The 67,478-nt window shown below is 45.6% G+C and overlaps 6 protein-coding genes and 2 long non-coding RNA genes across 21 annotated transcripts in view; 3 read left to right on the forward strand and 5 right to left on the reverse strand.

Annotated features, from left to right (window-relative positions):
* The first annotated feature begins 2,718 nt into the window (after window positions 1–2,718).
* SLC16A11 (solute carrier family 16 member 11) lies at window positions 2,719–11,979 on the forward strand. 4 transcript variants are annotated; one of them, XM_079133087.1, is made up of 6 exons: window positions 2,719–2,955; window positions 7,766–9,469; window positions 10,065–10,272; window positions 10,537–10,680; window positions 10,847–11,614; window positions 11,702–11,979. In XM_079133087.1, exons 3-6 carry the CDS (start codon window positions 10,071–10,073, stop codon window positions 11,929–11,931), a joined length of 1,344 nt encoding a protein of 447 aa, XP_078989213.1. In that variant the 5' UTR covers window positions 2,719–2,955; window positions 7,766–9,469; window positions 10,065–10,070; the 3' UTR covers window positions 11,932–11,979. The 4 variants fall into 4 exon arrangements, with proteins under 4 accessions (XP_078989213.1, XP_078989215.1, XP_078989214.1 ...); XM_079133089.1 differs by lacking the exons at window positions 2,719–2,955; window positions 7,766–9,469 and adding an exon at window positions 9,669–9,829; XM_079133088.1 differs by lacking the exons at window positions 2,719–2,955; window positions 7,766–9,469 and adding an exon at window positions 9,693–9,824.
* A 674-nt stretch (window positions 11,980–12,653) lies between these two features.
* On the reverse strand, window positions 12,654–16,120 carry SLC16A13 (solute carrier family 16 member 13). Of its 2 annotated transcripts, none has more exons than XM_079133092.1 (4): window positions 15,559–16,120; window positions 15,333–15,410; window positions 13,881–14,618; window positions 12,654–13,185 (listed from the first exon to the last, which is right to left on the reverse strand). In XM_079133092.1, exons 1-4 carry the CDS (start codon window positions 15,755–15,757, stop codon window positions 12,977–12,979), a joined length of 1,224 nt encoding a protein of 407 aa, XP_078989218.1. In that variant the 5' UTR covers window positions 15,758–16,120; the 3' UTR covers window positions 12,654–12,976. The 2 variants fall into 2 exon arrangements, with proteins under 2 accessions (XP_078989218.1, XP_078989217.1); XM_079133091.1 differs by having other exon boundaries at window positions 15,267–15,410; window positions 15,559–16,117.
* A 682-nt stretch (window positions 16,121–16,802) lies between these two features.
* BCL6B (BCL6B transcription repressor) lies at window positions 16,803–24,601 on the reverse strand. The gene is made up of 9 exons (XM_079133086.1): window positions 24,487–24,601; window positions 23,805–23,995; window positions 23,365–23,586; window positions 22,909–23,256; window positions 22,498–22,622; window positions 21,700–21,864; window positions 21,485–21,615; window positions 21,244–21,381; window positions 16,803–20,881 (listed from the first exon to the last, which is right to left on the reverse strand). Exons 1-9 carry the CDS (start codon window positions 24,487–24,489, stop codon window positions 20,765–20,767), a joined length of 1,440 nt encoding a protein of 479 aa, XP_078989212.1. The 5' UTR covers window positions 24,490–24,601; the 3' UTR covers window positions 16,803–20,764.
* A 5,447-nt stretch (window positions 24,602–30,048) lies between these two features.
* On the reverse strand, window positions 30,049–32,879 carry BACC1 (BPTF associated chromatin complex component 1). 5 transcript variants are annotated; one of them, XM_079131218.1, is made up of 6 exons: window positions 32,667–32,879; window positions 32,385–32,479; window positions 31,702–31,803; window positions 30,857–31,047; window positions 30,545–30,649; window positions 30,049–30,308 (listed from the first exon to the last, which is right to left on the reverse strand). In XM_079131218.1, the coding sequence occupies exons 1-6, from the start codon at window positions 32,685–32,687 to the stop codon at window positions 30,304–30,306; spliced, it is 519 nt and encodes a 172-aa protein (XP_078987344.1). In that variant the 5' UTR covers window positions 32,688–32,879; the 3' UTR covers window positions 30,049–30,303. The 5 variants fall into 5 exon arrangements, with proteins under 5 accessions (XP_078987344.1, XP_078987343.1, XP_078987345.1 ...); XM_079131217.1 differs by having other exon boundaries at window positions 30,049–30,312; XM_079131219.1 differs by lacking the exon at window positions 31,702–31,803 and having other exon boundaries at window positions 30,049–30,312.
* A 135-nt stretch (window positions 32,880–33,014) lies between these two features.
* Window positions 33,015–34,814, reverse strand: RNASEK (ribonuclease K). Its single transcript, XM_079131227.1, has 3 exons — window positions 34,618–34,814; window positions 33,846–33,922; window positions 33,015–33,331 (listed from the first exon to the last, which is right to left on the reverse strand). The coding sequence occupies exons 1-3, from the start codon at window positions 34,693–34,695 to the stop codon at window positions 33,190–33,192; spliced, it is 297 nt and encodes a 98-aa protein (XP_078987353.1). The 5' UTR covers window positions 34,696–34,814; the 3' UTR covers window positions 33,015–33,189.
* A 226-nt stretch (window positions 34,815–35,040) lies between these two features.
* Window positions 35,041–42,054, forward strand: LOC306656246. Its single transcript, XR_013762454.1, has 3 exons — window positions 35,041–35,559; window positions 37,104–37,185; window positions 40,523–42,054. It is a non-coding gene; the product is annotated as an uncharacterized lncRNA (long non-coding RNA).
* On the reverse strand, window positions 35,703–49,353 carry ALOX12 (arachidonate 12-lipoxygenase, 12S type). 6 transcript variants are annotated; one of them, XM_079131196.1, is made up of 14 exons: window positions 48,717–49,343; window positions 47,971–48,172; window positions 46,768–46,849; window positions 46,543–46,665; window positions 46,326–46,429; window positions 45,931–46,091; window positions 43,149–43,292; window positions 42,144–42,353; window positions 39,373–39,459; window positions 38,971–39,161; window positions 38,318–38,439; window positions 37,411–37,511; window positions 37,118–37,288; window positions 35,703–36,998 (listed from the first exon to the last, which is right to left on the reverse strand). In XM_079131196.1, the coding sequence occupies exons 1-14, from the start codon at window positions 48,849–48,851 to the stop codon at window positions 36,819–36,821; spliced, it is 2,013 nt and encodes a 670-aa protein (XP_078987322.1). In that variant the 5' UTR covers window positions 48,852–49,343; the 3' UTR covers window positions 35,703–36,818. The 6 variants fall into 6 exon arrangements, with proteins under 6 accessions (XP_078987322.1, XP_078987323.1, XP_078987325.1 ...); XM_079131197.1 differs by having other exon boundaries at window positions 38,971–39,140; window positions 48,717–49,337; XM_079131199.1 differs by lacking the exon at window positions 37,118–37,288 and having other exon boundaries at window positions 48,717–49,351.
* A 14,827-nt stretch (window positions 49,354–64,180) lies between these two features.
* LOC306656250 overlaps window positions 64,181–67,478 on the forward strand; it is an 8,960-nt gene continuing 5,662 nt past the window's right edge. The window contains exon 1 of the long non-coding RNA XR_013762459.1: window positions 64,181–66,795. This is a non-coding gene — a long non-coding RNA (uncharacterized lncRNA). The remainder of the gene's footprint in view (window positions 66,796–67,478) is intronic.

The following is a 67,478-nucleotide window of genomic DNA, read 5'->3' on the forward strand; positions in this document are numbered from 1 at the left end:
CCTTGCCAAACACCTAATCTTTTGGTCCCTTGATCTTGGACTTCTCAGCCTTCAGAACTGTAAGAAATATATTTCTGTTGTTTATAAGCTACTCAGTCTATAATTTTGTCTTATAACCTGGACAGACTAATATATAATATTTTTTCTTTATAGTTTAAGTCAGGTTATATTCTTTTGTTACCTGAAGTCATAAATGTCTTAAGTAATGGTATAGTTTATTCTGCCTTTAAACACATTGCTTATGCTCTTCTGAAAGGCTTCTGACTCAAGTCAGTGTGGTCTCTTTGTATTAGTTCATGTTTTGTTACTGTAACAAAACACCTGAGGAAGACTAACTTTATAAATAAAAGAGGATTATTTAGCTCAGTTTTAGAGATTCAAGACTCAGCTCTGGTAAAGACCTCAGTAGATGGCAGAAGCACATGTGTGAGAGAGAGATCATATCAAGGGAAAGATCACACCGCTACACAGAAAGCCTGAGAAGTTTGGTTCTCACAATCTCTTCTAAGATCATGCCTCCCATAGGACTAAGGACCTTTCAGTAGGGTCCACTTCTTAAATGTCCCATCCTCTTAACACCACAGTACTGAGGACCAAGTCATTGGCCTTTAGAGACAATCACATCTAATCCATACTAGTCTTCCCTTAATTCTTCTAGACACAGCCAGTCCTCATGGTAAGTTGGACCCATCAATGGAGACAGAGGGGAAAGTAAGACAGTCAAAGATTTGAGAGAAACAGAGTTAAGGTATAAGTGTCATGTAGGGCAGGGATGGTCAGCAGAGCCAGAGACTGCTAGCGTCCAGCAAGTCAGTGTTCAAATGGACAATTAGAGTTGGGAGTAGTTAGAAAGACATCTTTCTTAATAAAACCAAATCTGGAGACTCCATAGGTTAACCTGGGTAGGAGACACAAACAAAAACTGGGCAGCTTTTGGTAGTGCCTGGGTTTTCCTTTCCCTTGGGGCCTTTTGTGCTCTGCCTCCAAGCTGGAAATACAAGTTTACCTGATTCTCCTCATAGCTGTCTCAAATTCTGCATAGATTACTCTGCACAGTTTCACTAGCCAGGTGAACTTGGATATAACCTTCTTAAAGACTTAAGCAAACACTCAAGAATCCAAAACTCTTCTACGTTTGTTTATTTATGTAAACTAACAAACAAACAAACCTTAAATAGTGTTTATTTCTTGTCAGAAATTGTTCCAACAACTTTATAAATATCAACTCATGTAATCGTCACACAACCTTAAGATATTCTTTTCATAGTAACAAGGTACTGTGATTATTGTCTCATCCATTCAGGCAGCTAGAACAAAATACCTTAGACCAAACAATTTACAAATGATAGAAACTTATAGTTCATAACTCTGTAGGCTAGGCAGCAAAGAGATTCAGTATCTGGTAGGGCTTGCTCTCCGCATGATGGATGGTTCTTTCTTTCTGTATCCTCACATGACAGGAGCGATGGACGAGCTCCCCTGTACCTAGGGCACAATTCCATTTATGGAGGTTCCACCTAATCACTTCCTAAAGATTGCCATATTTTAGTACTTTTGCATTGAAGATAAGATTTTTAATATGAATTTTTGGGAGTCACAACATTCACGCCATAGAAGTTATCATCATCTTTGTATCTCAGAATCTATTAGGACTATTATAACTCTTAGGAACTATCATCATCATCATCATCATCATCATCTTTCTTATAGGTGAGGGAACCGTTGTCCAGAGAGGTTAAATCATTTGCTCTATGTCAGATAGCTAATAGGTGGCAAAGTTAGAGCCTGAAATCAGGCTGCCTCATCCAGGGGTTCATGTTCTTACCACCATGCTATATTACCTCTTAGTACTGAGTGCATTAAAATACACCCACATTTCACACTTGTTATATTATTATACATTGTATCATACTAAAAATAATATTTTTCCATTAATATTTTTGAAAAATGTTATTTTAAAAAATATTTGTCTACAAGGATCTCACTGTATCTATGATTGACTCTGATTTCATAGCAATCATGATAAATATTCAGGAAATCCTGATCAGTGAGAAAAAATCAACTTACAGATTGTTTTCTAATATAAAGCAAATATAAAAATAAGAAATTTAGCAAAGACGTTGATTAATGTTATGTTTTGTAGACACTCATTTAAACATTTTAGTTTCATATTTCTTTTTGTGTTTTGGAGTCCATCAACATTTTCATGTCTCAAGTATTTCTGTAAGCATGTGGAGAGAATGAGTCTGTCCTGCCTATGTTCTCCTCAAGGACAACAAGGAAACAAACTTAGAAAACCCAAGCCAGGTTAAGATCTGCCAGGCTTCCTTTCTTGAGCTCAAACTTGGATCTTAACCTACCCTGCTGCTCAGTGCTCCCAGCACTCCCTGATCTTGGTCCTGAATCCTCTACTCTGGAGGCTTTGGCACCAACTTCCTACCTCCTAGATCCCTGGGTCCAGGGAGGGGTAAACTCATTACCTGTAAGTCAGGATGTTCCTACTAGGCAACATCTGGTGAGGCGCTCAAGGTAACTCTCCTGTCTATAGATCTATGCAGGTATAACTTCCCTCCAGGTGAGACCATGACACCTTATCCTCACAAATGTGTTTTAATTAGGGCGAATCCCATTGCAAAGGACTCCCGGTTATGAACAGAGGAAAGAACTGTGATGAGATTTGGGTAGAGCTATTTGCCTGAATGGAACACAGAGAAGGGACTCTTAGGAAGATATGCTGCCAGGATTTAAAATGTTTCAGAAGTAGGGGAGAGGCAGAAGCCTTTGCAGAGGAAGTGACGTTGAATTTGGGCAAGGGGAGATGAGAGGAACTCGGTTCAGAGAGTGCATCAAGAGGGAAAAGAGCCACCCTGCTCAAGGACAAGAGGTTCCTGTGATGCTGGCAACAGTTCATGGATGCTCCAGGGGCTTTGGGACTTTGCACCTGACTCCACCCAGGTATTTCTGCCTAGATGAAGAAAATAAGTAATTTTTGCTTTCTTGCTCCCGAAAACTCTGCCTTTGTATGTTATTATTTTTTGGCTGCTGGGGATCAAACCCAGGGCCCTGCTGGGGATCAAACCAGTTAGGCAGGTACTCTTCTACTGAGCTATAATCCTCAGCTCTACTTTGCATTTGTTAGATTCTCCCAGGATATCTACTTTACATTTCTACAGTTAGAGGAAAACCTATCATCTGACTCCCTGTCTTCTCCCACTTTGGTTTCTGAATCTGTTTGACACAACTCAGCTGAAAAATAGATTCTGGTCTGGCAGGGCCACTGCTGCCCTAAGGGCAGATTTAGGTGTTATCTGGCACATTCTCTAAGAGAACAAGTCCTTCAGGTCAGATGCTGAGGTCCTAGGTTGGGACCAGGAAAGCAGACAACTGGGTCTTTCTGGGTACCCAGCTACTCAGAGGTAGCTGAAAGATTGAGTACAGCAGAGGGAAAATGACAGACATTATCCCCTGACCCTCTTTGGTCTGCCTCTCTCCCCAGATCAAGAGAGGATAAAGTGCCGGGTGTGATGGTGCATTCCTGTAATCCCAATGGCTCAGGAGGCTGAGGCAGGAGGATCATGGGTTCAAAGTTAGACTCAGCAATTTAGCAAAGCCCTAAGCAACTCGGTGAGACCTTGTCACTAAATAAAATACAAATAAGGGCTGGGGACGTGGCTCAGTGGTTAAGCACCCCTAGATTTAATCCCCATTACCAAAAAAAAAAAAAAAAAAAAAAAAAAAAAAAGAAAAAAGAATCTGAAATGGAGATGGCACTGGGAGATGGGACTGGAGTATAGATGAGGGGATGATGGATGACCTGTGACCAGAAAATGGGCTGAAATGAAATGGTAGGGAACGTACACTGGTAGAATATCAACCATGTGCCTGGATTTGTGCTGGGTCCTTTCTAAGTGTTATTTCACTGAAGTTTCACCAATAATCTCTGGAAGTATTATTCCATTTTTATAGATGCATAGGGCCTACTGGAGTTGGAACTCAAGAATGATGCTTTTAATAATTCATCAGGTCCCAGTTGCTTTTGTAGGATGCATGCACACTTCTGCCAAAATTTGAATCCCATTCTCAATGTGTTTTACTTGGACTAAGACAGTTTTAGGACATTTTGAGCTGCCTTGTGTCTGAACTTGTTCTTTGAGAAATTTCCCACCTTGCTCGGTATGGTGGTACATGCCTATCTACAATCCCAGCAACTCAGGAGGCTGAGGCAGGAGAAGGGCAAGTTTAAGGCCAGTTATAGCAACTTAGTGAGACCTTGTCTTGAAATAAAAAATAAAAAGGGTAGAGTGCCCCTGGGTTTGATCCCCAGTACCTCCCCCCGCCAAAAAAAAAAAAAAAAAAAAAAAAAGTAAAAGACAAAAGAAAAAGATAAAGAAATTAATTTCCCATATTATTACTTTTTAAAGTTTAATTTTTAAAGACAGGAGGACCTCACTATGTTGCTTAAGCTATCCTTAAACTCCTGGGCTCAAGCAATCCTCCTGCTCAGCCTCCCCAGTAGCTGGACCTTCAGAACTTCAGGCATGTGCCATCAGGCCTGGCTTCACCTTGTTATTTTTGAGGCAGAACTCATTTGCCTGTAGTCAGTGAAAACACCAGGTGCTTGCTTTTCTGCTGTCCATTCCAGCGAGGATGAGAGAGGTCCAAGATTCAGGTGGTTAGGAGCTAGTGGTGCAAAGAGAACATTTCTGAGCAGTAACAGCAGTTTCTAGGCCTAGGGGGTGTGGAGGGCTTGCAGCAGCGACATCTAGTGTCCTGGCAGTGGCTTTAGCAGCCCACGTAGGGTTGTGCCAGTTTATACTTCTGCAAAACCTAGTTCTGCTGCCTTCTTGGTAATTTCGTGAGCTAACCAATATCCTGTAATAAATCATTTCTTTCCTTAAATAAATCAGAGTTACTGCCTATGGATTCCAACTGAGAAATTTGACATAGACATTGGCCAAATTCCCAGAATATGCTAGATAATGCATTTGTATAGATACTGGGTTTTCATGAGAGATCTAGGCGTCAGAGCCTCCAGACAGCCCCTCAGTATGTATGGGAGGATAGTGGTAGGGTGAAGAGGGGAAGGATGGGAATTGGATAGAAGGTGGCTGTGGAGAGATTTGATAGAGGGGGTAGTGGAGAATAACATGGGGTAGGACCTCCATCCTATCTTAGGCATCGGCTCCAACCTAGTTCCACCCTCAGCTGCCTCATCTGTGCCAACCCCACTCCTATCATCAGCTTCCTACAGTCCCAGGTTCAGCCAAGTCCTTACCCCTGTCCCAGTCCCAGGTCAAGGCTCAGGGAATTCAGCTTGGTTCTCCATCCAGTCAATTGGTGTGGCCATGCAAATGGACTTGTTCCTATACACAATGAGCCCCACCACTTCCCTGCTTCATTACCCATCCCAACAATGGCCCTGGATTACCCATTACCCATCTCCTCTGACCATGAGTCATACACACAGACTTTTGTGTCCTTATACCCTTCCAAAGTTATGTTCTTTTCCACTTTTCCAGGCTCTGGGTCTGGGCTTTGAGATCTGTGCTGACTTCCTTTGGTAGTCTCTGGGTGAACTGGGGAAGGAGAGGGTCCTGGGAAGTGACAGAGTGAGCGGCAGTTCTATATGATCTTAGAAGCCTAAGATCAATCAGCCAAACACTGGAATAAAGGACCTCAAGTATGGCAATGTTTCCTGTGGGTGATGCTATTCAACCTTGCCTGTTCCCACCCCTTTTCCTATCCACATTATGCAGAGAGAGCTCCCTGGTGGGTGTACCCAGGAATAGCTGAACTCAGCACAGAGCTTCCCTGAGGTTGCAGGCCCCAGAAATCCCAAGAGCCTCCTGCAGGAGCTCCCATGGGAAGCCTCAGAGTCATTTTAGAGTTGACAAACATACACACGCTCCCAGATCTCGTCTCCAAAACAAATCATGTCCATACATTCCTTGATCCCCTCTTATGATCTTCCTAAAGACTCCTCTGGTTCAGCATCTGCTTCTGGGGTTTTCTTCACCTGAGCAGGCATTACTAATTTGGTCTATCAGCAATTCTTTCGTATAACATTGCCACATGCTGTTGGAACACAGGGCACAAAGTGCACTCATTCAAAGATTCTTTTTCTCCGTGTTTCTCTCATTCAACAATTTATCACTCAACTTTGTTAAATCATTGAACAATTTATCATTCAGCAATTTATCTTTGGATGTGAAATATCCAGAGATTTATAATATAATGTCCCGCCTCCAGGGCCTGATGAGATAGGAATGACATGGGGAGTGAAATAAGCAATTTCACTGCACACTAGAAATTTTCAGATGGAGGTTACCAAGGAAGATTAGGTGTAGTCATAGTTGGAGTTACTTCCCAGGGAAGGTCTTCTGCCCCACCAGTCAACCCTAATGGCAGAATACCAGGAGAAACAAAATCTTGGAACAAATATGTACATCTTCCTGAAGAATTATAGTTTTACTTAAAGATTTAAGGAGAAAATAGTAAATTTATCTAGTCATTTAAACGATTATTTTCCTATGAAAACATGTATCAAAGATTGTTATACAGTAAAATGCAAAATTCCACATGAATTTTTAACATAAAACAAGATATTTCAAAGAAATTTCCCACACACAAAAGCCTTGTCATGGAAGTTCTCCTTTCCCCTCCAGCTATGGCTAAGTCCTCTCTCTTTTGCATCCAGCTTTCAATATTTGTGAATGCTACTTCAGTGGAAATTTGTGGGAAGTAGAAGTCTTTAGAAAAACATCTAAATTCTTTTATTTGGCCTTCAAGGCCTTTCAGACAGGACCTCTGCCCCTATATCTTCATCCTAGTTTTATCCTGCACACTGATTTCTACAGCAGCTATTTAAAGCTCCCTAAACAATAAACAATGTGCCAAGCTACTTCATGCCTTTGTGATTTTCCACAGGCTGCACCCTTTGCCTGGAATGCCCCTGCCCACACATCCATCTGGCAAACTCCTACTCATCCTTCAATACCCAGCTCAAGGGCTCCTTTTCTGTGAGGCCTCCCAGCAGCCCCAAGCTGAGTGAGTCAATTCCTCCCATGCACCACTCTGCAGTGTCTATGTCCCTCTCCTGATGTTAGCATTTCTTTTCTTTATGTGACTGTTTCTCTGATTTGATTTGGCAGCTGAGAGAGGAGAGATTGTATCTTATATGTGTCTCCAGTTTTAAAGCACAGCACAGGCATGCTAGGTGTCTATAAATATGTTGTATAAAATAATAAGTAAAACTTTTTTTTAACTCTTTGTTGTTGTTGTTGTTTATAGAGTTGTGATAAGAAGACCAGCAATTTCTCAGAAACTTTGGGAAACACCACAAAGAAAAAGAAAAAAAAAAAACACATTTCCTGTATTCTTAGCTAAAATTGCCATCTGTTGTTCATGGAGATAATTAATATAGCATAGAAATTGGAAGAGTGGACTCCCAATTTAGATGTCCTGGGTTTGTATCAGGTTCTGCCACTTCTTAGCTATGTGGTTGTAAGCAAGTTACTTGGCCTCTCTGTGCTTGTTTCGTCATTTCTAAAAAAGGCACAGTAATAGTAGCTACCTAATAGGGTTGTTACGAAGATTAAACAAAATCTTGGGGGCCTAGCTTAGTGACAGGAGCACTTGCCTAGCATGTGCAAGGTCCTGGGTCCAGTCCTCAGTGCCACACACACAAAAAAAATTCAAGAAAAATTATGTGAGTCACTGTATATACATGTATAAGTGAATGACATAGTACTTGAAAATATGTTAGTCCCCAGTGCTGCTGCTGTGACTCAGGGGAACTGAGTTAGACTCTCCTGGAACTCCTGCTTTTCCCACCTGACTGCTTCTATCAATGGCTCCAGGTCAAGGAACCACACTGGTCTGGTGAGTTATCAATAGAACCATGTGGTTTATAAAATGTGAATATCTAATAAGAGTTTAGATGGAAATGTGAGGTAAAAGAGGAATGTGCCTTTTCATAACAAATCACCCCACTCCCAGGTTCTGGGATGTCCTTCTGGGTTCATAAGCATCCTGCAAAAGTGTTTAGCATTCCTCCCAGACTCAGAGGTCCCAGTCTTCTTTCTACATTACCACGGGGAGACAGTGATTTGTTTCAGTTGGCCTCATTCAGCTTACTGTGGAATCTTCATAAGCATTCTTAGGAAGCAAGCTCCCTGGGTGGCTTGAGGACTTGCAGGCTCCACCACCCTGATGGCTTTCATAACAGCACTCCCAACTGGGGAAACCGGTGGGGCCACTTTCCCAAAATGTATGTGGAAGGACTTTAAACCTTTGTGGACTCCTGTACCCCATTCAGAACATTTCAAACAGATGCATGACATATGCCAAAATCCAGAAGTGAGAAAAAGCAAGGCAAGTCCACAGAGCAGTTAAGTAGCTAAGGGCTGGTGGGAGCATGTAAGGCATGAGGAGTGAGATGGAATGGAAAGGTAGCTTAGATCTACCTTTGATTATTATGAAAAGTCCTATACATAAAGTAGAGAAATTTGATTTTTCCCCTTATAAGTAATGGTGAGTCATTGAAGGTTATTCTGTTTTGAAGGTTTACAGTCTTGCAACTTAAGCAGTTGTTTTTCTTTTCCTTACAGGCACTTTCTCAGCAATTAGGAAACACTGCCACCATGTGGTTATCGGTTGATGCAGGCTCCAACCTGCAAGTTGCTGTATTTTCAATGGTATTGTTTAATAATTAAACCAAAGAAAACATCTTTTGATTCAAACAGCTGAAGTAATACAATGCTGACCTGTTAAAAAAAAGATGCTTATAAAGTTTTTCAAGAAATCAATAGTTGGGTTCAATTCTCTCATCTCTTTGCTTTTGAAATTCTAGGCGGTCTTTAGAGCTCCTGATAGCAAAGATCTCTTCTATTCCCAGACCCCTCTATTTTAGAATCATAAATTCTCTGGTCCTGCGAAGGTTCTGCTCTTTCCAGGGTAGTTTGCATCAAACTGTCTTCAGGCTATTTCTCTCAATTGTGGCCGGTTGTGTTTCACTCCTACATCTGTTCTTCCTGTATAGTCCCACATTTTTGGACAGACCCAAATTCAAATATTTCCACTTTTTTCTTTTTTAGTTGAATGGTTTGGGACGAATCACCTAACCTCTCTAAGCCTCAGTTACTGCAGCCGTAGAAAGGGGACCACGGCTTTTTCATAGAGTTATCGTAAGGATGAAATGATAACATGTAAAAAGTGCTGCGCACATCCCTCGTCCTCATCTCAGGGAGTCCTCTCCTTTCCCTTCCTCTTTGAGGGCAAGCCGCAGGCGCCCATTGAAGGTCAGTGATTTGCTATCCCAGATTTACCAGATCCTCAGCCACGTTCGGGTGAACAGAACTACTCATTCCTTAGCTTCCGGGACCATCCCTATTTTCACCTGTGAGCAGCCGCCCCTGAGTTTGCGAAGGATTGCAATTCACGCACCTCTTCCGTGCACAGCTGGCGGCAGGTGCGTGGGCGTGAGCCGGGCAGGGCGAGGCCAGGCGACAACCATTCCTCGCTGCTCCCTATCTGGGGCTGGGGGTTGTGTGTGGATAATTCAATCCCCGTGGGACTCAGCGTCTGGCCTCACCCGCGGCTTGGCGGATTGGCTGACAGTCTCGGCCTGCCTCCGCCCTCGGTACCCCCCCCGCATCCCAGGTGGCTCAGGCCCCTGTGGTGATCTCTGTTTACCAAGAGAACCCGTCCAAGTTGGGCTCCATCTCCGCAGTCGCTCCATTCCGAGGCCCCGCCCGCCCGGAAAGCGAGAAGAAACCCCGGCCGAGCCCTTCCTCGCCCTTCCCCTCCCCTCACCGCCCAGAGAGGTCGGGTAAGGCGAAAGGGGTGTGTGGGAGGGGAGCCCGCGGTTTGGGGGATCCAGCTGTCCCCCATCCACCCCGCGAGCACCCAGGAGTTCTGTCCCTAGGCCTGGTTCCCTCGCCCACGCTCTGGGTGACGTGCCCGCCCTGGGAGAGCAGCCCGAGAATGGATCTCAGGAACGCCAGCTCCTTAGCGGAGGCTCAGGAGTGGAGACCTCACTCACAGGTGTTTCCCCATCCCCGCAGACGGTGATGACCCCCAAGCCAGCCGGACCCCCGGACGGGGGCTGGGGCTGGGTGGTGGCGGCCGCAGCCTTCGCGGTGAATGGGCTCTCCTACGGGCTCTTACGGTCCCTGGGCCTTGCCCTCCCTGACCTCGCCGAGCACTTTGACCGAAGCGCCCAGGACACTGCGTGGGTCAGCGCCCTGGCCTTGGCCATGCAGCAGGCAGCCAGTGAGGGAGGGCCCGAGGTGGGGGGCGGGAAAGGGGTGTAGGGACCATGAATATAGTGATGGCAGATCCACTTACTATTACTAGACAACCCGAGAAAGAGTGACTGACTGGTGAAACCAAGTTCTAGAAAAGAGTGGGTCTTGAGGTCAAGGGGAGGAGCTAATAGACCCAGGGAATAGTTTGAGGCCAAACATCTAATGAGAAGTGTTGAAGAGAGTTTGGGGGTCCAGGAGCGTGTCTTCCGTTGATTTCGACCCCTTCTAGGCCCAGTGGGCAGCGCCTTGAGCACACGCTGGGGGGCGCGCCCGGTGGTGATGGTTGGGGGAGTCCTTACTTCGCTGGGCTTCGTCTTCTCGGCTTTCGCCCAAAGCCTGCTGCACCTCTACCTCGGCCTGGGCCTCCTCGCGGGTGAGGGGAGTGGCATGCCCCAGTCCTTCAGGGGTGAGGGGGTGGGGATAGGAATTTGTTGGGAGTTGGGGTATGGCGGTGGGGGGCCTTCTGCGAGAAGCAGGGCTGGGAATGCTGGGGCAGGCATCCCTGGAACCTGCCTTCAAACCACCCTATCCATTCGCAGGCTCCGGCTGGGCTCTGGTGTTTGCCCCTGCCCTCGGTACCCTCTCCCGTTACTTCTCTCGCCGTCGGGTCTTGGCTGTGGGGCTGGCACTCACTGGAAACGGGGCTTCCTCCCTGCTTCTGGCGCCTGCCTTACAGCTCCTCCTTGACACTTTCGGTTGGAGGGGCGCCCTGCTCCTCCTTGGCGCTGTCACACTCCACCTCACCCCTTGTGGCGCCCTGCTGCGACCCCTGGCCCTTCCTGGTGACCCCGCGGCTCCACCCCGCAACCCTTTAGCTGCCCTTGGCCTGGGTCTTTTCAAGCGTCGGGCCTTCTCTGTCTTTGCTCTGGGCACAGCTCTGGTTGGCGGTGGGTACTTTGTTCCCTACGTGCACTTGGCCCCACACGCTTTAGACCGGGGCCTGGGGGGATACCGAGCAGCTTTGGTGGTGGCTGTGGCTGCAGTGGGGGATGCGGGAGCCCGGCTGGTCTGTGGGTGGCTGGCGGACCAGGGCTGGGTGCCCCTTCCGCGGCTGTTGACAGTGTTTGGAGCACTGACAGGGCTGGGACTGCTGGCAGTGGGACTGGTGCCGGCGGTGGGTAGCGACGACGACTGGGGGGGTGCCCTGCTGGCTGCATCTGGGGCCTACGGGCTTAGCGCTGGAAGTTACGCCCCACTGGTTTTTGGTGTGCTCCCGGGGCTGGTGGGCATCGGAGGTGTGGTGCAGGCTACTGGGCTGGTGATGATGCTGATGAGCCTCGGGGGACTCCTGGGCCCGCCCCTGTCAGGTAAGTGTCTGAACCAGCAGATCCTCTCACAACCGTCCTCTGCCTGTGGGGTACAAGACCTCTAAATTCCTTTACCCCTCCTTTCAGGCTTCCTAAGGGATGAAACAGGAGACTTCACTGCCTCTTTCCTCGTGTGTGGCTCTTTCATTCTCTCTGGCAGCTTCATCTACATGGGACTGCCCAGGGCCCTCCCCTCCTGCCGTCCAGCCTCACCTACAGCTACCCCTCCACCTGAAACAGGAGAGCTGCTCCGGGTGCCCCAGGTTGCCCTACTGCCCCCAGGAGGCCCTCACTCCACTCTGGACACCACTTGTTGATCCTTTTCTTGTTTAAGCTCCTCCCCTGAATAAAGAATTTTTATCTGATTTTTCTGAAAGCTCCAACTGTCGGTCATTCTAGAACCCCGAAAATATTCTACTTTAACATATCCCAAAAGTCTGGTTGAAATAAACAGGACTGCAGTAATCCTGGGGGTGGAGAAGGGTGTCTAGCTGTCCAGTTAGTCCATTTCTCTTTGCCCAAGTCCTTGCCATAACAGGAAGTCTTTGAAAAATTGTCTGCAGTTTCACTTTGTTGGGGGTGAGGGAAGAGATGCTTTATGGATGCCACCTGCTCCATCATCATTTACCTTAAGAATCCAGACCTTGCAGAATCTTTCTGGCATTTCAATTTCCCTCTATTTTTTTAGGGAGAATTCTAGGTCTAGACCAAAGCTCTATCAAGTCCTTATCTCCCTCCTAAACAAGGTACCCACCCATATATATACACTCTGTGATCTCACCATTCTCTTAATTTCTAAGTCACAGGTGAGGAAGTGGGAGACAGGTGGACAGGAGGGAGGAACTCAGGGTCATCAGAGCTCCTGGACACCTCCCCTCCCCTGCCCAGCCATAATTCCAACCCACACATGGGCCCTCCTCTTTTTGAGGTTACAATTATTGTCCAGTTTCCTTATTCAGTTTTATCTCAGACAGACATCCTTGCTTCTCAAACATCTGCCTTCAGAAAGGACACTTAGGAGGACACTAGAGATCACATGTAAAACATGAAAAGTCTCTTGGTCTTTGATTTTCACAGTTGATTCACAGCTCAGTGAAGCAGGATCTCCTGGATCCTTCAGAAAACGTTGGGAGAGCAAATGAGAAGAAATGTGAGTCCTTATCAAAGATTGGCACACATGTCGGAAGACTGAGTCCTCACAGGGTTGGCACACACATCGCAAGAGACCCAGGCCTACTCTGGAGGGGGGAGTGGGGAGAAAGATCAAGAATCTTAAGGCACTGTGGTTCTATGGATACCTCCTTCAGGCAGGAGAAAACCTGGAGCTGTCAAGATCTGGCTTTTGGGTACTCTTAGTGGAATTCAGTCCTCTCCCAGCTGCTCCTCCTTCTTGGGCAGGGGGACTTTGGTATCCACTGCCTCTATCACAAGGTCCTGGGGCCTGGAAGTAGGAGCTGAAAAGCAGGAGAAGAAGTGGGGCAGGGTGATGAGAACTCCACTCCCTGCAAGAAGGAAGGCCCCAGCCACCACAAATGAAGCTGTGTAGTTGCCTGTCACATCCCGGAGGTAGCCTAGGTCCAAGAGAAAAAAAGAATACACATGGGTGATCTGTTCACTGGGGCTGAGAGCTCAGACTCCTTTTGTAGGTGAAGGGAAGGCCCACCATATTGGAGGAATTAGAACTCTCAAGCAGGCAGGATGAATGTGAGAATTCTATTTTTCCAAAGGTCCTCAAAGGCAATTTGAACCACATTTGTGCCTTCAGAAAGGATCTCCAAACCAGCCCAAGAAGATTTGGCAAGCCAGATTAAATCAGGTATACCTGTAGGCTTCTTTCTGGCAATTGTGGCCCTTTGACACCTTCAGTTAATAGTTAAGAGGGAAATGTTAAAGATCAGAAGGTTCCTGAAGCTTGAGCCTGGAGTACTTTGACCAGACTGCTCAGATACCTGGGCTGGGGCCCAGTGAGTCAAAGGAAAATAGAAGACACAGGAATGTTATATAGGTCCAGGTCTGGCCATGTCCTCTGAAAATCCAGGCTGTTGGCTCCCTGCCAAGGTGTCCACTTAACTCTTCTTTGTCTTTCCACTTAGAACTTCCCAGTCCCACCTTCTCTGCACATCAGGGCTGCTATGACTGATCATGCAGTCTGTGTACTGTACCATACCAGAGGACAATATTCACATACACTATGATGGGAATCGTTTTTTCCCCCAATTATGCAACATGGCAGCCCTAGCCCACCTGGCAACCCCATTCCCCTTACCTGACAGAGGAGCCCCAAGTAGCCCCCCGATGCTCTCTACCATCTGCACCAGTCCCAGGCCACAGTAAATCCTTCCAGTTCCCACCAGTTCAGGCAGCACGGAGAAGGCCACTGGGGTCAGGGCTCCTGATGTGAAGCCGTAGGTCACAGCCAGAACCACCAGGGCTGTGGGAGCCTGAGCCACAGGGAACAGGGCCAGTGATACCCCAGTCAGGGTAGTCCAAAGCATCAGAAGCCGTGCCACAGGCCCTGGGATTGCATCTCCCAGCCACCCAGAGGCCACACGCCCTACAAGGTCAGAAATAGCAGCCACAGAGAGTAGAAAGGCAGCAGGTAGTGGATCCCAATTCAGGTCCTGAAGATGAGCCACCAGGTGGACGTAGGGAATGAAGTAGCCAGTGTTGATCAAGGTGAGGGCAACAGTGTAACGGAGGAAGGGGCCATGATGGAGAAGGGAGGTGAGTTGAGCTGCAGGGCCACCCATAACTGTGTCCTCAGTCAGGGACAATGGGCGAAGGAGAGCACCACATGCCACTAGGTGGAGGGAGATGGCAGATACCAGCAGTAGAGCGCCCCGCCAGGCATAGTGGCTGAGTAGCCACTGGAAGAGGGGGGCAAATGCAAAAGAGGAGAGGCCCACTCCTGTCAGTGCCAGGCCTGTGGCCAGGGATCGTCGGCGAGAGAAGTAACGGGACAGGCAGGCCAGGGTTGGAGTGAAGGTCAAGGCCCAGCCAGAGCCTGTCAAAAAGGAAGAAATGGGGCAACTTGAGGACTTTTGTGGAGCTCAGAGAACCCAGTATCCCAACACTGCCCAGCAGCAGAATGTAGCCCTTGTTCTGGAGACCCACAGACTTGGGTGTAGTCCTGGTTTTGACAGTTTGACCTCATGTGTTTTACTTACTCTCCCAGCCTCAATTTCCTCATCTGCAAAATGGGGTCAATACACTTTATGGGACTGGGGAAGAACTAGAGATAATGTTTGTAAAGTAACTAGCACAGAACTTTGGAGTTAGACCCCTGCTCTGCCATTTCTGGCCATGTAATGTTCCTTTGCCAAGTTGCATAAGATTTGAAAGTCTTTCTTTGTACATAGGCTAATGATATTCATTTCACAGTCACAGTACCCAGCACAATTTTACAGGAAGTTTTCCCTTTATGCTTCAGTCCCCCTAGCCTTGGGCTTGTACATAAGTTCTTGGATGAATTCCCTTTGACTTTCCCAATTTCCCCACTATGTTTACCAACTTAGTCATTCTCTTAAGAATTCCCTTCAGGGCACAGGTGCTAGTCAAACTTTCCCTCAACTTTTTTGGAAGGAGCAGGAAGGTGAAAATTCTGTGGCCAAAGAGCAATATATGACTCTCCTGCCCTTGGCCAGGGTCTCACCTGAAAGCAGCCCAATACTCAGGTATAGGTGGGTCAAAGAGGTAGCAAATGAGGCGAGCAGCATACCCAGCGCGGCCAAGATGCCCCCTGTCATCACCACAGGCCTGGGCCCGAACTTCGTGCTCAGGGCGCTTCCTATCGGGCCTGGGGAAGTGGAAAGGGTTCTGTGAGGTCTCAGGCATCTTTCCCTAGCATCCTCCAGACCCCTCCTTCTTCCCCTTTCGGCTCCTGTATCCCCTTTCTCTTCAGAGGATGAGGATCACAGGACACCGGACCCGGGCGCAGCACTCACTCCCAAACTGCTGCACCGCGATTCCAATGGAGGCGATCCAGGAGACGCGCGCTGCCTGCTCCTCAAACGCCGCCACAAACTCCACGAAGAAGACTCCGAAGGAGCGGAGCACCCCAAACACCAGAGCTGACTGGAAGAACGCTGAGAGCACCACCATCCATCCCCAGCCTCCATCGGGGGGCTCGGCCCCGCGCGCCATCTGGGTAGGAACAGGGCTGCCTCCAGTAAGAGCCCCTGCGGGAGCTGGGCTCTAGACGTTCCACCAGTGTTTACCCACCCTGCCGGGAGGCTCGGAACCAAACCAGAGGTGGGGTGCAAAAGCTGGTAAAGAGGAAGGTACAGATGAAGCGGCGTGAGGCGCCTGTGCCTTTTCCCAAGAGGTGAGGTCTTAGTTGGGGCGGGGGGCGGGCAGGCCCGCGCTGGCCTCGGTCACAAGCGAACCGAGACGCGGTCCGGCTGGCTTGTAGCTAAGGGTCCAGGAAAGGGCCAGATCACTAGCGACAAGCCCCAACGTTTGGTTAGGAACAAGGAGGCAGAACTGGAGACGTGCACCAGTCGGGGTATGAATTATCTATTTTATCTTTGGGGATGCCCGCACCTGGTCAAGTGGGCCAACATCCAGTCGGTAGCTAGCCAATGAGGATGCGGGACTCCTGAGAGGGAGGTGGGACCAGAAGGGTTGGGCGGAACTTAGAGCATTGTTCGAAACCGGCAGTGATTTGGGCGCATGCGTAAGGCGGGTCGTGAGGCGATTGACTGGATACGGCTACACGTGATGCAGGGACCTATAGCGGGGGTGCCGCGGTACCCTTTTCACGTTGTGGGCCAAGACATCTGCATTTCAGCACCAAAACCCGCACGTAAGAACTGGTGGTGGGCAAACTGGTTCTGGAGAGGCAAGCATTCACTTGTTTTTGAGGGATGCCAGGCCCACGTGGGGTTCCAGAGGAGAGGTTACAAAATTCAAAAAGAGGCTGGAGTTGTAGCTCAGTGGTAGAGCGCTTGCGGGAGGCACTGGGTTTGAACGTCAGCACCACATTGCACGAATGGTATGAATCTACATCGTGTACAACCATAGAAACGAAATGATGTACCCCATTTGTGTACAGTGAATCAAAATGCAGTCTGTAAAAAATTAAATTATAAAATAAAAATAAAAAACATTTAAATAAATATAGTGTGTCCGTCTACAACTAAAAATATATTTAAAAAAATTAAAAGAAATAACCCGAAGGAGTGCCTCCACTAATGCAGTCCCCAAAATCGAGATGACTGGATTCTTGAGAGGTTCAAGGGTCAAGGGAAAAGAGAAGGGGAATGGGTTGTTGGACTCCTGGCATTCATTTCTGTGATGAGAACTCTTTTCCGTTCCCACTAACAGGAAAGCTTGGGTCACAGAAACCCAAGTTATTTTTATAACTGAGAGGAAGGGCGGCTGTAATACGGTCACACAGGGCTCCACCATCACCACCTATCCCTTCCTCAGTGGGGCTGGAACGTTTTACTCTTCTATCTAGTAACAGCCATGTCCTAACCACATTTTTAAATCTCGAGGTGGAATAGAGAGAGAAATTATGACCTTGGCAACTGGAGCAATCAGCCCCTCCCACCCAAACAGTACTTAGGCCCCCAGCGAGCACTCCCTAGCCCTCCCCATACTCTATAGCATTGATGCCTTGGACTTCTGTTCCTTCATTGTAACTGAAACTCTGGAGGACCCCGACCTGGGTATCCTGGGCTCAAGAATTCATACCCAGCCGGGTGTGGTGGCACAGGCCTGTAATCCCAGCCATTCAGGAGGCTGAAGCAGGAGGATTACAAGTTTGAGGCTAGTCTCAGCAACTTCAAGAAGCCCTAAGCAGCACACCTGAATTAAACCCCCAGTACAAAAAACCAAAAAACAAAAACCACCCAGACCAGTGGGGAAAAGAGGCAAACAAGAAGAGGGAACAAGGTGGGGAGGCTGTGTAGCTTTTGATTTCATATATGGAAAATAAAAATAATCATACCGAAATTCCTTTGTGTTTGTGTATGAATATATATTCAAAACATTGGTGGGGAATATGCAGTTGGTGTGCTCATATATTAGTGATTAAGAACTCAGTCTTTAGAATCAAATTGGTTCCAGTCATGACTTCATCATCTATTTTTTATATATATTTTTTAGTTGTTGATGGACCTTTATTTTGTTTATTTATATGCAGTGCTGAGAATTGAACCCAGTGCCTCACACATGCTAGGCAAAGGCTCTACCACTGAGTTACAACTCTGGCCCTGACTTCATCTTTATTAACTTGGTCAAGATATTGGCTTCCCCATCTGTAAGTTAGCGATAACAGGCTATTTTTTGTGGTTGCCAGAGGGCTTAAATTAGAAAACCCATGCACTGAAATGCTTAGTTTAGGGCATACCATGTAGCAGGTGATAAGTAATATTAGCTAGTTTTCTTTTCAACAGGGGATAAGCTTTAGTGGGAAGTGAAGGAAGGATTTAGTTTTTTTTTTTTTTTTTTTTTTTTTAATCTAATTCAGGTCATGGGTTTTAAAAGATTAAGAAACACAACCACATCCTGTAAATGTTGTAGGTAATTCAGAGGCCATGTTAACTGACTTTCATCACAGATGAGAACTTTAATGCAGAAAGGGAGATAATATCAGAATTAGTGACCACTCTGCCTATGGGCCAGACCAGAGTTACGCATCCAGGTCACACAGAAGACAAGGGAAAGGGTAGGAGAGGCACATGCACTGGACGCTGGATAGATTCCAAGATATCACTGATGGGAGACAAGGGTGGAGGTGGCATGCTGGCTCTTAACTACACAGCCTTCTCACTGCCACCTCCTGTTGTCCTTCTGGAATCCAAGTCCTATCTATTTTCCTTGATGGTGGTGGGGTGTCCCAAGCATTAATATCCCCAACACAGATGCATCTCTCAACCTCTTGTTATTACTAGTGGTTTCCCAGTTTCTCCCTGCTGCCTCCGCACCTCAGGCAGGAAGTGACTTCACACCAGCAGGATGCAGGTGGCTCCGGAGAAATTTCATGAAGTCACTGGTTCCTACACAATGAGCAGGAAGGCAAGGGCAGGGAAGGGGAGAATAAAGACCATTTAAGATGTGTGGAGGGATGGATTAGAGAAATGAGTACAGAATCCAATATGTTATTTAAGAGGGAAGAAATCTCAGTCCAAGTCCCCAGATCCCCTGAGGCAAGAACCCAAAACACAACAAGTTGCACTCAGAGGCTTCTTTATTCCAAGGATCATATCTTGAAAGATTTAACATCTCCACCCCCTGGCACTTTCCACCGGCTCATCCAGTCTGCTAACACAGAAATCATAGTTTCATTTTACATGTCTCCTCTGCTTTCCCTCTTCTTCAATTCTGCAATGGGGTGATGGGGTTTAAGATAGAAATAGGGAGAATAGCTTTCTCACTAGTCCCCAAATGACAACTAGTGCTGACCTATCTTGAGGAAGTTCTGCCCCACAAATTCAAAAGTGCTTACCCTCCCCTCAAATCCTATAATCAAATAGGTCCCAGGGTAACAAGGATCAAGACTATAAATCAGGGCCCCAGAGTATTATCTAACATTCCAGATAGTAGCCAAGAGGCAACTGAACTTTTCCCCTACTTGGTCAACACCGGAAACTGCAGCACTCAATCAACTTCTTAATCCTACCTAGCAACTTGGTCAACTAGAAGGGGCTTTGATCCATCAGTCAACCAGTCTTTTTCTATTAAATCTCTAATCCCAACAATAATCCCAATCATAATTCCAAACTACAACAAACCCAGAATGGAACTCAGCCTCTTTTTTCTTTCTGTGGAAGATTCTAGTGCACTCACCGATTCCAGACAGGAATGCAGTAATGGGAAGATGGTCACAGACCCAGCTTTTCTAAGGTAAGAAAGTTACAAAGCATCTGTGACTTAAAGAGGCAAAGAAGTTTCTGGAATCTGGACACTTGCCAGAAGATGTCCAAATCCATTAAAGGAAGAAGGAGCTCATCTCGGGTATAGAGAACCCCAAGGAACATTCAAACCTGGATATCTCTGCAGTAATGGGTGGGTCACCACTCTTTAGTGAGGGTTTCATATTTCTCCCTTAGGTCATAATATTCTTAGAGACTGGGTAGAATCAGAAAAGGTCACTTCGCCTTTGATAGGAAATTTCAGATCTTTCTCCCATGGAGGAAGGATTAACTCAGTGCTAAGAACTGGCCCAGCAGGAGAATTATGAATCCAATTCAAACCCTTGGGTGGGCTCTATTGTGATAGATGGATATGGTGCAGCCACCCAGGTGATTGGATTAATGGGACAATTTAGGTTCTGGACCATGTTGAAGTAAAGACTAGTGGCCTCCACTTACAGTGATGTAGGATACAACCTCCCACCCTGCCATCTTCAGGAGTCATTTGTTACCTCCATTTCAGGCTCATCATAAATGTTCCTATCACCCCTGAAGAACAAAGAAAAGTCTACATCTAGTTCTAGCCTGCTAGAGCACCTCAAAGTCCAGAATACCAGAGAGGGTTCCAGACCCAATTCCATAATCCCACATGTTCCTAGAGCTTGCCCTAGAATGAATTAAGGTTCTACACCTAGAATTGGAGGGGTAGGAATGGAGAATCCCTTTCTCCATTTTAAGCAAACCAACATCAAACAAACAGGAGAAAGAACAAGTGTAAAGACAGAAGTTATGACAATAACAATATAAAACACTCAAGCCAAAGAAAGGAGACAAGTGCTAATAATCTCTGCCAGCAGAGCTGTGACCTCACCTTCTATGTTTCAGGTCACTTTTGATCACACTTGTGGAATAAGGAAGTGGGAAATGCGACAGAATGAAAGCCCTGGTACTACCCAAAGGCTGCAATAAATTATATTTACAGATAAACCAAATGAGATGGGGGCTGCAGGTAGAGGCTCTTCCCTTAAGGAAACCAGGCCTCCAGTGTCTCCCTGACCCCAGCCTCTAGCTAGACAATCTGGATTGTGGGGAAGAGGTTTTGACCAGCAAAACAGAGGCAGATCTAGCCCGGATCTGCCACCCCTGCTCTCCCCATCAAGAAATTAAGGTGGCAGGGTTCCTGATACCAGAGTGGTCTTGCACACCCCCATAACAAGACCGACAGGGAAGCCAGGTCCAAGTTTGTGGCCTTCCTGGCCCCCGGGGAGCGAGTGGGGTCGGGGGCACTTAGCTAGGGTCCCCCGAGGATGTGGTAGTGTACTTTGGTGTTCGTAGCAGCTCCGTGTTTCTGGCGCAGATGCAATCGCAGCTGACTCTTGTGCCGGAAATGCAGGCCACAGGGGTCGCACTGTGGGAGGACAGCTGAATCAGGTCCCATCCATTAAAAACACCTTTTAGGTGTTGAGCAAAGGGAAACTGCCCAGTACTCGACAGAAAATTAGCTTTTGGCCCTCGCATCCTCCCAAATCCTCAGGGGATCCCGGGGGGAAAGACCCTGCCTTATTTTAGCAAAGGTTTTCTTATTCGTTAATCCCTCTCTGGAAAATGAGGCCCACTTCAGAAGTGTAATCCCTACTCCGGCCTCTGCCTATTATTCACTTAGATTCTTAGTTTCCAAGAAATCTAGGGGTAGTAAGGTCCCTCCTCTCACAGCGCTGCCCCTAGGTGAATGGAAGGTAATTCTAAGGGTTGACCCCACAGGATACCCACGTGGTAAGGCTTCTCTCCCGTGTGGATGCGAACATGGCTTTTGAGGGTCTGCAGGTGGCGGAAGCGAGTTCCGCAGGTGGGACAAGGATAGGGCTTCTCTCCGGTGTGGATCAGCACGTGCGCGCGCAGGTGCGCCACCTGAGAGGAGAGGAGACTTCAGACCACACCTCTGGGAGGGGCAGGACCCTCCCCACCCCGCCCTCTTGCCTTTGAACCCTCTCCGAGGGAGCTGACTTCGTACCTGTACAAAGCGCGAACCGCAAGTCTCACACTTGTAGGGTTTCTCTCCCGAATGGATGCGGCTGTGCGTTTTCAGGTTAGCTGGCCGGTTAAAACGGGCTCCACAGATGGAGCAGTGGTAGGGCTTTTCCCCTGCAAGCAGGGAGGAAGAGAAGTCAGGAACGTTGTCCTAAGAACAGCAGTGGGCAAGAAGGCCAAAGCCCTTTCCTCCCCTACCTGTGTGCACCGTGCGGTGACTGGCCAGGTTGCCTTTGTAGCGGAAAGCAGATCGGCAGAGCTGACACTTATAGGGTTTGTCCTCGTCCCTGGGAGTCAGTGGGTCCAGCCCTGATGAACGTCCAGCCACAGCCTCACAGTTCTGGCAGCTGAAAAACTCACTTCCTGGGAAGGGGTTGTGGGGGTGAGTAATGACAACCATAGTTACTAATTGAGTGAATTCTCAAACCGAACAGTAAGTAGGTAAGGTGTTTTCTTCCAATTCACTGTGAAGGATTCTGGGACCCATTTAACTTGCCAAAGGCCATATGGTTAGTAAGATCTTATTCCACATCTGATTCCAGAGCATTCTGCTAATTTCTTCAATAGTAGTGATGGTAGGTGGAAGCCCCTGCTAGTGGGCAGAGGTTTTGGTTTCTTCTATCTTGCACCACTCTGGATGACAGCTCACAATCGAGGCCCTGCCAAAGTCTGGGCAGACTACTCAACCCTAAATGGAGATAAGCCAGAAATTCCCAAACTTTGCTGCTTATTGGAAGCACCTGGGGAGATTTAAAAATTACTGATTCCCCCTCATAAATAAAGTTCCATCATGATGTAAAAAAATTACTGATCCCCACTTGTAGATATTTTGATCTCTGGGCGTGACCTGGGAAATGGGAGTTTTAAAAGCTTCCCAGGTAATTTTAACTTGCAATAAAGTTTTGGAACCACCAGAATAGGTCTTTCCTAAGTCCTTTTAACCCAGACAGGCCTGGAATAGTCACAGAAGAAAAACTAGAAAAGAGGAGCTCTTACCTGGTGGTGGACAAGGCCGCTCAGAGGGTGATCCAGTAGTCTCTTGAGCCCGGGATGTGAAGAGATAGGGGGCAGTGGTTGGAGTTCCACATTTGAACTGTCTAGTGGCAGCAGTTGGAGAGAGCCTGAGCAGATCATAAGGCCCATAGAAGAGGTTAGGAGAGATTATAGGGAGAGACATTCTCTCCAAGAGAACTTGAGATCAAAGGCCTATCCTCTGGAGGTAAGCTAATATTGAACAATGAGTCACATTAATAGCCTTGTCAAAGTCCCATCCTGCTGAGTTACTCTGGTCCCTGGCCAACTCCCTATGGTGGGCTAGTATCTTTGAAAGGCACCCCCCCCCCCAATCTCCCTGCCTCCTGATAACAGGCTAGCCTCTGCAAAGTTTTGGAATTCCAGATCCGGTACCTGTTCTGGGGACCAGGAATGGGTCCTTCTTCACTGCTGCTGTTGTTGGAGGCCTCATCTCCACTGGGGAGTCTGGCTTGGGGGCAAGGTTGACCAGAACTCCTCTCCCCAATCAGGCTCCCTGCTTGGGAGGTCTGAGAGTTTAGCACGATGAACTTGTACTTTTTCCAGTTGCAGGCCTTGGGGTCTGGGCTGACTGGACTTGGGGGACCTTGATTGCAGCTTCGAGACTCAGTAGGTGGGTCTGGGTGCCCTTCAGAGCACCTGGGACTGCCCGGTGGAGGGGCTGTTGGGAGTGTGGGGGGTTCTGCCTCCAGGGGTCGCAAGGAGATACCTAGAGGTTCACAGCTGGAAAAAGCGTGATGGACATTAATTCTATTTCCTAATTTTGCCTTTGCCATTGATACCTGGGTCGCCACCTCACCCAGGAAGAACACTGAGCCATGATTCCCTCACCTAGCCTGGATGAAGCGGTGGCATGCCTGAACTACGTGTTCCATCTGCAAGTAGGTGGCAGCCGCAAGGACAGCTGGTGCAGTGGCGGGAGAGAGACGCAGGCGCGAAGTGTACATGAAGTCCAAAAGAGGAGCGAAGCCTCTAGCTTCGGGGCCCCCGGGCAGGGAGAGCACGTCCACTCCCACTCCTGCTCGGCTCCGGAAAATTGAATAGAAGAAGCCACTGGAGAGAGGATAGACAGGTCATGTTAGACCAAGGGAGACACGTGCTGCTTTAGAAAGCCCCTTCCTTTAGAAATCCCGCTTCCTCACCATCATACCGCGCTCAATTCTGAAACTCTTCCCTCATTTTTCAGCAAGTTTTGGCTTTGAATTTCCACCCTATGGCCTATGGCTCCGCCCCCTTCCCCGTTTGGTTCCCATTAGCCCCACCCCTCGAACCTGCAGGCGATGAGAACTGCTTTATGTGCTCGAAGGGGTTGCCCGCCAACCAGCAGCGTGACATCAGTGAGGATCCCGCGCAGGCGCAGTTCATTCAAATTGCCAAGCACGTCGGAGGAGTGGCGGGTGAATTCGCGGACATAGCCAAGCGCTCCGTCTGGGGCAGTGGTAGAACCCATTGCGACACAGGCCTGTGGATGCAGTGGAAAGGGCTGAGGGATTGAGGCAGCTTTAAAAACACCTTCCCTTCTCTGCTTGCTTTTTCTCCCAAGGTGCTTCTAAAGCGAGGTTCACTATCTCCGGCCCCAGCACACGCAGCCTCACTTAATTCATCTCGTTAATTCTGTCCTCAACCATATCGTCGCTCTCTTCCAGACAGCTAGATCCCAGAGCGCTTGGAGAGAGTTGAAGGTTCCCAACCGCTGCGTCGATGGAGAGCGTGCGAAATATCGCGCACTGAGCCTTTGTTGGATTCGTTGTGTCCCTCCACCACCTACCTCCCTTTGCTTCCCTGCGCGCCTAGATCTTAAGTGCTTGACCCTGTCTGGGGACTCCAGAAGAGCTGCGGTCCACACCCCTCCAAATCCCAGTCGAAGCTCCCTTCCGCGAACCGCAGATTTTTGCTACTCCTATATAGCCCTCATCCTAGTTTAGCGCAATTTTTGGGACTCATTCTCCCTACCATCAATGAGCTCCAACCCTCTTTGGGGTCCCAGGAGTCCGGCTCCCCCAGTGTCTCGTTCTTACCCCCGTCCCGCAGGGGCTGCGGCTTCTCTTCTCAGGGGGGCGGGGTCTCTTTCAATCTCCGCTCCTTTATCCGGCCGGGATGTCGGGGGCGGGGGTGGAGGTGGGGTGAACGCCTGGGTCTGTATCCTTCCTTCCTCCCTTGCGCTCCAGATGGCGAACCTAGGGCGGGGTCACCGTCTCAAAGGCGGGACCTCAGAAACACCAGGTGATCCTAACGTGGGGGTTTGGGGGACCCTAATAGTGGAACTGAGGATGTGGGTATTGGAATTGGGGAGATTAGGGATGTCCAGGATGTGAAATAATAGGGGCTCTGGGTGATAGGAGGACCTGGGACAGCGAAAATTGGTGTATTGACTTTTGGAAGAAGGTACCATTAGTCAGTTATAGGAGAAAGTGGACACACCCAAACTCCCCCTTCCGATATAATGTGTTAAGGGTGAAAAGGAGGACACCAGGTTTGAGGAGGCGCTAGTGGTCTTAGCTGGGGTCTCAGATAGTGGAAGGGTGTGGTGTGAATGATAGACTCCTCTACCAGGGCCCACAAAAAGCGGGGGCTCTGACCGGGCGGGGTAGGGAGAGGGCGGATATGATTTCTAGTTCGTTTCCTTCCATTGTCCTGCGACCGGACGGCTCTGCCAGCTGCTTCCCCTCGAGGAGGTGGGGAAAGCCCCGGGTGGGGGCCGAGAGACGCTCAGGAGACCTAGGCGTCCGGCCTCCTGCTCCCAACTTTCTTCTGAGTCCTTTTAGGGATCCAGAGAGGCCGACTCCCGCCCAAAACCCGCTCGCTCTCCCCCAGTCCCAGCTCAATACGTCCTCGAGCACCCGCCGGTCCGCTACGCTTTGAGGCTGGCGGGACGCCGGGGTCCAGCGCGGCAAGTAGGCAAAGCTCGGCAATGTCTGGCTCCTTCCACGAGGGGGCGGACGAGCACTAGCCTCGCCTCTCTCGGTGGTTTCCACCCGGCTGGGGTTGTGCTCAGACTGGGGCGTTGGATGGATTCGGTCTTGGCGGCTGAAACCTTGGGCTTCCTCCCCTTTGCGATGGTTTAGTTCGTAGTTATGTCTCTTAGGGGAGTTCTGGGCAAAGAGGTAGAGCTAGGGACCCAGGGACTTTCCTTCAGGCTTGGGTTCCTACGGAGGTGGTCCTACGGAGGTGGGAAATCCGGTAGGGAATGAGGCATGTGGGTGGGACAAAGAGTGGGGCTTGAGCCTGGGGGCACAAGTTTTTCTTTTCTCATCAAGATATTCACATGTTTTTGGAAGTGAATTTTTAGTGAACATTAATATGAAAATTGGGTAGGGTCAACAGAAAGACAAACAGAAGACTGAGGAAGAGGGCAGGCAGGAGGGCCTGACAACCCTAATTTTAAGACACTGATCTTTGAGAACATATGCTCATATTTGTGTGACCAGACTTGGGTGGGGGGGCAAGGCTTACTTGGAGAAGAGGGGTCAGACCAGCTGCAAAGGAGTACCTCTTTGGATTTGGTCTCAGGAGGGTATATAGTTGACCAGAAATAACCAAGTATTGATCATGGAGCTGTATATGCAGGCTTGGGGCCTTCTGGTTCAGTTTCAAAGTTGTCTTTACCTGAGTTCACGAAACAAGAGCTGAGAAGTGGGAATTGGGAATGACTAAGGACATAGAATTGTGATGTGGCTTTGGCATATGAAGGATATTTGGTCTCTGTCCAGTCTGGAGGTGAGAATTAGAATAGGGGTTCCCTTTGGTATCAGGATAGAATGTTATCTGGTCAGTTGTGGGTTGCCATTTGTTAGGGGGTGTTGATTTTACTGTTACAGCCAATGAGGCCTATGGTATGTTTGAGGCATGGGGCTGATTTTGAAGTTGCATTAGTTCTGGGGATTCTGGTGCCTCCATTTTGGAGTCTCTGTCCATCTCTGTCATCTTGGATTATCAGAAGAGCCAGAATGCTCATGCTGATTTTAGGGTACAGTCTGTTTTGAGGTATAAATTTCAAGAGTCAGACTAAATTGTTGGGGACAAGAAATTCAATTTGGAGTTTTTTGTTTTATTTAAATTACTTTGAGGAGGCACCTCATAGGAAGCTGAGATCAAGTTTGAAGACTTTGTGTGGTTGTGGGGGTTTTGAGGGGTACAAAATTGTGTATTTGAATCAAGTGAAGACTTATTTTGAGGAGGAGGTTATTCTTGTGTATGCATGAATAACTAGGAAACTTTGTCCAGGGGGATCAACAAAGTGAGGGTCCCCAGAGTAGAAGACTAAATTTGGGGGTATCCTCATTTGGGGGTGTTTTGTTACACTTTGGACACATTTGGGTGAAGCTGAATGATAGATCATGAGGTGGGATTGATTTGAAGGTTCACGTAATTTGGAGCATGTTTCTGGGTTGGGGGTATCTTTTGCTTAGAGCTCCCTCTCACCCCAGATTCTAGAAACTTCTTTCTTTAGTGAACCCCTAAATAAGCACACGAATTGAAGGGAGAAATTTGGAGAGGGCATGATGCCTCCTCATGGACTTAATACCATGTGGCTTGGATAGATCTGAAAGAGAAGAGGTGGTTTTGAACTCTAAACCCCAATTTATTTAGGGAAAAACACTTAAGTTTGGGGGAAGGTGGAGGAAAATGGGGTGTCTTTTGGTAAAGTGGACACCCCTGAGCAGGGCAGTGCTGCTGGAACTGTGGCAAGGAGAGGTGGTAGTGGGTGAAAGGAGGGGATTCTTGTACCCTGATTTTTTAGATAACAGTCCCAAACAGAAAGCAGGCAGAATACTGGAAGTGTGGGTGAACTGAGGGGGAGGGGTTCCCAACGGCAGCAGGGGCTAGAGGGTGAGCCAGGCCAGCTCTTCCCGCTTGGGTCCCTGCTCTCTTCGGTTCTCCTCCCCTCTCTCCCTCCCACCGCCCACCCCCCCAACCCAAGGAAAAAAAAAAAACTGCCTGTGCAACAGCAATGGCAGATTCCAATCCTCCAGGCTTTCCTAAACCACCACCGAGACCAGCCAGGGGGGAGGGGAAGGGAGGATCGGGCTTTCCTGCTTCCTTAAGACAGGAGCAATGAGCTTGACCTCCTGGCCCCTAGCCCTTTGAGGAGTGCCCCCCCTGGTCTGGAAGCCAGGTGTCCTGGACCCTAGCCCCCAAGCAGGGGGGGTGCCTGGAGAGACGGGGAGGAGGAAGGAGGGAGTGACTTCCAAAATTGGCATCGGGACAGAGCAGGGCTGGCGGGAGACAGGAGAAAGACAGAATTTTCCTGAAAAAACGGGGGTATCTAAGGACCCCAAATTTGGGGATCTAGTCCAGGACTGTCTTCCCAACATCCTAGATTTTTTGGGGATTTTTTGGGGGCCCTGGGACCCCTCTAGATGGGGTGAGGAATGTAGTGTTGGGGGAATCTGACTGGGGCATTGCAGCTGCCTCTCCCGCCGAGTTGGAGACGGATGGGCTGGGACGGGTTTTGGGGGGGTGTCCCCAATTCTGACTGGGAGTGGAGGAACCCCCTTCAGAGCTCTCTTGTGGGGGTCCCCCCTCCCCAGGGCACTCCCCAGTCCCTGAGCCAGCCGAGAGGAAGGAGGCCAGCGATGCGACTGGGGCGGCTCCTTTCTCCTGCACCCCAAATGTAAGGGATGCACCCCAAAATTTGCTCCTTTCAAAATAGGGGACCAGGATCTCAGGGGAGAGTAGCTGAGGTAAGTGGGGAGGAAAGTGTCCCCTGTTTTCAGGAGAGACGTGGCGGTTGGGGGGGAGGTTTGGAGGTGCGTGTTGGGGTGGGGTTGGGCTTTGTCAGTCTTGGAATTGGGGGAATGATTGGAGAGTCTTTCTCTTATACCCCTAAACTGCAGCCCCTCAGATGGAGACTGAAACCTGAGAGCAGAGAGCTCCCCAACATCCCCAACCTTTAGAATAGTGTTTGATTTCTCTTTCACCCCACAAAGGCTCTGCCGAGGGTGGGAGCTGGGGACAGCTGCTGTTTTGGGGCTCTGGGGGTTCAATGAGGAGCAGGAGGCCTTGGAAGTGTTTGATGTAGGACTGATAAGGGTCTCAGGAGGGAGTCAGGCATCATCAGGGGCCTAAAAAGACTGCTTACTTACACCATCTTAGATCTTTTTGATTGTTAAGAGTTTTGGGGGTGTGTCGGAAGGGGGTTGGTAAAAGGTGGGATGGGATATGACATGATAACATTTGGGTTTTACAGGGTACTATTTTGATTTGCAGAAGGGATTTGGGCCCTTGGATTTTGCTTTCTGGGAGGTACTTTTAAAAATTAAGTCCTGGCCAGGAGGAAAAGGCTAAGGGAAGGCCTAGGGTTGGGGGTGGGGAGAGGCATGTTTGTCTCAGTTTAAACGTGGCTCTCTGGGGTGGGCCCGCCTGCCTGGGCCTGGTGGATAGGCTGGTGGGTGGTGTTGTGGGGCTAGGGCGTGGGCCTTGGAGGGCCATGGGGGAGTGAGAGCAGCACAAGGGGATGAATATCTGGCCCTCAGATCCTGATAGCCCCCTTCCTGGGCCCTGTTGCTCCCCTTTCCCCCTGGCCTCCATTTCCTGCCTTTGGCCTCCATCTTGTGGCAGGCCCAGGGCCCAGGGCGACTTCCGGCCCCCCTCTCCCAATCATGTTCCGGCCCCACCACCTCTGGACTGCCAACTCCCAACCCTGCTGTCCTTGGCCCTCTGTCTCTCCTAGCGTTTCTCATGGGTTCTGACCCAGGGAGGGGAGGAATGGACACAGAAAGCCTTGGGTCCCTGCCCTTGCTGAGTCAGGAGGCAGTTTGTTGGTCCCCCTAGTCATTCCCTATTTCCTCTGCCCCTGATCCCACCCTAGGGATCTGCTGAACTGAGTTCCTCCAGAGGGAAGATGGTTCCAGTCTTATTACACTATGAGCTCATCCCCTAGGCCCCTCTCTTTCCAGTCGCCTGCTCAAGTCCTGTCCCTGGTTCCTGGTTTTTCCCAACCTTTTTGGGGGCCATGTTTGCCTTTTATGCCTTCTCTATTTCCCTGCTCTTGGGGGAGGGGGGAGTGTCTTCATAGCACCATCTTGTGCTCTAGTCCTCTCAACCCACCCGTCCTGCCCCCGCCCCAGCAGCACACTGTGGTTTGTACGGCACTGTGGCCACGTCCAAACCACACTGTGGTGTTAGAGCGAGGGTGGGGGAGGCACCGCTGAGGCCTGGCCCTGGGAGACCACCCTGGAGAAGCGACACAAATATCTGGGGCCTTGTGGCAAAGTTCTTGTGAGGTGGGGAAGAAAAGGGTATGAAAGCTCTGGAACAGCCCCTTTAAAATCTCTAGGGTAGTCTCAGGAATATTGACCGCCAGCAACCCTGGAGTAAGTTCTGGATGCAGAGCAAAGTGGAGTTTTTGTTGCCCACACCCAGCTCCCCTGGCTCTAGCAGCACAGAAATATTGGCACTGGGAAGCAAGTCTGCCAATATTGGCTGTGCTGCTCCAGGCAGGGTGGCGAGGACTACTGAGGAGGGGCTGAGCCCCTGAGGGATAAGGAGAGGTGAAGGAACAGCAGCTGCAGCACCATGCTGAGAGAGAATCTTTATTTTCTGTATAAAAATGTCCATCAGATGGAGGTCAGGGACTGAGGGCAGATGGTTATCAGGGACAGCCAGGTGACATTCCTAGAAGCCTTCTGACCCTCTTGCATTCAGGCCTTGCTGAGTCCCAGGTGATCCACAGGTCCAGGGTGAACAGTGAGAGGGGTCAGAGGTGGAAGGCTCAGCAGGAGAGTAGAGGAGCATCAGCAGAGGTTGTGAGAAGGCCAGAATCTAGGGTCAGGCTGTCTGGAACAGGAAGTAAAATTGACAGAGATGGAGCAAGCCCCAAGTAGTTTCCAAGATAACTCCCATCTCTCCAAATACCCTGCTTCTTACTGACCCAATCCCTTGCACTGTGAGAGCACCTTCCCTTCAAAGCCCCTGAACAAGGGAGAGGCTCCTGCTGACACCCGCCCCTGCCATCAGGTGAGCACTTCCTCCCCCACCCCAGCCAGTGTGGGAGGAGGAAGACTCCTACCCTGGTCGAAGTTGAGTTTCTTGGCTGGAGGAGTTTCTCCTAACCCTTCAATATCCACCAGGTCACTGTTGGCGTCGGAGTCATTCAGAGCACTGAGTGTCACATCTGGGAGGGGGCATAGGCTAGGTTCTAGGTTCCCTGACTCTCCCCTCCCCAGTTTTCCAAAGCTTTGTACTCTACCTCCCCCACTCTGGGAACCGCCACAGGGAGAGAAAGAGAGATCTACCTCTGACTCAGTCCCAATTCTCTCACTGAGCCTCAGATGGAACCTTCAACCCCTACCCTAGACAGTAACAACTCCACAGCCCTCACCAGACTTCTGTTTCTTTATGGGGGGACCCCCGGCCTCAGGGACACTGGAGCTGCTGGGTGGAGGGGCGGCTGGAGGAGGCGACAGGACACCAGATGCCACCTTCTTGGGCCCTTTTTTGGGTGATTCAGCTGGAAGGGGGATGCCAGAATCTTCATATACCTTTCGCTTTACAGTGGCCTTTATTTGAGCCCTGAGAGAAGAGACAGCAGATTAGGGAAGGAGTCATCAAGCTGAGGGGAGAGGAGAGGGGCAGGGGTAATGGGCCACTCTGAAGGAATTCTGGGAGCCCTACGTAAGAATCCAGGTCAGGGCCCCAGGCCTTTGGTAGGATTCTTATTTTCCTGAAGTTCTGTACTCAATTAAGGCAGATGGAGTGTGAAGAGTGGAGTCCCAGAACTGAGTAGCAGGAAAGGCCCATCCCCTAATCCTCTTCTGGGAGAGGTGTATGGATGTATAGTGCCACCAGGTATGGCTTGGTGATTTACAAGTAGACTGAAATTTAGTTGATCTGGATCAACTACTTCAGAATCACAGTACCCCTGGAAACACTAGAGTCTCAAAAATCTATATAAATCATCAGGGAACTCCCATTATCAAATACAACATTAAGTATCTCAGGCACCCTAAAATAAAATTCTTGGAAGGTTCCGATTACCATGGCATTTTAGGAACTTCTGACCAACTGTGACAATTCTTATACTCTTTCAGTCCTCAAGGGAATGCTAACAAAACTAGCAATACAGTAGGAAAGATGCTGAGCTGGGAGTGCTGAGGAAGATGGAATAATGGGTAAGGAGGAAGAAAGCTGCCCACCCCCCCTTTTCTGCCAGTCACCCTCCCTCACACTGTCCGTTCCTTGATGACACAGCTGATGTGATTAAGATCGTCCCCAAATCGCTTCACAGCAGCCCTCAGCATCTCTATTTCCGTCTCCGTCCACTTCGCACTGTCAGAAGGGGAGAGGGGTGGGGGTAGCAAAAATGGGAGAAGGGAGTGGAGCCAGCCCACGGGCTGTGCATTCCACAGCCAATCAGTCTTCTGCCCCCAATCTCTGGGTCCCCTTCCAAGAACTAAAAGGGGTCCTACTTAAAAACAAGGAAACCTCTGGGGACCCCCAACCACATAAAATTGCATCTACCGCTACCTTACAACACTTTTCTCCATCAATGTGCAATTGCTGCAAACGGCCGGCTGACACCAGCTCAGAAAGTAGAGGGGTCTTACAAACAAAACCCTTGAACACGGTTTGCAGCAGTTTGATGGAATTTTATATGATTTGGTGCGGGTGATAGTGGTGGTAGTTTGGCTGGTTCGCAGCAAGGGACAACTGAAATGAGTCCGGGTTGTGGACCTGTCTATCTTCATCTGTCATTCATTCAATTATTCAGCGAACATTAACACCTATTCTGCGCTGTGCCAGGCACAAAGGGAAACTAACATTTGCCCCTGCCCTAGAGAGGATCTGTGTCTGTGACTGAGTCCAAGCGTCTGCGCCCGGGGTCCACGTCCCAGCCCGGGCTCACGTACCCCGCGGGGGAAGAGTCGGCCACTGGATGCAACTGCATCGTCAGCTCTCCGAGCTTCGTGAAGGCGGCGCCGGCCGCAGAGAAGATCTCTCCGACCTGGGGGTGGGACAGTATTACTGGGGGCCGGCGCACAGCCCCGGCGCGGTCCCGCCGGGAGACCCTAGCCCCACCCCACATCAGCTCCCGCTCGCCGGCCCCTAGCCCGGCGCCAGAGTCGGGAACCAAGCGGGGGGCCCGCCCTCCTGTGGCCGCCAGGGAGCGCTGTCCGCGAGGGAGGTCGAACCTTTGTGGACGCTGACGTCATGGCCCCGCGCACCTCCTCACGGAGACGCTCTGCCGCCGCCACCACGCGAGCTGGGACCACGAGAGCCGGGCGACCGAGCCGCTCCGGCCCGGGAGCAGGAAGTCCCACCCTCCCCGCAGCTGATTGGCTGAAACCCTGCCGCTCTCCGCCCTACCAACCGCCGTCGCTTAGGCGGCCCGGGCGCCGGGATAAGGAGCGGTGGAAGACGTCGCCTCACTTCCGGCCGGTTTCACTCCACTTCCTTGGAACGGTCTGGACTCTGCAGCTAAGAGGCCGACCTCCAGCCTTGGCCCGGCCCGCCCTGTCACTCAAGCAGAGACGCGAGGCTTAAGAGAGCAGTTTCTCTTTATTGTGATACGCGTCAAGACAAGGGGCTGGACGCCAGAGATTGGAGAACTGGGGATGCAGACTCTCGCCAGGAGGACCCAGTTTCCCAGAGGACACCAGAATGGGGTGGGGAGTTTTTAAATAGAGGGGGCTGGAGAGGGGAAACGACCGAGCTCTAGCGCACCATGTATTCCTTGCGCTTATTAAGCCGAACTTGGCAGAAAGAGAAGCCTCCAAGGAGGAGGTAAAGGCCCGCGGCGATGAAACAGTTGTAGCTGACTTGCTCGTAAAGGTTGTAAATGTTCTGAGGGCCATTCCTGAGGATGGGGATTAAGCAGAGAAGTGTCAGCCATTAAGAACATCGAGCAGTTATTGGGCATTTAGTATGCGTCAGGCACCATCCTAAGCGCTTTTATGTATATTATCTTATTCAATCTTCTGGACTATAGGATTTATTCCATTATAATATCCCCTTTGCAGAGATGAACTGAGGCACAGAAAGGTGAAATTACTTAAGAAGCCACACCTAAAACCGGTGGGTTTTTGTATAGACGCCAAGGCCTGATTTCCAAGATCACTCCTAAATGCATTCCATTTTTCTTTTTTGGTGCTAGGGATTGAACCCAGGACCTTGCATGTAAAGCGCGTTGTACCACTGACCTACAATCCCCAGCTTCTAACCACATTCAAAATAGAGCACTCTCCTTTACCAGTACTCTAAATGTCAGGGTCCTAAACATACAGCTTCCAGCAATATTCCGCTTATAATTCTGACCATAGATCCAACCACGTTTCACCTGCACCCGGCTCCTCTCTCCCCAGACTACTTACTCAAAATCTTTCTCCGTGAGGGGAACGTCCTCAATTAACACAGCGGAATGGACATTGAAAAATATTCCAAGCATTATCTGAAAAAAAGGGAATATGTTGGTTGTTGAACTCAGGCAACTGCTGATCACTCCCTAAACCCCATTCATTTCTAATGTTGACACAACACCTGCGCCTGGGATTAACCAGAATGAGCTAGTAGTAGGTGTGGTTGTAGCTAGATTCGGACTCAGCCACCTGCAACAGGGTGAGAAGTGGGGACACTGAGACGCATGGCTGGGACAAGGGCGGGAATAGATAGTAACTCGTCTTTCCCAAGCACCCAGACTATACTTCCCAAAGGCGTCATTATCACGGGACAGGGCGGAAGAGGTGAGGGAGAACAGGCACTTTATATTATTTTTGGAAGTGGCCACAGAGTCCTGGGGGAAACAAGACCACAGCTACCCATTTCAGGAAGAGGCACTCCTTTTCCCCTCCTAGTCTCCATTCAACTCATGCATCTCTGACGACCCCAGTTCTTCATTTTCTTACCTTGATAGGTCCACAAATTTACCAGCCCTGGCTCCCATTCCAGGCTCTAGCCCTAGCACCTTCTCGTCCAGTCCTCCACCTTCTAATCTCAATTCTGTCTCATTCTCCAGCGACTAGTTATCCCACTAGCCCCACCAGCCTGCCTACTGCTTTCTAAGACCTGGAGTTTCCTGGCCTTCCAGCCCTCCAACCTCAGAGCCCCTCAGGCCCTCCTCCGACTTTCGTCCGGATGTCCCCTCACCAACATGATCACTCCCCAGGCGCTGAGGACGATGCCGCAGGCGGCTAGCTTGGGCCCACAGCACAGGAGCGATGCCATGAAGAAAGGAATCGAGGATTGCTTGAGTGTGAGCTGAGTGGGAAGGTGGTGAGAAGCAACCCTGGATGCTTCGGGATCCAGAGAGCCGGATTTGGGGGCTGGAGTCGCGGAGGGCGGTAGAGGGGGGCGTGGCCTCCGGTCCCAACCATCTCGCTGGGGGGCGGCAGCGAAGAAGGTGGCGCCTCGGGGCCCTTCCGAAACTTGGGTGGGAGAAGGCGGTGTCCGAGACAGAAACAACCCCTCTCGAAGCCCTTTTTAACCTGTGTGGCTAGGGTGTGAGTAAAGGAGAGAGGGCTTAGGGTTTTTTGATCTCCCTTACCCCTCCGCGTTGGAATGGAGGTAGCTGGCAAATCACGTGATCAGGTTGCCGCGTCACGTGACGAGGAACTAGCAGTACCCTTACCTCCGGAAATGTCTAATTCTGGCAGGATCCTGGTAACTTGGGTAACTAGCGGTTAGGATGGCAGGCTTGGAATCATCTCGTTTGGCGCCAAGACTCTTTAGTCTCGGGTGGTCTCCAGTGATGGGGAAATTGTGAGACGTAGAGATTTACTCCTGAGAGCGCGAGCGCGCGTGTCTATCGCTTTTGTACTCACCTCTCCCTTTAAAAATTGTTATTCTGATTCAGCCAAGGGAGATAGGAGCCTTGCTCGGAGGCCAAAAAGCATGCTGTTGTGGCTAGAAGGCTTTACAATTGCTGAGGGTTGTTGGCATTAGAGATGGTTCTCTTAAATGACAAAGCTTGGAATACTGTATGGTTTTAATCATCTCACTTGGAATACTGTATACTTCTGGGTACTGAAGCCAGGAAAAACGGGTTAGAAAAATTCCAGGGAAAGCAGATTCGATGAGCAAGTTGTGAAGGTGAGTAGTCCTGCTACATATACTGCAGAAAAGAATAAGTACACAAAAATGTCACTTTGCTTCCCTGTTTACTAGGGAAAGTGATTGTAGGCCCTTTGAGTAAAGTAGGATGCAAGATTTAAAAACATGAGTAGATTGCCCTGTCCAAAAAAAAGTTTTTGTATTTCACTAGAGAGATACAGGCTTGTAAGTATCATTCAGGAAGATAGGGATGTTTGAAGAATGCTTATTTTTTGGATGCTGGGGTTCGAACCCAGTACTTGGGTGAAGAACACAATTTTGCTTTAAGCTTGTTGTATCCATTCTAGTGATGTCAAAGAGTACAGAATAATTGAGAGGGATCATTTTGATGCTGAGACCCCAGAACCAAAGAAACACTGTCATGGGCTAGAATAACTTTGTGGTATGTTCCCATTTATTTTGTGCATAGTATTATTAAAAGGGTTGTGAAAGAGAACTTGGAACCTAGGAAACACAGTGAGATCACTGGGTATTAAAGGAGCTAAAAAGTGGCCTTGAAATATGAATTTTGTATATCTCATTTGGGACTGTCTGGAGAAGGAAGTCATTTGGGGGCAAAGATTTTTATTCTGGGCCAAAATCACCATTCTTATCCAGGGACATTTGGGGGTACATGTCTAAATAGGAGAAGTAAGGGTGAAGGGGAAGTTGCCAACGAACTGTCAGGAATCTCTGGGTTGGTCACCAACCGTGAAGTCTAGTTCCTGGGAAAGGAGAATTAACAGAGGTAGTGGATTTCTCTAAGAACTCTCCTCTCCCTGTTCACATCTGTGCTCTTGGATGTTTTGGAAATAGGGTAGGGGCTCAGGCTAGTACACTGTGTAAGGACCACGTCTAGTCTGCAGTCTCTGCATGTCCCTCAAGCAAAGTACTTTTTTGTATTTTTAAATGGTTGAATAAACCAAACTAATATTTTTTGATATGTGAAGTTCATACCTAAGTGTCTATAAATGATTTTTTTATTGGAACATACTTATACTCATTTACTGACATATATTATCTGTGGCTGCTTTCATGCTACAGTGGAAGAGCTTAGTAATTGTGGCAGGGACAATTGTGGCCTAAAATATTATCTGGCTCTTAAATTTAGTGCTGTCCAGGCTAGTGGTATACCGATGTAGTAGGTTTAGTTGGGGGAGGAATCAGAGCCCCAACAAAGACTCAGGAAAACATATTCAAGATAGACATGTCAGTCTTAAAGCTGATGTGACATCTTCCCGGTGGGGACACCTTAGGTCTCAGATAGTGACACTGTTTTCTATGCGACTGGGCTTCAGGTATTCATAAGGCAGGTCAAGTTGCTTATTCCGAGCTGTAATCTCCTTTTCCAGGTTTTCCAGATCTGTTTGGAATTGGCTCAGGACAGCTTTAGCTTTGGGGTCTGAGAAATATTCTTCTTTGTGATGCCCCAGAGGTACCTGAGATGGAACAAAGGATCAACTTCTAGTCTGAAGACAGAAACACCTAGAGCCCATTCCCTAACTCTGATGTGTCCTTTCCAACTGTCGTTTTCCTCTCCCTAGGGTCCCCTTCTCACCATGTCTGGCTGGCGGCGACCCAGATGCCATGTGATGGTCATTTGAAGACAGGACTGCCGGATATCAGGTAGTGACCCCATCACCGTGGCCAATGTCACTTCTTCCTTGGTGGTGGGTGGGGGCATCCGCATTGTGCAAGGGGCATTAGGGACCCAGGCATACCAGTCCAGCTGGGGGAAGAAACTGTAACCCTAGAACCCCAGTACTTAGTGTTTGAGTCCCTCTCTCTCCCTTGAATCTCCCAAGGCCCAGACACTTGCATTCAGGGACCTGGGCTTTCAGCTGTCCATACCTGACCCTGGTTGATGGCCCCATGCTGGGCAGTGCATGTGAAGACACACATGGTAAGGAAATGGCATAGTTGAGCCTGGGACTGGAGAGAGAGAGGGAAACCTGGGCAGGAAAGGAATAGGATTTAGAAGCTTCAGCATAACAGGAAAGAAATAAAGGCTGATGCCTTAGTAGGTCTGCATTTTAGAATTGATGGGTGTTTGTTCATTTATTTATGTATGTTTGTGTCAGACATGGGTTTCTAGGAAGAGTTCAAGAAAGGCTATTTCTTCCCTGGAGACGAAAATGCAGTGTGTGTGTGTGGGGCGGGTGGGGTGGGATTGAGATAAACCAAGGTACTGTCTAGAGGGAGGACCAGATTGACCAAGAAACCTGAGTCCCAAAGATCAGGGCCCTAACTTCAGGTTTAAGCCCCAACATATATAATATAGAGGTTGCATCTGGAAATGTCCTTGCACTCTGGTGAGTGTGAAAATACTTGGCCCTTCTGCATGGTGGATAGTAGCAGACGGGAAAAGGGAAGGGAAACCAGTTTGGGTTGTTACAGGCTTTAGTGGGAAACTATATCTTCAGGCAGGAAAATGGGGGACCATGAAGACAATACATGAACCCGAGCATGGACACCCCTCACTGGCTTTGCCCTGGTTGGGTCCCAGGCCATGCCACTTTATGGGCATCCATTACCGGGGTGGGGACTGGAGTAGGGGTTGATGACCAGGGTCTCTGAGGAGGAAAATCCTTGGGTATCTAGAATTGCCCTGAACCTTAAGAGGTGTGAATGGAATTTGGATACTTTAATGTATGGAGGAGGGGTATGATACCAGGCTGAGGTTCTGTCTTAGAAAGGCAGGACTGGGAAAGGGCTCTTGCAGTGTCCCAGGAGCTCCTGTCTCTGAGATGGATCTTACCTCTGTCCTGGGCCTGGCACAGCCCCACCTCCGTGATCTCTCGACACCAGGCCTGCAATTCAGGATCCCCGCTCACAACATCATCCCTCTGGTAGAAGAGTTGGATGATCCCCGCCACGTACCTGCCCAGAGAAGGGAGCTGAGCTCTCTACTGGCAGAAAGCTCTAGTTTCTGACCTCTGTTCCTCTATGCTGTGGCCTCAAATCAGCTGATGTCTCTGTACTTTAATCAGATCCTATCAGTCTTGCTTTGGAACATTCTCCAGGGTTAATTTATTTTTTTAATATTGGAGGTGCTGGGGAGGGCCTCAGACAGGCTTGGCACGTGCTCTACCACTGAACTATACCCACAGCTCTCCCCAGGTTTTTGACATACTAGCATAAAGGAAGAAGATGTAGTTTAGTAGTTCTAGGTATCCTCTGTACATGGTTGCTATCTATTCTTCCTAGCAAAATCCTGATTCTTCCAGATCCCTCAGTCTCTGTACATACAGCTCTCCTCACTTGTGTACCATGCCCCTATCTCTTCGTTTTTAGACCTCACCTACCATCTCCTTATTCTTATCTCTCCATGGAGAGATGCTTTTGCCCCATGCTGACCTGAAGCCAGAGCCCTGCCCTCCCTCTCCCACTCATTTCTCAGCTCCTACCCACCGGGCAATGATCTCCCAAAGCTGTAAAGCATCATGGGCATAGAGGGCACTTGGGATTCCCAGCAGGCCCCGGTCAGCCAGGTCATCAGGAGGACACAGGGAACAGTAGGTCAGCTGATCCACTGCCCGATGAAGCAACTGCACATGGCCCCCGCCACCTGTGCTTGCTGCCTGAGACAAGAGTTGACAAGTCTTGAGGGATGGAAGCAGAATTGGAGAATGATGGCATATTATGCAGGAGGTTCAAGATGGGGTTTATAAATTTAAAGACATGTATATAAAAGGACAGGACTTATAGGTTAAGGGTCAGGACGTTCTTATAGGTCGTCTGGGATGCTGAAGATGGCAGAAGATTGTAGTGAACTGGGTGATTAGGCAGCTAGGTACTGTATTCCTTCCTTACCTGATCAAATATTCCTCCATCTGAAATGAGCTGGGTCCGGGCCCGGGTATTGATTTCCATAGTGTAGCGGATATGGGGGACCAGGAGCTAGGGTGGAGGAGATTGGAGGGAGTTAATGGAGGTCCTTTGTTGTAGAGATTGGCACCAAACATGGTGGTCTGCTTTTCTTGATGATTCCTTGACAGGTCTCTTTCTCAGATCACTTTCATGTTCTCTAACTTCCTTGTGAGTCAGATTCTGGAGCCACACTGACCAGGGTTTCAACCTACACTGTACCTTTGGTACTAGGCCAAGTTTATACCCTCTAATCTGCAATCTCCTCATCTGTCAGTAGGGGGCAATAATAGGATCTCTTATCTCAGGGAGCTTTGGTGACGTCAGTGATTATGTGAGTGAGGTATGAAGAGTCACTAGTACACCCAGAAGTTCTCCAATAGTAATTGTTATCATTCTCTTTATTATTTCCACCTTAATTATAGGTGTCCCTTATGAATCAGCCCCTTTGACTTTCTTTTATATTCTACTAACCACATCCTCATAGCTTAAACTAGCCTCTACTCCTTATCAAAGCTGTACCGGCATCTCTTTGTTGTGTCACTGTTGGTTTTGTTTTGGGGGCAGTTTGAGCAGGTAGTTTCAGTCAGAATTAGATGGGCTCTATTGATCTTCCTGCTTAAAGCAGCAGAGGAGCTGCTGTCAAATCTGTTCCCTCTCCCACCTGGACACTGTTCAACTTCCTCTCTTCTGCTTTTCCTTGCCTATCAAAATAGGCTGCCTGAGGGGCTGGGGTTGTAAACTCAGTGATAGAATGCTTACCTCAAAGGTGTAAGGCACTGGGTTAGATCCTCAGCACCACATAAAAATAAATAAATAAAATAAAGGCATTGTGTCCATCTATAACTTAAAAAAAAAAAAAAAAAAATGCTACCTGAGCCTGGGGCCTGCCTTTAATCTCAGCAACTTGGGAGGATTGGGAAGCATCACAAGTTTGAGGTCAGCTTTATCAACTCAGACTATATCTCAATATAAAAAATTAAAAGGGTTGGGGATATAGCTCAGTGGTAAATCCCCAAAAAAAGTACTTGATCCTCATACATGTTTCTTTGTACCTTAGATTATTTGTCTTCCTTTCTACCCAATTAATTTGCAGGTTTCATCCAGTTTTGGTATGTATCTGAATTGTTGATGCTGGACAGAGGAACAACACAAGTGATCACTATGGTGTTAAGATATCAAAGCTGCTTACATTAGTGTGAAACCTTTCAGAAAGTTCATGAGAGATGCTGAATGTCATGGAAGGCCCAAAGTCCACATGAGGAGAGAAGATGCCTGAGGACAAATAACCCCAAATAATAATAATTGCAAGAACTAATGTTTTTTTGGTAGCATGTAGTATATGTCACATGATTGTCTTATGCCATTTTATCCTTTAACAACCCCACTATGGACATGCTGTTACTCTCATTTAAAGGTGTAGACATTTGGTGAGTATTGAGGCCAGGATTCAGAATTGAGACCTTGTCCATCAAAAGGTGGGCCATTTTGATGATTGCAGGCTTCACCCTCCTATGTATCCTATAACAACTCAGTTACTTGCTATGGGAAGAAATTTTTTTTAAACTAGATTATAAATTTTATTGAAGCAGAAATTGTTAATGATGAGTGATGACAGTGTAGGACTGAGCTAGAGAAGGGAATTATAAGTGTGAATTGAGGTTTCACCTAATCATGTTGAGCAGCAGATGATGCAGAAGGCATCATGTGAGAGATAAATTCCAAGATCCTTTTAAACATACTGGTCTCCATTTTGTCTGTGTTACTGAAGAGGTGACCTCTAGGGATCACAGCTGTATTGGCCAAGTTTGGGGGTCCAGATGGAGGTCCTCCACTAAAACCATTCAGTTATTCTCCATACCAGGTGCTTACTTATTTTGCCAATACTGCAAACTCCTTGTTGCTAAAACCAGACACCTCATTTTTGCCCTTAACTTAGCTTCTTCTAACTTTACTATTTCTGACAATTACTTTGGTTCAAAGCTTCTGTCATTTTTGTGCTCTTTTCTGCCATGTTCCCTATCTTAAAATGTCATTGAGATTTTCAGAACATTTTCAAAGCAAGCATAAGTCTTGCTTAGGTGTCTTCTGCCTAGCAATAAACACTACACTGTTTCATAAAGTTATAGTATCTCTACATCAGTACAACACATGGAACCCACCCTGTGGGTTCCTGTGAGTCATAGAAGCTTGGACTTTTGACTTTTCTCTCTCCAGTCTTGCACCCAGACATGCTATAACTTTTCTGTTTCCTTTCTTTACCATGCCTTTGATTTTTCATTTTCATTCCTGTGTCACTACCCAACCAATGCACATTTTTACCTGCCTTATTCTTGGGCAGATCTAATTAGCCTGCTGGGCTTGTCTCCTTGCATTCTGATCTGTTCCTACTTAGCTGACTACCCTTTTGGGGTGGAACATTCTCCATTAGTTCTACACCGTTTATAGATTGTCTCTTGTGATTTCTAACTGTAGTTCCAGATATTGTTCTCTGGTTGGTTCTTGGGGTACCATTTTTCTTCCTGGCGAAATATTAAATCTCCTAAGGTAGGAGTAAAGCGTTGTATTACTCCAAGTTACAAATAAGTCTTTTCTTTTACTAACAATATTTCAGTTATAACTCAAGCCCATTGCTAGGCTTTTAGATCTTTGACAGTTTCATAGGGCTCCCTTGTAATGTGTCTGAAGAGGAGATAGGATAAGAGTAGAGCCTGTACCTTGAAAACAGGGTGCAGTCCTGGTAGGCACCTCATGGTGGCAACAGCGATGACCTCAGCCACCAAATGAGTGTTCAGCAAATGATATTGGAGCTGGTGCAGTTGGAAATCTGAATTTCGAACCCAGGACTTGGCCAGGAGCCAGGCAAGTGGAGGATCTGATGGCAGGAACAGTGTTGGAGTTGGGAAGCTGGGATTGGGAGGTTGAATCTGGGAGAAAGAAACATCAAATATTTATTGAACTCTCATCCTATGTATGACATGGTCAGCATTTCTGAGGAAGAAGATGACTAAGCAACACTGAACACTGTTGCCTTCTAGAGGGTTATAATGTAGTAGGAGGAAAAAGAAACATTCCTTTCCTCATTGGCTATGGTGACTTGATGGTCATGCTGACTGCAGGAGAGACTGGAAGCAGGGAGTCCAGTAAGGAGGTCCTCGCAGTAGTTTGGGAGAAATAGGATAGGAGTCAGGTGGCAGAGAGGGAAGTAGAAGCTGGATGTGTACAATTATTGACAATAATAATTGACTGTTTGATGGGAATGGTGAGAAAAAAGGTTATCTAAGAGACAATGGATATTCAGAATCAGAGGATGCTTAGAGATTAAATAACAGTTCAAAAAGTGTGCTCCTGAGATGCAGCATCAGCATTACTTTGGAACTTGTAAGAAATGAATTTTCTCTGTGCCTCCTCCCCCCCAGACACACTAAATCAGAAAGTCTAGTGGTGGCATTGAAGACCCTGCATTTTAACAAACACTTGATGTGATTTGGAAGCATACTAGTTTGAGAACTGCTGGGTATAGGATGAGGATTCAAAGAGGCCATTATGATTCTTGAATAAGTGCTTCCATTAGGTGAGTCAGGGGAGACCAGGCTGTGAGCTGTGACTTGAAGATAGGTCTTGGTGTGGATGGGATTTGGGAGGCAGGAGTCAAGGGATTGGGTCCTTAGGAACAGGTTGATGTGAACAGAGAAGTGGGAATGAGATGCTTGGGGCCTCACCTGGATGACCATGGGTAACAGCTTCCCATTGGGTTCCATCTTCAACATGACAAGAGGGGCAGCAAGGTACTGTTTTTCTCCTCGGATCACATTGGCTGGAATTCCATCCAGCAGGATAAAATCAGCCTCAAACAGGGAACCATTCTAAAGAAAGGAGGAATGTATCCATTTGTAGAGTTCAAAATCTATCCATAAAGCAAATCTGTCTAACAAAAGAGGTGAAAGACCTCTACAATGAAAACTACAACACTAAAGAAAGAGATTGAAGATGGAAAGATCTCCAATGTTCTTGGATAGGCAGAATTAATATTGTCAAAATGACCATACTACCAAAAGTGCTATACAGATTCAATGCAATTCTTATTAAAATTCCAATGAATTCTTCACAGAAATAGAAAAAGCAATCATGAAATTCATTTGGAATAATAAGAGACCCAGAATAGCCAAAGCAATCCTTAGTGAGAAAAACAAAGCAGAACATCACAATACCAGACCTTAAATTATACTACAGAGCTATAGTAACAAAAATGACATAGTATTGGCACCAAGTAGACATGAAGACCAATGGAACAGAAGACACAGAGCCAAACCCACATAAATACAGTTATCTCATACTAGACAAAAGGTGCCAAAAACATACAATGGAGTAAAGATAGCTTCAACAAATGGTTCTGGGAAAACTGGAAATCCATATATAGTGGAATGCATGTTAACCCCTATCTCTCACCATGCACGAACTTCAACTCAATGTGGATCAAGGACCTAGGCATTAGACCAAAGACCCTGCACCTCCTAGAAGAAAATGTAGACCCAACTCTACATCATATCAGCTTAGGAATTGACTTCCTCAACAAGACTCCTAAAGTGCAAGAAGTAAAATCAAGAATCTGCAAATGGGATGATATCAAACTAAAAACTTCACAGCAAAGGAATTAATCAAGAATGTGAAGAGATAGTCTACAGAATGGGAGAAAATCTTTGCCACCAGCACCTCAGATAAAGCATTAATCTCTGATATACAAAGAATTAAAAAATCTTAACACCAAAAAAACCCAAATAACCTCATCAATGAGTAGGCACTTAACAGAAGAAGAAATATGAATGGTCAACAAATATGAAAAGATGTTCAACATCTCCAGCAATTAGAGAAATGCAAATTAAAAGTATAGTGAGATTCCATCTCACTCCGGTCAGAATGACAATTGTCAAGAATACAAGTATCAATAAATGTTGGTAAGGACATGGGGACAAAGGTACACTCATACATTGCTGATGGGACTGCAAATTGGTGTAACCACTCTGGAAAGCAGTATGGAAATTCCTCAGAAAACTTGAAGTGGAACTACCATTTGACCCAGTTGTCCCACTCCTTTGTATATAGCCCAAGGATGTAAAATTAGCATACTATAGTGACGCAGCCACATCAATGTTTATAGTGCTCAGTTCACGATAGCTATGGAACCAATCTAGGGGTCCTTCAACAGATGAAAGGATAAAGAAAATGTGTATATATGGAATGGAATATTGCTCAATCATAAGAAAATGAAATTATGGCATTTGCCAGTAAGCGGATGGATCTGGAGAGTATCATGTTAAGTAAATAAGCTAATTCCCCAAAACCAAAGGCTGTTCTTTCTCATATGTGGATGCTAACACACAATAAGGGGGGATAGGGAAGACTAGAAACTTAGTGGATTAGGTAAGGGAGAATGAAGGGAAGGGAGGGAGGATGGAAATAGGAAAGACAGTAGAATGAATAGGACATAACTTTTCTGTGTTCATATATGAAAACATCAATGAAACTCCATAAGAATGGAGTCCTAATTAGAATAAGTTATATTCTGTATATGTATAATATGTCAAACTACACTGTACTGTAATATATGTCTAAAAAGAACAAATAAAAAATTCTGTCCCTAAGGGGTCATGGCAAAAGGCAAAACATTTGAAGACATTCAGTCCAGCTTAGCATCCTGAATCAGTTCTACAGCCCTATTGGCAGAAGAGGAGTACCTGGTCCAATTCTTCATTTTAAAGTGAAGAAACAGCCTAGCGACTGTAGATGTCTTGTGCAGGGATATGTGGTAGTAGATCTGGGTTCAGAACTATGCCCACTTAATCCAGTGGCAAAGGCGTCATCAATTGATCCCTTGTCCAGATGGCCAGACCCCTACTCTGTCATTCCCTAAATGTCTGTTCCCTAAATGTCTGTTCTCTACTTTTGGCTCCCATCAGCTAAGCCATCCCTCTTCCACTCCCTATACGTATCTCACTTCCTCTGCCAAATATTCCACAGAGCTTCCCCTGGCTACCACTCCACTGAATACAGCACACATGCATGTATCATGTATCCTGCCTAGACTTGGCCTGCTCATATTCAGTTCATCTGCCCCAAATCCATCCCCCCCCCCCCCCCCCCCCAGAAAACCTCCCTGAATGTCTCCACCTGATGGAACAGGCTTTGTCTTTTTTTGTGCCCATGAACACCGGAGTCCAGAACATTGACATCAGCCAGTTCCTCTTAACATCTCTGGCCTCCATCCGTGCCCTGGAGATACATCCCATTTCCTTGTTCATGCTGGGAGTTCTTTTAAGTTTTTCCCCATTACTTAGCCATTTCTAGATTTTTTTTTCCAACACCAGAGTCTGCATCAAGTGGCAGTCTCCTTTCCTCTGACTTATCTTTGGTTTCTTATCTTCACCAGTTCTTCTCACCACACCATTAAGGAGAGAACAATGCCAAGTGTATGTGTGTGTGTGTGTGTGGGGGGTGGGGAGGTACCTGGAGTTCTTTCTCCAACCGAGCCTGAAGTTCCTCTGTCCCTGAGGGCAGCACCAGCCTGGAGGGCAGAGAGGTAGAGCGTCTTAACAGCATGGGGTTGGCACCATTGAGGAACTGGTAGCCAAAAAGGTCATCGTCCTGCCAGCACTGGTGGATCTTCTCTGTGAGGTGGAGTGGGGCAGGGAAGGGTGGATAGTTACTTGGACATCCTTCTTAAGGCCTCAGGGATTCAGACTACCCTTTTCAGAGCCCCTTTTCATTCTTAAGTCCTCTGTGAGATCACTAGGAACAATATGTTTTCATTTGTCAAGGAGTTGTGGGGGACCTTGAAATACAATGGATGGGTCATAAAAAGGGACCATCAAAGGGTTTAGAGACCTGGGGGAATCACTGACCAGCCAGGGAACTCTTCTGGCCCCAGAAGATCTGATCAAAGTCTTCCAGGCGGTTCCAGCGGCTCAGGAGGGTGTAAACACGTTTGAGGACCATCTCCAGAGCCCTAGAATAGTTGTTGGGGCATAAATCACTGGATGATCCCTCAGACCCTCACCATATACCACCATTCTTGCATCTCCCAACCCTGATGCACTCTGAGCTTCAGCTTTTTCTCACCCTGCCTTCAGTGCCCATTCGAAGTCTAGCCTCTTCTCCTCATGGAATCTCATATTTGGAGGTAGGTCATCCTTACAGTTTGCAGCTATTGTCAGGGGTAGCCCTTCCTTCCAAGTAGCCCAGCTAGAAGTTGGGACAAAGCATCGGGGAGGGTGTTGAGGTCAGTGATAAGGGCAGGGGCAGGGAAAGGGTAGGACAACTGGGAGGGCTGTGGTGGGTGATTACCAGTAGATCTGTTGTCTTTCCTTCACTTCCTTTTCTCTATGCTTCTGGAAGACATCCAAGGTATTGTCTCCTGCTAGGCGGGCTGGGGAGACATTAAGAAGATTTGGCCATGTCACTTTGATACTGTGCTTCCTCTGCTTGTCCTTGTATTTCTTTTTTGTCATCAGATTCTATGTTTTCAGTCCTGCTCTGTTGCTTTTATCTCTGACTTTTCCGGACTTGGTTGATTCCCTCTCCACATTTATCCCACTGTTAACCAATCTTGTATTCCCATTTTCACTTATTTCAGCCCTCATTTCTTGCCTGAAGACAAAAATCTCACATTTGCCACATTTCTTGTCCCTTAACTCATCTTCTATCTGACCCAGTTTCACTTAATTAAGGTGATAAAATCTTAATCACCCATAGGTTCACACCTATCTGCTGCTATATTGGTCTGGCTTATTTCACATGTCTTATACCTAAACTGCCACATCTTTGCCTGTCCTTCAAAGATTTTGTTTGCTTTAGTGACCTGATTTTATTTTTCTTGGACTTACTATCATAATCTTTACTTATAATAGACTTGCTCCTGCTCTTACCTGTACTTAGACTCACTTATCTCAAGTCATATATTTCAGTTTTTCATCCATGATCACCTGGCCATTTGTCTATTCATCTCTCTCTTACTAGTTTCCCATAGTGAAAAACAATTCAATATCTGCTGTCCTGTTCATCCCCACCTCCCACCAAGTGCTCCTTTTCTTTCACAGTTGGCTTCCATTTTATTCCACTCAAACCAGCTCTCCAACATCATAACTTGTTTCTATAGCTGCCTTCTGCACACAGGTCACCTCCATCTCCATTCCACCGGTCCCTCACCTGTCCCTACCCTAACTTGTTCTGAGTTATAGAGAAATCTTTCTATTTTGCTTCTCTGTTTTCCTTTATTGCTGTATCTCCTACTCCCTGTCCTCACTTGGGAAGAGGGAATCTCCAGATCACTCATCCCTCTCCAGCCTCACTTGCAGCATCAGGTATTCTGAGTAACACTGAGACTTCATAACTTTTTCCTGTCGTGCATCCTGAAATCCCTACACTTCACGTGCCTCTGGTCTGTCCTTTCTCTAAGCTCCTCGGACCTTTCTATCCCATCCTGCCCCCACCTCTCCCAGCACTTCCTGAAGAGACCTTGTGCCTACTTTTCCCACACTGCCCTCTCACCAGTGCCCTCGGGCAGGCTCAGGACGCCTGTGCCTTGCACCCAGCGGTAGCACGGGAACGCGGTCTCTGTGCCGGTTCCGGGACCCTGCACCGTGATGCGCTCGCAGAACCACGCGTCGTCCACCAGTGAGTGCTGTTTGCGCAGTTTCACGAATTGCAGTGTGCCTAGGTCCTCCGGAATGTCCAGAACAAACTCCTCCTCCTGTAGGGGCCAGATCCGCCAGAATTAGCAGAAGGGACCCGGAGAAGCCGTTTTGAGGGTGGAGCCGGCCCTTTGTGGAACCTCAGTTTACCAGGTCCTCCGAAGACAGCATCACCTCCCTCCCTTCCCCACATGACCTGCCCTAGGCGTCTCAGCAGTAGGGCAGAAGTCCGCAGTGCGCCACCCTCTGTGACTTGAATTGATGATCGAGCATCATCTTCTAGATCACCCCATCACTGAGCTGTCACCACGACCGTGCTTGGAGGAGCTTCGTGGTTGACCACAGATTGTATAGCTACACTGACTCAGGGGCCATTTGGAGAAGGAGTTGGAGGCTGCCGAGACCAGGGTGTGGGTAAGGGAGAAACCTAGATGGAACCTATGGCTCCCAACCCTGTGCCTGACTTCGCTCTGGGCGTCCTAACTCCGTAGAACTCCCAACCAGCGCGGTGGCGCTGTCACTGCCCCCCGGGCTCCTGTCCCTCGCCCGCGTCTGGTACCCTGCCGGGCCAGTGTCCCGGGGTCCCCGCTCTCGCCCGCTGACCTCGCCCCGCACGGGCCGCAGCTGTAGCTCCAGCTCCGCTTCCCCGTGTTCCCCGACCAGCCACAGCTGCACGCAGTTGTGTGACCCCGAGAAGAGCCAAGCTCCGGTGGCCACGCGAATGCGGTAGCGGCCCATGGCGCCCCCGCGGGAGCTCAGGCGAGGGGAGCCGGGTCCTCCGCGATTCCTGGGACCGCCCAGAGCCGCCGGCGCCTCAGGGCCAGTTCCAGATCTTTAAAGATGGGTCGGCGTCCCCGCCCTCCTAAGTCCCCGCCCCAGACTCGCCCGAACCTGCGATCCAAGCTGCAGAGCAGGCTGTGGGTAAGGGCTGTGCCTTCGGGTCGGGTCGGAGTGTAGTTGCTGGAAGAGAAAGACCCTAGCCAGGGCGAGGCTGAGAGAAGGGGCGCGGTGTGGCCTCTCTGGGCCTCCAGGGGGAGGCCTGAGGGCAGGAGCCTCCAGATTGCACAAGAATGTGGACATTTCCCAGGGACACCAGGTCTTTGGGGGTAACTAGGAGAAAGAGGGGTGAGTCCATCTTCCAGACCGAGGGAAAGTCCATGCTGTTCTGGGATGGGACCTGGGGAAAGTTTCAGGAAGGCTGGCCTTGCAGGCTGTACTGGTGTCTCCTGGGGATGTTCTGCTGTCAGACCCCTGTAGTCCAGTAAGTCCTCCGGTCCCTCATCTTTACTGCTTTTGAGATCTGTCCTTCAATAAAAGACCAGGGCTAGCTACTCAGACTCTGGAAGAATAACAGCTCAAGACTCCATACTCCACTTGTCTCCCTCTGCCTTCCCCTCCCCTTTGTAAGATCAGTGTAGCCCCTTCACCCTCAGCAGGTTCCCAGTTAATTTTTATTCCCAAACTCTTTTCTGGCCTTTCAGGGTCTCAGGGTAGGAAAGTCAGGAACAGCAGATGGACTCTGGTTAGGGTCTTTGTACATAGTGAAAGGATGGTGCAGAGTTCAGGCTGGTCACCCATCCAGGAATCTATCAGAGGAAGCCTCCTGCACATGTCCCTATCTAGAGCTTCCTGAACCATTTGACTCACAGCCTATGGATGTGTCCTGGTGGCTTAGGCTTTCTTAAAACACACCTCAAAAAGGTGTGCTGGTTTTTGGTGGGGATAAATCATGGGGGGGTGTGTCCTAGTCCCACCTTCCAGCTTCCCAACCTTACATCAGTGTCCAGTCTTTACTGAATACCATTTCCCACATTGCAGGGCTCATTCCTGCCACACACTTTGTGCTTGGGACAGAGCCATTGGACACCCCTCTTTTTTTCAGTTTTCTGGGGCTACCCTACTCCGTAATATCAATAAAATGTCTCAAATTCTCATTGTTCATAATAGCAGGATCTGGCCTTTTCCACACATGTTTTCACTGTTTACTTTTGCCTTCCAGAAAATAATTTGTAACATATCTATTTCCAAAGTCATTCTATACTTCAGCCTGCTTCTCTGCTGTTTTGTGACTCTTTTTCTGCCCACTCTAGTATACTGTGAGGTCATATACAGAGGAAGGGGATTTGTAATGGAGAAAAATAAAACAAGCTGTGCATAAGCTAAATGAGTTAATATGTTCAAACTTCTAGAACAATGCCTGGCACATAGCCCTCTGTGTGTTAGCTGCTATTAGTTTATTATTTACAATTGAATGTCAGCATCATTTCTCCTAGACATTCCTTTACCATTCATTACCACATACTACTTTCCCATGGCCCTCTACAGGTCCCAGCCTCCCACTAGGGTTCTTGCCCTCCGAAGACCCCTCCCCCACTTTTTTTTTTTTTTTAAGCACATGTACTATGTTGGAAGAATACATTAAAAAATATTTTTTTTTCCATACTGGGTATTGAGCCCAGGGCCTCACATGTACTAGGTAAGCTCTCTACTATTGAACTACAGTCCCCAATCTAGGGAGGGTTTATTTTTTAAAAAACTCCCAATCCAGAAAAACTTCTTCACAAAGGTAATAACAACAACAACAACAGCAAACAAACAAACAAAAACAAAAAAACCCAGTTTTATTATTGAATAAACTTCAAATCAGAATGTGACTCACTTCACAGGCAATTGCTAAGAAATTGAGAAGACAGAAATCTCACTCTTATAAAGCTAAGCAGATAGAAGTCCTTGCCCACATGTGCTTAAGATAAATCATAACTAATTCTTAAGTAAAATGACTTTATGGTGCCATTTTTCACCCAAAATATATCCGAGATTCACCTGGTAATTGGAGTGACCTTCTGGGTTCACTTAATTGGCTTAATCAGAGGACAAACTTCTCTTACCTGTATAATAGGAAATAGTTTTGCAACTTAAAGTGCCCATCTAAGTTGGGCTCCACCCTCCAATAGAAACTGGGAAATGGAGGCTCTATTTCCCTTGGTGTGTATTTTCAAAGAGGTTGCTCTCAGGTCCTTGAGAAAGACATTCCTGTGTAATAAAGCTTACAAGAGGCTTGTGTAGCTTCAAAACAGATTCACACACATTTCACAGAGACAGAAAAGAACATACAGATTTCCTGAAGCAAATTCTCTCAAGAAAAGGGGGAGGGGTGGGGAGAAATTTCTTCCCTTATTTTCAACAGGGAGAATGAAGCCTCTTATTTAAAACATTTTAATGTTTTGTTTTTATATATACCACAAGAAGAAATGAGGCCTTGACTTTGGGCCCTTTTCAGTAGGGAAGTCCACACTGGCACAGATGCAACCAGAGTTAACCTCTTTGTCCACACTTCTACTTTCCCGCTGTCTGCCAGGAGCTCACTCCCACATTCCCATTACCTCTCTGCAGTGATTTAACTTCTTGATCAAAGCTTCTCTTACTAGGTTATGCCCAGGGGGTGGACCTTACATTTCATAGCCAAAAAGCCCTGTTAAAATGTTTTCTAAGGCTGGTGCTGTGGTGCACACCTGTAATCCCAGCAGCTCAGGAGGCTGAGGCAGGAGAATGGCGAGTTCAAAGCTGGTCAGCAAAAGCAAGGTGCTAAGCAACTTAGTGAGACCCTGTCTCTAAATAAAATACGAAATAGGGCTAGGATGTGGCTCAGTGGTTCAGTGCCTCTGAGTTCAATCCCTGGTACCAAAAACAAAAACAAAAACACACAACCAAACCAAACCAAACCACCATTTTCCAAATGTAAGAATAATTTCGTTCTTTTCCTTTCTCCTGTTGCCAATATGACTCAAAATGCAGTCAGTTTTGATGGTTGTCTTTATGTTATTGTTTGGAGCCCATGTATGGCATGGGGCTATATAAATTCACATTTGGTCCTTGAGGCACTTACACAAAAGCATGGCTTTGTAAACCATGTAATTTTAAACTGTGTAATCATAGGATATGATTTCGGGGCAGACACTGTATCATGTATTTTTCCAATTAGTAATTTGGACACCCCCATCCCTGTTTACAGGAGGCCCAGCACTTCCCTCCCTGAGTGCTGTCACTTGCTTCTGTAGCTGTACTATGGTTAGTTGGAGAACTCTTGTTCTATGCAACCTAGTGGGCCATTTTCTAGTGCTGTGTGGAGGTCTTGCACAGGCCACAACTGTGACATAGATTTGGGTTTCCAAACTCTGTTCACACATCCAAGCATGATTGTGGTGCTAGGGGGCTGTGCCTGGACTGTGCCAGGGCTGTGCCAGGGCTGTGTCTAGCCTTGACCTCCTGAACTTTAGTCTTGGAACTGAGCCTGGTCATTCGACCAGACCACTTTCCCTACAGAGGGTTCCCTTTTGGGATCCACATGTTTTTTGTTTTTTGTTTTTTTTTTCCTGATGGTGGACATCTAAGGAAAGATTGATCTTTCAGAGAGGACTTAATACTGAACAATGTCAAAAAGTATCAGAGTCTCAATCACTTTTCTTTCATGCAGTGTCTTGAACCATTTAATCAAATTTACCCTCTCTCACTCCTCTGCGAACTCTGGGTACCTAGGGAGTGTGGAGTGAGGAATGGGGATGGACAGGGTGGGAGTGGAAGGGGAGTCTTTATGTGCCAAAAAATGGTGCCAAAGTAGGGATACTCAGGCTCAGAGAATTTTGCCCCCAGAAAGCTAATTCAGACAGATAGAGAGGTAGAGATAGATAGATAGATAGATAGATAGATACATAGATAGAAAGAAAGAAAGAAAAGCTGTAAGATTCTTTTTTTCTTTACCCTTTGCTGCTTAACCCCTTTTCTCTTCCTTCTCTGCCACCTCCACCCTAGCAGGTGTTCCCAGGTCAAGCCCAAAGTTTCTATGGATTCACAGAATCATCTTCAAACATGAATGCAACTTATAGAAATGGTTGGTTTGGGTTGTTTAAAAAGAATCCCAGCAGCTTGGGAGACTGAGGCAGGAGGATTGCAAGTTCCAGGCCAGCTTCAGCAATTTAGGCTCTAAGCAACTTAGCAAGACCCTGTCTCAAAATTAAAAAAAAAAAAATAAAAAAATGGGCTAGGGATATGGCTGAGTAGTAAAAGCACCCCTAGGTTTTATCCCAAGTGTACACACACACACACACACACAAATCTGTACTATACTGTATACATTTTTCTGGATCTTCCTTTTCTTATTTAAGTTGTGGCTCAGTGGTGGAGCACTTGCCTAGCATGTGTGAGGCCCTGAGTTTGATTCTCAGTACCACATATAAATAAGTAAAATAAAGGTCCAATGACAACTAAGAAAATTAAAAATATTTTTTTACAGATAGTTACACATCCTACTCTTTTAAGCAGATGAATGGTATTCCACTGTATGATAGCTTTACAGTGTACTCAATTTTGCCTCCGTTCATGAACATTGTTTCCATTAATTTTTACATATGTTGAATACTACAAAGAGCATGCATTTGCCTATAGCCTTATGTTTTATTTCTATTGGTTAGAGTCCAAGGAAAGGGTGAAAAGAATTAAAGACCAGAGGTAAAATTTTAAAACAAATAAAGACAAACAACAAAGTGGCGTTTGTTTACATGTCAGGCCATAGTAATACACCCAGAGAAGATATTTGACTGCATAGTTCATGGAGTCATGGGATAAGTCGGGGATTTTTAACTGCTAAAAGGGAGTGTTGAGATTTGAAATTTGGGTCTTGCCCTCCACACTCAGCTCCTTGTGAATAAACTCTTGGCAAAAAAAGAAAAAAGAAAAAAAAAAAAAAAAGAAAAAGAAAGGGTGGGGGGAGTGTTCGTAATGATTATGCTAATTAAAAGGTGAAAGATGATATACTGGAGAGGCTAATGTGAGTCCCTCTAGTGAGACATATGTCTGTCAGTTTTCTGTCACTGTGACCAAATACCTGAGATAAATTAACTTATAAAAAGGAAGGGTTTATTTTGACTCACAGTTTCAGAGATTTCAATTCAAGGTTGGCTGGTTCTATTGTTTTGGGAGCTGTGGTGAGGCAGAACATTATTGCAGGAAGTACATGTTGGAGCAAAGCTGCTCACCTCATGGAAGTGGGGAAGCAAAAATGAGGGAGTCAGGAAAGAGTCAGGGTCCCAATATCCCCTTCAAGGTCAAGCCCCTGAGTGAACTAAGTTCCTTTCACTGGGCCCCACTTCCTAAATGTTCTACCCCCTCCCAATAGTGCCACAGGCTGGTGACCAAGCCTTTAGCATATGGGCCTTCAGGAATATTTAGGATCCAAACCATAATGCCAGGTTTGCACACAGCTGGGTGAAACAAGTCCCATTGTCTGTACTTAGGAGAATACATTAGTTCCAATACATACCTGGCATGCTTAGATCACTTCAAGTCCATGTTCATGGACTTGCTTGAGCAAACTTCACTTGCTCCCATATGCATTGCGTCATCATCCACAATAGCCAATACATGAAATTGCAAATGCTCCAAGCATACTGTTTACTGACTCCAATGAAAGAACTCAATGGAGAGGTTTTGGATACTTTATTACTCATGTACTCCTTGGGAGTGGTGGCCAGGATACAGTGGAAGGCTGCACCACTCCTACAAGCAGGGAATACATATGGGATAGGTCACATGCCCATTGTAGAGATGGATTTCTTTGGATGTTTTATGAATACATTCTTTTACTTTACAACCAAGGTCACTTTGATTCTCACCTCAAGATTGAAAGTAAGGGAAGCATCCAGCTTCTCCCTTTGCTGCCACATTTTTTAGAGTCATTTTAATCTTACTGTAAGCTTTTCTAGACACTAATTACAGTTTACTCCACCAGAAAACAATGTAAGTGTCCACAGATGAATGGATAAAGAACATGTGGTACATATAGAAAATAGAAATACTAGGCAAGCTTTAAAAAGAAGGAAATCCTGTCATTTGAACAACATGGATGAAACTTGAGAACTTTAAGCCTAGTAAAGTGAGCCAGTCACAGAAAGACAAATACTGCATGGTCTCACTGATACGCAGAATCTACAGAAAAGGTGAACACATAGTAACAGTAACATGGTGATTACCAGTTCGTAGAGATTGGGAGAAAGGGGAATTACTGATCAAAGAATACAAAGCTTCAGTTACAAGATGAGTAAGACCTGGAGGCCTAATAAAGAGTGTGGTGATTTTAGTTAATAACGTCTTGTATACTTGAAATTTGCTAAGATAGAAGAGCTCAAACATTCTCACCACAATTAAAAAAAGGTGAGATGGTAGACATGTTTATTTGTTCAATTGTGGCAATCATTTCATGATGGACATATCCACGTACCAGAACTTTAAGATGTAGCCTAAAAATACAACTTTTATTTGTGAATCATACCTCAATAAAGCTGGGGTAAAATTTTCAACTGTTTATAAACATTTGTAAAGAAACACTGTATTTGGTTTAGCTCCCTCTTGGCCAGGGCTGCAGAAGTTCTTTCACATGGGATTGCTGGGTAAGAGTCTGTATGTGGGGACCCAGAGTTTGTCGATGGCATCAGAGAGGACAGTTTCATAGAGAGATGGAGGCAGAATGCATACTGGAGTGTAGCACATCTTCCTTTCCATGAAGGGAAAGAAAGAGAACCAGAGTTGAAGAAGGCAACCAGGAGGGCAGGAGGGAGAGGCTGAGGTGCCGTAGAAGCCAGGGTGTAAATGATGAGGGGAGGATCCTGTGGGAGGAGAGAAAATCCTAAGAATGTGCAGAGGAACTGGTCTTCCATGATGCATTCTCAAAGCAGGTGGGACAGCAATATCTTAGATATTACAATGGTTTCTATCTCTCCATAAGGCCACAGCATGTAAATAGATGTTAAGATATTAAGATACTATGGGGAGGGTAGGGGACTATTATAAAAATGTCACAAAGGCTCCATAAAGGGGACAATAATGGAAAAAAGGTGGAGAAAGATGGCCTTAAATGGTAGAGACAGCTCTTCCTTTTTAACAAAAAGGAACAAACAGGATGGCAGCAAATAAGCCAGAAAATTAGGTGTGGGGAAATATCCTATCTGATGATTTGTATTTATTCTATGAGGTGGTTGCCAAGGAGCTGGCTTCTGAGGGTCAAGGGAGCTGTGGGGGCATTTCAGAAATATAAGGAGAGTGGAGAGAGTTTGAACAGACTGAGGAAAGTAAGAGAGAATCTGGGTGCAGTGGTGTACCCTTATAATTCCAGCTACTTAGGAGCTGAAGTGGTAGGATAGCTTGAGCCCAGGAATTCTGGGCCAGCCTGAGCAACAGAGCAAGACCTAATCTCTTGAGAAAGAAAGAATGAAAGAAAGAGGGAGGAAAAGAGGGAAGGGGCAGGAGGAAATGAAGAAAATAAGAGAGAGTGATTGGGCATGTTTGAGACTCTAGAGAAAGTTGGTGACCATTTAACTGTCTCTCCAGTAGTGTGATCTTCCTAGGGAATTAACTGCTTGATTTGTGTCATTTATATGAAAGATAAAACTTATCAAAACATCCATGGTGGAACAGTGGTCTCAAGGCTTTGCCTGGTGGAGGTTGATGTGGCCCCTCCCTTGTCGTTATCTCCCTGGACAGCAGTGGGAGAGCAGGTATGAACACTGAGCCCATTCTTATTTGTTTGTCCATTGTCTTTTAAGCAACCATGGTGTCCAGAAAATCTTCCTAGGTACACTTCTCACCTAATGTCATCTCTAAACCACTTTACTTACTTGTTCTGGAGCTGGCTTTCCTTGACATTTCTTTATTTTCTTTTTTAAGTATTTTGTTTTAGTTGTAGGTGGACATAATACTTTTATTTTATTTTTATGTGGTGCTGAGGATCAAACCCAGGGCCTCACAAATGCTAGGTGAACACCATCACTGAGTCACATCCCCAGTCCCTCTCCTTGACCTTTCTTTAAAGAGATTGGGAAGTTCACCCTGGCCCTCTACTCCAGGCCCCACTGCTAGTCTTCACTTCTCAGGGACCCAACAGCCAACCCTTAGACTCTCTTTTGAGGAAGAGAAAAGAAGGCCAGGCCCAGGGTATATTAAGCTTCTCATTTTATTTTTGGAGAAACCAAGGTTGCAGGACAAGTAAAGGTATGAAGTCTACCAGAGGAGACAGGGAATAAAAATCTCCACCCTTCTCTGGGACCCCTGCCAACATCCTGTATCAATTCCTGCTCTGTTTATATTTCTCCTTGGTCTTATGTTTACCTTATAATCTGACATTTCTCAGGTTTCTTATACTGGTTTCTAGAGAATTTTCATGTCTTGCTTAGCTGATGGTCTCTTTGTGACACCCTGTGTTGACTGGAATTGACAGTCATTCCTGACACTGAACTGTGCCATGTGACACTGAAGGTCTGCAAGAGCAGGAACTGGGGTGAGGTGAGTGAGGCACTTGATTTGAGTGCCACATATAAGTGGGTCCCAAGAAGCTCAGTAATCAAGAAAAATAATATTTTAATGCACGATTTTAAAAGTAAAAATGAAGGTAAAATACTCATGATGGATGAACTGAAAATTTTAAAGTAAGGACAGGATTTGAAATAAAACTTGATGTTAGCTATTTATATTCTTAAGACACCTCTGACTGACTAGACCCACAGCATCCCCATTTCCAGGTGTCTTGTGGAAATGTTTTACTTTTTGTAATTTTTAAATTTTATGGTACTTGGGATTGAACCCAGGGCCTCATGCTTGCCAGGCAAGTGCTATAACACTAAGCTACATCTCCAGCCCTTTTATATTTGTTCCCTTTATTTCCAGGCCTTTCCCCCAGCAATAACAATATAGGCAAGTCAGTCTTCTTCTTTTTTTTTTTTTTTCTTTTTCACTTTTTTATGGTGCTGGGAATCAAACTAGGACCTCATGCAGGCTACCACTCATTCGACCACTGAGCCACATCGCCAACCCTTGTGTTCTTTTAATTTTATTATGTAAAACTTATCACTTACTGTCTCATCTCCTTTCCAAACTCTGCTTTGCCTCCTGGCTTTCCAAATCAAAATGGCTCTTTAAGATACTTTGTAAATAATGGTCTATCTACTTCCTACTTTAGCAACATAAATAATTGACAAATAATTGATTTTCCAAGATCAAATTCTCAGACATCACTGTCTTTTCTGAGTCCATAAACCAAAGAAGGCAGAGGTTGACTTTTATAGTCATCATTCATTCTGTGTGTGTGTGTGTGTGTGTGTGTGTGTGTGTGTGTGTGTTAGTTACTGGGGATTGAACTAAGTAGGGCTCTACCACTGAGCTACATCCCCAGCTCTTTTTATTTTTTGAGACAGGGTCTCCTAAATTGGAAGACTGGCTCCAAACTTGCAATCCTCCTGCCTCAGCCTCCTGAATAGCTGGGATTACAGACCTGTGCCTCTGTGTCCAGCTCATTGTTCATTTTTACTTTGACTTACCAATGTTGTTTTCTGCCTTCATCACTACAATGAATCCACTCCCAAAGCTTATTTATGATTTCATTCTTAAATCCATTGGTTGTTGTAAAAGACTTATCACTCACTTCAGGACTGTCCTGAGGGTATGTGGAGTCTCAGGCAAATGTTTTTGGCAGGCCCCTATTAATGTAAATTATTTGTCTGAAAACGTATGATAATTTCATGGGCCCATATGAAGTATGATAATTTATCAGTGAATATATAAAATAATGGGTAGTGAGGCAGTACTTAAATATTTGCTTATTGGATGCTCATTGCATCTGGAGCTTGGCAAAAACTTCTGTCCTAGCAGACTTTTGAAAAGGTATATTTTTTGAGATCGTGTGTATACCTTTATTCAAATCACACTTGATTGGTAATTTGCACAAGAACAGAATTGTAGATGGAGAAATAAACTTATCTCAGAATTTTGAGGGTATATTTATTAGTGAAAAAAAGGCAAAGCTCTTTAACAAAGAAACCTCAGAACACAGCAACTTAAATATTTGATTAATAATTCCTATATTGTCATTGTGTCTTCTAATCTTCATCTCTTGTTTTTTTCTACTACTTTCTTGGAGAAGTCTCTTTTTGTAGAATTCAGTTTTTTTCTGCTATGGAATCATCTCTGTCACGTTTTTCATTACTTTCAGAAAATATCCTGTTCTTGTTTCAAGAATGTTAAATCTTCTCTAGTATCTCCAAACAGAGTAATTATAGTTTTTAAAAAATCTTATTCCTGTACTGTCCCAGCTTCTTATGATCCTTGACTTTTTCTATTTAAGAGTGAGGCACCAAAAAAGGTAATTGTGATCATTGGTGGGGATTTTCAGAGTAAAGGGCAGAGACCTGGGCATTTGGCATGGCACCTTTTCTGGCCAGTAGCTGTAGGTTTGTTTTTTTTTTTTTTTTTAATCAGGATGCTTGGTTTCTCTAGAGACCAGTCATCCAGTTTCCTGTTTGGGTGGGTAAAGCCTGACCATCCATATTTAGAAGATGACTGGGGACTCAACATTTAGTGTGTTGCCTTCCACTAGACTGTTTTCAACAAGACACATCCACCTGATGTTCCAATTCCAGAGTCTTTCTGCTCCATCATAGAATAAACTCCTAGTCTTCTGTTGGGGAGAAGCAGGGATAATTGACTGACTGAGTGAGATGATTAAGGGATAATTTGCTTTTCAGACAGATTTTCAATCAATTCTACTGTGTCCAGATTCACCTGTATTTGTGCCTTCGTGGGTTATTGGTAACTACAGTTCCTCAATCTTACTCAGTATCTGTGCTTATTGGCCCATCCGTACATTGCAAGCCTATAACTTTTAACATTTTCCAGTTTGCTAAATTACCAATTGTCCATCTGCTTTTAACTTCCAAAATGCAGATGTTGTTTCTTATCTACTCTTGTATCACCTCCAATTTTCTTTGTACTAGTGAGTGTATACCTTCCACTTAAAATCCAGCAATTGGCATTATAATGGGGGAGGGAGGAGAGAAAAAAAGGAGCAGAGGTTTGAGTTTTCACAATTAACTAGAAGGGCAAAAGATTTTGTTAAATGGTTCCCATTCTCCATTTTTTCCCCTGGTCTTCTCTTTTTGGACTTTTAGATGGATTTCTAACTTTTGAAGTTACCCTTCAGTGTTTTCTTCCTCACATTATGAAGATTTATTTTTTAGGTATTTCATTTTTAGAGAATTCCTTGGTCAAATCTTCCAACCTGCAAGTTGACTCTTTGCCCATCCTGCCACTGGGTTTTAATTTTAACAGTTATCATTTTTCTATTTCCAAGGTCTCTGCTTCATCTATTAACTTCCTGTTCCTCTTTCATCATTATACTACTCACCCTTGTCTTTTTGAAGATATTAATTACACTTATTTTAAAGTCCTGTCTGATACTTTTTCAGTTTTTTTGAGTCATTATTGTTTGAAATTTATTTTTATGTGGTACTGAGGATAGAACCCAGTGCCTTGCACGTGGTTGGTGAGCACTCTACCACTGAGCTACGATCCCAGTTCACTTTTTCAGTTCTATTTCACTGAGTTTACATTCTTCCAATTTTTTGAGCTCCTGTCTTTCTTATGGTGTTACAAACTTCTCAACCATTTGGTGATTCTTTTTTTGCGCACTCTGCTTCATGACTGATGCTGTTTACTAGAATGTCTGACATCCTGGCTTTCATAGCCCAGTTGGGTAGAGGGGCTGCTGCCACTGTCAGGATTGCATACCATATGCGTTTTCACTGAAAGCTGGAAGTGAATGAGTTGTGCTGCTGGTGAGGTACATGGGAGGTTTGTGTGCAGGGTGCAATTGCTCCACAGTCCTTGTGGAAAGCTCCCATGGCATAGTCTTGATTCCTCCTGAGAAGGAAGTCTTCTATATATTCATATTGATGTCCTAGGTTACAATTTCCTATTTCAATTTTCTCTAGTGTGATTTTTGTCTTTTAGCAAGTTTTCTCTCTCCATTCCAACAAGAATTTTTAGTTTTGGAGCATAGTTATTAATTTATTTACAGTATAGCTTCTGCTGTTTCTATGGTTAGAATTTGGTGTAAAAGGGTAGATTCCAGTATCTAGTGTCCTACTATCTTGTAACCAGCACTGAATATGTATTCTATATCAAATGCTGTTGTGTTTGTAATTGAAAAGATATTTTAAAAGTCTTATGATTCTCAAGCTATGAATCAAAGAAGTGAAAAGTAGTTTAACCAATATATCCTGCTTTACCAGTTTGTTACAAAATTAGGTTACACTACTTCTAGAGCTGTTTGCTGTCTGTGCTCTATTAGGATATGCCTTTTTTCCTTCTTTAGGATTCATTTTTCAATAGTGCTAATTAAAATTCGATTATATTTATTTTAGTTTAGACATTATTTTGAGTGTTTTTAAATTTCCTTTTTAGTTGTTGATGGACCTTTATTTAAGTCATTATTTAAATGTGGTGTTGAGAATTGAACCCAGTGCCTCACACATGCTAGGCAAGCACTCTACCACTGAGCTACAATCCCAGCCACTCTAAGTGTTTTTTATGTATATTAACTCCTAACAATTCCAGATTCCAGATACTTAATAATATCTTAGGAAGAATGAAATCTGAAAACATGCTCAGTCAAGCAGAGATTCCTTTTCTTTTTGACTATTGTTGCTTTTACTTGCATAAGATATTGCTGGTGAGTCTTAGGCTGCCTGATGATTTCGTTCCTTCCCTACTGCTAAGCAATCCAATAAAGATTAGTAATGAGAATATGCTCTTGGACAGTGGTTGGCTCAGAGGTAGATAAATGGTCTGGGATGGGTTAATCATAGCCAAAGAGATCTTTTCTGGAAGTTTGCTGGAAATAGAATGAAATCTTTGTGTTTCTGTGGTGTCTGCTAACCTGTAGGTTATGGGCCTGTTGACTCCATAGGCCTCTTTGAAGAAAGCCTATCAGAATATAAAGCCAACACAGAGGAAAACAAAGCTAGGTTCACAGAGGCTAGAGAAGACAGAGAGTGAGCTTGAGTCCTGATAATATTGTTTGAACAAGTTATAAGAACCATTAAGTGACTTTTCCTCTTAAAAAGCCACTTTGAATTGACAGTTTCATCATTTCCTAAATAAGGAAAGGGGTAAGGTAGAGGTATAGTCTCTAGGCTGAGGCACCTGTGGACTGGGTCTAAATGATAGTGGCTTAAAACAGTGGGCATGGCATTTCCCCCCAGGCAGTCCAGGATCTGTGTAAGTGAATTTGGATTTGGAATGATTTTCTTGCTGTCCTCATACGTGGATTTTTTTTCCCAGGTGACAAGTTCTTCTGAAGTGCTGTGTCCTTCTCTCAGGTGTGGGAACTTGACAGCTCCTAGATTTTTTTTTTCACATTTCTAGAGTTTCTTTGGGTGAGCCAGCAAGTTTAAAGGGTACTATGTGTGGGTGTTGGAAGAGTATTTTTTCAGTGACTGGCCATATAGTTTTATTTTCACAGACTATTTAATATTTCCTTTTTTATTCCTAATGTAGTTGGAAGTAACAATCATCTGGTTTCCCTTCCCCGCTGTGGAGAACTTATTATTTGGTTGAGTTTTGTCCCAGTACCTGCCCATGAAGCTTAGGAGGGATGGCAAGACAAGGCAGTCAACTGGTTTTCCAATGGGAGGTACTTTAAAGAAGGTCATCTTGATTTAATATTTTCCATTCTGTTTGTATTTGTTCACAGGTAATATGTCATATTCCTGTCACTATATACAGGCAACATTCCACTGGCCAGCTAGTTTGTGTTAGCTTAGAGTAATAGTTATTATCTTTTCTGTAGTTCCTAATATTTGTAGTGTTTTTGTGTACAGCAGCAATAGTTAACAAATGCGTTTTTAGGGTTTTTTTTTTTTTTTTTTTTTTGGGTGGAGTTTTCTATACCTTTCTTCTAGAAATCTACTCTAAATCATTAATCTGGGAGCAGTTGTGGTTTCTACCTAACATCAAAAAATGGCATGTCACTTTGGTGACATTATTATTTCCAGAAATTCCTTCTATTCAAGCTATAGTGTCACCAACTCTTTTTTTTTAAACCAGTGATTTCAGCAGAGTGCTGTGGTGCACACCTGTAATCTCAGTGACTTGGGAGTCTGAGGTAAGAGGATTTCAAGTTTGAAGTAGGCCTGAACAACTTAGTGAGGCTCTAAGAAACTTAAGAGCCTGTCTTAAAATAAAAAAAATAAAAAGGGCTGGGTACTTAGCTTAGTAGTAAAGTGCCCCTGGGTTAAATCCCACCCCTGAAAAATGATTTATTTTATAATGCAATGCTTTTATAAAAATAATCTTTTAATTTTAGAATAGTTATAGATTTTCAGGAAAATTGTGAAGATAGTAGAGAGAATTTGTCACCAACTGTTTCTTTCATAATCTGAGCAGATTATATCAAGAAACCCTTACATTGAAGAATTGTTTTCTCCTCATTGTACCTGTGTGACTGAGGTAGCTTTTGGGTTTCTGGTGGGATATACTTCTGAACCGTCAGTGGAGTGACTGATCAGTGCAAATAATCCTGTAAGGTTTAATGATAATATGAGGATACACAACTTAGGGCTGTTACTTTAGAGTGTATATATGAGGTATCAATATCAGTAAGACTTTGTGTATGTCTTACAATGGGATTTGACCTTCTGTCATCTTATACTGAAATGGTCAAGTATGCTATACTTTATAACAAAAATGTACATTCAAATATTTCCTGTCTTAATATTTTCATCTTATTTGTAAGATTTTATGATTTGATTATTTTTTATTTTATTGTGAAGGAATTTTAAATCTACTTTATTGAGGTATAATTCATGTACATTAAAATGCATTAATCTTAAATGGATATTCCCAAGTTTTGATGAATTTATGTACTTACGTACCCATCACCATATAAAAATATGGAATGTTTTTATTACCCCAAATATTCCTTTGTGCTCCATAGTAATAACTCTCCCTGACTTCAGGCAACCACTGATTACTTTCTGTCATTATATATTAGCTTTTTATTTTCTAGAGTTTTATACAAATAGAATCATACATCATATATTCTTCTGTATATGGATTTATTAATTCAGCATAATCTTTGTAATTTATCTATTTTATTAGTAGTTCATTTAAATTTTATTATTAATAAATCACATAGTAAACCAACACATTATTTAATAATTACAAATAAGGAAATTGTAATAGAAAATTAAAATTTAAAATTTACATAGTTCTTATACTATACTTTGTTTTTAAATTATGCAAATACCAGTTTCAAATTCTTTCAAGATAAACCATATGCAAAATATCTTGTTTCTGAAGGCGCATTTACAGTTCATTACTTTTCCAAAACTTTAGATTCACAGGATATTGCAAAGGAACACAAAGGAGTGCCAGGTACATCTTAATGTAACCATGCTCTAATATCCAAATAAGGTTATTGGCATTGATACAAGTTGTGAGAATAGTTCTCTTTCTAAATATAGTTTTGAATATTTGCTATTTTATTACACATATAGATTTGTGTAGCTAAAATTGCAAGGAAGACACAGAACTATTAATCCATTACCATAGAGATCTCCATATTTCCATACTGTAGTCCCTCCTCTCACCATCTCCAACTGTTGGGAACCACTAATCTGTTCTTCATTTCTATAATTTTGTCATTTATAGAACGTTCTATAAATGGGTTCATATGTCATGTAATCTTTTGAGAATATTTTTTGTCAATGCTGTTTGATACATTGAATCTTTTTTTTTAGAAGTGATTAAACCCAGGGTTGCTTCACCTCTGAGCTATATCCAGCCCTTTTTATTTTTTATTTTTGAGACAGGGTGTCATATACACAGCCCAGTTGTTCTAGGACAGCATGGTAGGTTGTGAAAGTACCCAGAGACAGCCTGTGAGACATGAATTTTTGGGATAGCTTACAAGAGATCAAGACTACTCCAACAAGAGTTCAGTGGTGATTGACTGACAGATGGTATCTCCATTCCTCAGGGTGCTTCACCAAGCAGTGCCTCCTCTCCCTCATTTTGTCCAGTGGCGACTGACAGGACAAGTGACATGTATCCTTTCCCTCATTTCTGCGCCCATCCCCACTCAGGGAAGAATTTTGCATATTAGGTTGCAGAAGCATTATCTTGCTTGTCTGACTAGCATACCAAGGAGCAACTGTTCCGGTGTACATGCAAGAAAGTAGCTTGCCCTAAGTCCTAGGGTGCATGAGAGAAAGTCAGCGTCCTTCAAGATAATATGAATCTGGACTTTCCAGCTCCTGCTTGCTCTCAGTATTCCCTTAACTTGGCTAGGTTTTTGGGAACAGAAAGGGGCATTCAGGAGCAGGTTGTTTTTCTGTCCTCCTTTCCTTTAAGGACGATGCATGGGATCTTGCCAAGTTCCTTAAGGTGGCCTCAAACTTGCAGTCCTCTTACCTTAACCTCCCAAGTAGCTGGAATTATAGGTGTGTGCCATTATGCCCAGTTTTGTTTTTGTTTTTAAAATCCACTTTGCCAACACCTCTCTTTTGACTGGTTTATTTAAACCATTCATATTTAATAAACCACCAATATATTAGCTCTTCCATTTAATTTTTAATTTTTTTTCATTTTTATTGTCTTTTTTCTGCCTTCCTGTGAGTTTCTTTAACAATTTATAGTTAAATTTTGATTTATCCATAGTATTTTTGGGCTCATAGTTTTTAGTGGCTGCATTACTTTATATTTATATAACATCACAGTCCACTGGTGTTGATATTTGACCAGCTGAAGTATAGAGAACCTACCTTCATTTAAGTATCTTTCCTTAGTTTATAATATTATTATTTTAAATATTTATTTCACATATATGGAGACCCATATCAAACAATAGCATACTTTTTGCTTTAACCATCAAACATAATTTAGAACATCCAAGAGCAGAAGGAAAATCTATTTTAGGCCTGCTGGTAACAAATATTCTTAGTTTTCCATTATCTGAGAGTGTCTTTATTTTTTTCTTTTTTTCTGAATGATAACTTTAAGAGGTGTAGTATTTAGCATTGTTAATTATTTTTAGCATTTGAAAATCAAAATGTTTCTTTTTCTTTAGTTTCAATAAATTGATTATAATGTCTTAATATAGATTTCTTTGAGTTTATCCTTTCCGGGTTTTGCTCCAGTTTTTTATCTGTAGATTTTGGTCTCTTACCAAATTTGGAGAAATTTGAGCTACTATTTTATGAAATAATTTTTCAGTCCTAACCTCTTTCTCCTCTTATTTTGTAAATAAAATGACATAAATGTTAGATCTTTTGTTATAGCTCCTCAGGCCCCTAAAATTCTATTCCTTTAAAATCTGAACCTTTTGGGTATTATGTTATAAAATTCTGCATCTTATTTAAATCTTTTGTTTTGGTAGGCTTCCACTGATGCCAGGCCGGTGGAGGAAGAAGAGAGATGGCCTCATTACTGCCAGGTGGAGTTGGAAGTCCAGCATCCCCAGTAGGCCTCTATGAAATGAAACTGGGAGGCAGAAAAGCACCTTGTTCCTGCTCCCCACATGGCCTTTACTGATACTGCAATAGTTGGGAGGAGACCTTGTTACTACTGGACAGTAGTGAAAGTATCAGATTCCCTCTATCCTCCCTCTATCTCCAGTGAATAGAGGGAGTGGCACCTTGTTACTGCTTGGTGGGCGTGGAAGTCCATGATCCCCATGTGGTTTCCCCTGACATTTTGGAGGAGCATGCCTCATCACCACCAAGTTGGGATGAAAGTCCTGGATCTCCACTTAATCTTGTCAGGTGTCACCCTGTCAAGGATTAAGGGTGCCTGTTACAGCCAGGTGAGGGTAGAAGTCTAGGCTCCTCACTCAGCATTTGCTGTTGGGGGTGACAATGGGATTGTGGTCCACAGTGATTGACTGGGATTGATTATAGTCTAAAATTTTTCTGTCTTGCTGGATTGCCCCTTTCCTTGTTCTTAGTCCAGAGAAAGTAGGTCTTTGGGGAGATTTGTTTGTGCCCATTGGTGATTACAGAAGCATCTCCAGCATCTAGTGCCAAATACCTAAGAGTAAGAAAACCCAGGGAACTCACTGCCATGCCTTTCCTGAGATCCCAACAGTCCCTATCTGGCTTGCCTTCTTCTCCTCACTTTTTAGAGTCTTCTCATGTTTGTCTTACATTTAATTTCCATAGTTTTAAAACTATATTTAGTGGGAGATTTAGAGAATGATTTCAATTCATTCATTCCTCTTTATAGATGAGTAATATTCCATTATAGAGAAATAACACAACTTGTTTATCCAATTACCTCTTGATGAACATTTGGATTGTTCCCAGTTTTTGGCTGTATGAAACAGTGGTGCTTTGAATAGGATTTAACACTATTATGCATATATATTGTCAGATCTTTGTGCACACCTGTGTTTTCATTTCTATGGATAAACACCTAGGTGGTATTTCTGAGTCATGTGGTTATTGTGTTTAACTTTATGAGAAACGGTCAAACTGTTTTCCACAGTAA

This window comes from Sciurus vulgaris (genome assembly GCF_902686455.1).
Source record: "Sciurus vulgaris genome assembly, chromosome: 3".
Taxonomy (NCBI): Eukaryota; Metazoa; Chordata; class Mammalia; order Rodentia; family Sciuridae; genus Sciurus; species Sciurus vulgaris.

Coding starts and splice junctions, on each gene's coding strand:
- SLC16A11 (XM_079133087.1), top strand. CDS start 10,071: ATGACCCCCAAGCCAGCCGGACCCCCGGACGGGGGCTGGGGCTGGGTG. Junction 10,273..10,536: donor GGCCATGCAGCAGGCAGCCA/GTGAGGGAGGGC, acceptor GACCCCTTCTAG/GCCCAGTGGGCAGCGCCTTG. Junction 11,615..11,701: donor CCTGGGCCCGCCCCTGTCAG/GTAAGTGTCTGA, acceptor CCCTCCTTTCAG/GCTTCCTAAGGGATGAAACA.
- SLC16A13 (XM_079133091.1), bottom strand. CDS start 15,757: ATGGCGCGCGGGGCCGAGCCCCCCGATGGAGGCTGGGGATGGATGGTG. Junction 15,411..15,558: donor CGCGGTGCAGCAGTTTGGGA/GTGAGTGCTGCG, acceptor CCACTTCCCCAG/GCCCGATAGGAAGCGCCCTG. Junction 14,619..15,266: donor GAGTATTGGGCTGCTTTCAG/GTGAGACCCTGG, acceptor CCTTTTTGACAG/GCTCTGGCTGGGCCTTGACC.
- BCL6B (XM_079133086.1), bottom strand. Junction 22,623..22,908: donor ATTCCTGGTCCCCAGAACAG/GTACCGGATCTG, acceptor TGATCTGCTCAG/GCTCTCTCCAACTGCTGCCA. Junction 21,382..21,484: donor GCGGTTCGCGCTTTGTACAG/GTACGAAGTCAG, acceptor CTCTCCTCTCAG/GTGGCGCACCTGCGCGCGCA.
- RNASEK (XM_079131227.1), bottom strand. CDS start 34,695: ATGGCATCGCTCCTGTGCTGTGGGCCCAAGCTAGCCGCCTGCGGCATC. Junction 33,923..34,617: donor CCTGGGGAGTGATCATGTTG/GTGAGGGGACAT, acceptor CCTTTTTTTCAG/ATAATGCTTGGAATATTTTT. Junction 33,332..33,845: donor CTCACGGAGAAAGATTTTGA/GTAAGTAGTCTG, acceptor CCCCATCCTCAG/GAATGGCCCTCAGAACATTT.
- BACC1 (XM_079131217.1), bottom strand. CDS start 32,687: ATGACGTCAGCGTCCACAAAG. Junction 32,480..32,666: donor TGACGTCAGCGTCCACAAAG/GTTCGACCTCCC, acceptor TCCCACCCCCAG/GTCGGAGAGATCTTCTCTGC. Junction 30,313..30,544: donor GAAACTCAACTTCGACCAGG/GTAGGAGTCTTC, acceptor TTCCTGTTCCAG/ACAGCCTGACCCTAGATTCT.
- ALOX12 (XM_079131196.1), bottom strand. CDS start 48,851: ATGGGCCGCTACCGCATTCGCGTGGCCACCGGAGCTTGGCTCTTCTCG. Junction 37,512..38,317: donor GTGCCAGGCCCAGGACAGAG/GTAAGATCCATC, acceptor TTTCCTGCCCAG/GTTTCCCTCTCTCTCTCCAG. Junction 37,289..37,410: donor GGGCCATCAACCAGGGTCAG/GTATGGACAGCT, acceptor TTCTTCCCCCAG/CTGGACTGGTATGCCTGGGT.